The sequence below is a fragment of the Bufo gargarizans genome, chromosome 3 (genome assembly GCF_014858855.1).
Source record: "Bufo gargarizans isolate SCDJY-AF-19 chromosome 3, ASM1485885v1, whole genome shotgun sequence".
NCBI classification, from domain to species: domain Eukaryota; kingdom Metazoa; phylum Chordata; class Amphibia; order Anura; family Bufonidae; genus Bufo; species Bufo gargarizans.
In genome coordinates this window covers 274,224,909-274,296,997 of record NC_058082.1, presented here as the reverse complement: position 1 = coordinate 274,296,997, position 72,089 = coordinate 274,224,909, and positions in this window count along the sequence as shown.

The following is a 72,089-nucleotide window of genomic DNA, read 5'->3' as shown; positions in this document are numbered from 1 at the left end:
GCCACGTCAACCTACACCGCCACATCCACGCATCCACCGCCTCCTCAACCTCCTACTCCAAGATCCAGATTGTTATTTTTAATTTTTCGGTATTTTATGTTATTTTTATTTCCCTATCCACATTTGTTTGCAGAACAGTTGTCATGCTCTTAGGCCCCTTTCACACGGGCGAGTTTTCCGCACGGGTGCAATTCGTGAGTTGAACGCATTGCACCCGCACTGAATCCTGACCCATTAATTTCTATGGGGCTGTTCACATGAGCGGTGATTTTCACGCATCACTTGTGCGTTGCATGAAAATCGCAGCATATTCTATATTGTGCGTTTTCCACGCAAAGCAGGCCCCGTAGAAGTGAATGGGGCTGCGTGAAAATCGCAAGCATCCGCAAGCAAGGGCAGATGCGGTGCGATTTTTTACGCACGGTTGCTAGGAGACGATCGGGATGGAGACCCGATCATTTTATTATTTTCCCTTATAACATGGTTATAAGGGAAAATAATAGCATTCTGAATACAGAATGCATAGTACAATAGCTCTGGAGGGGTTAAAAAAAAGTATTTATTTTAAACTCACTTTAATCTACTTGCTCGCGCAGCCGGCATCTTTTATGTCTCTTTCTTTGCTGATTGCAGTCAAAGGACCTGTGGTGACGTCACTCCGATCATCACATGATCCATCACATGATCCATCACCATGGTAAAAGATCATGTGACGAACCATGTGATGACCGGAGTGACGTCACCACAGGTCCTTTGACTGCAATCAGCAAAGAAAGAGACAGAAGAGATGCCGGCTACGCGAGCAAGTGGATTAAGGTGAGTTAATTTATTTCTTTAATTTTTTTAACCCCTCCAGCGCTATTGTACTATGCATTCTGTATTCAGAATGCTATTATTTTCCCTTATAACCATGTTATAAGGGAAAATAATACAATCTACAGAACACCAATCCCAAGCCCGAACTTCTGTGAAGAAGTTCGGGCTTGGGTACCAAACATGCCGATTTTTCTCACGCGCGTGCAAAACGCATTACAATGTTTTGCACTTGCGCTGAAAAATCGTGCATGTTCCCGCAACGCACCCGCACATTTTAGATGATTAAAGAAACAGGGGGCACACCAAATAATTCAGGGAGTGCAAAGGGTGGTATAGCTGCATATAACAAATGACCTGACCCAAGAGAGAGTCAGAAAGAGCCACCCCATAAATGCACATCCGACAATAAGGGAATATTAAAAATATATATAAAGTTTATTAGACACAACAACAACAGACACGCATAAAAAAATTGTATACAATATAGAACAAAGTGCGGTATGCAATAAAATATATGTAACCGACACACACCCGCACATATTCCCGCAACGCCAGGGTGAAACCAGCCTTAAGCAAATTTTGATGCCTTTTGCAGCCCTCTAGCCCTTTCCAGGACTATTTTAGAGCCATTTTAGTGCCCAAAAGTTTGGGTCCCCATTGACTTCAAACCCAACCCAAAGTATTTTTTCAAGTTCAGCCGAACCTGCCGCTCCCGAACAACCAGGTGTCCGCTCAACTCTAGTATGAACTTAAATTTTTGCATGAACATTTTCATATGAATACTTTTTAGGACTTTATTTTATTCAATATTTTTGCATGAACTACTCTTTTTAAAAGCAATCTTAAATTTCCAGGACCCTGTTTCTTCACTGATCACCATTTTTTCACCCTCCCCATCACCATTTTTTGTGACCACCACACATCTTTTTATTCGCTATTTTTATTTACCTTTAAATTGGATTTTCTAAATAAATAAAGGAATATTTTTCTACCATATACTGTCTCAGTGTACACTATATCCGTATTACATTTATCTACATAAATATTCCTTCGCAGCTCCAGCTGATTGAGTGCCTGTTCCACCCTATACACTTATCTGATCTGTTTCCCACAAGGGACTGTGGGGCAGTCCAGGCACAAGAGCACCAAGGTCCACTAGTTATGAAGGGTGAGCCACCATTTATCATATTTACATCTCTGATGATGATGAAACATAGGTGTCAACTGCTTTCTACAGTGTGCAGACCAGCAAGGAAGGCAGGGGTGAGGAGTGGGTGGAAGATGATGTGGAGGATGATGAGGTCCTAGATCCCATATGTAATCAAGGTCATCCGAGTGACGTGTGCAGTTCAGAGGAAGAGGTGGTGGTCATGCACAAGAGGGAGCAGAGTGAAAGAGAAGAGCGGCTAGGCCCTAGCCAGTACACAGCTCAAAGGAGTTCCCTGGTGTGGCATTTCTTCAGGCAATTTGCTGAGAACAAGACACAGGTGGTTTGCACGCTGTGCATTCAGAGCCTGAAGCAAGACATAAATGTTCTAAACCGGAGCACCACCTGCATAATTAGGCATCTAAATGTAAAGCATGAGGTACAGTGGAGTAGACACCTGAAAAAACACAAAAGATCTGAGGCTCCTCCTGCTCTCTCTTTTGCTGTGGTCTCAGCCTCTTCCTCCACCTGTGGAATGACAGAGCCACCTGGCATCCTGCAAAGAGAGGATGTGATAGGACCACCATAACCACCAGCAGTGTTACCGAGCATCTCCACTCTGTTCCATGGAAGCGTTTAGCTGCCCATCCCCCCATCACTGGAGAGAAAGAGGAAAGAACCCCCCTAGCACTGTTCCTGCACTGTCCTTGCAGTCTCCCTATGCTCTCCCTATAATGTGTAAAAACTCTTCCTACAATCTCCCTGCACTGTCCCTATCCAGAATTCTACAGTTAAAAGTTACTGTCCCTAGTGCTTGACACATCTGTCCCTCTGCTCAGCTCACAGTAAAATGCCAGAGACTGAGCATGATGAGGCTTTTATAGGGCTGTGACATCACAGGGGATGGCTATCTGCTGATTGGTGGCTGCAGGGCATTATGGGTTTTATCGTGTTCCCGGGTTTCTTACTTTCAGTTTTTAACACACGTAGCCGCCATTTTAGGAAAAAACTAATTAGTTAGCACGAAGAGAAAATTCGGATCCGTGGCATATTGAGTTTTTCCTAAAATTTTGATCAAATTCAATTTGTTTCACATTGATTCGTTCAACACTTGCTATGGGTCCCATTCTTTTTTAGTGATGCTCCAGGAAAGAAATACTGAAGTTTTACCTGGAGATTTTTATACTTTTTTTTGAAAGAATAGTGGAGTGCGTCTAAGGCTACTTTCACACCTGCGTTAGGTGCAGATCCGTCTGGTATCTGCACAGACGGATCCGCACCTATAATGCAAACGATTGTATCCGTTCATCCGTTAATTTTTATTTTTGTTTATGATAATGGAAACTGATCCGTTTTGACTTACATTGAAAGTCAACGGGAGGCGGATCCGTTTTCAATTGCACCATATTCTGTCAGTGAAAACGGATCCATCCCCATTGACTTAAATTGTAAGTCAGGACGGATCCGTTTGCTCTGCATCGTCAGGCGGACATCAAAACACTGCAAGCATGTTTTAGTGTCTCCATAGTCTGAGAGCCATAGTTTTTTTCAGTTTTTGGGCAATTATCTTAGGTAGGGTCTCATTTTTTGTGGGATGAGATGACGGTTTGATTGGCACTATTTTGGGGGGCATATGACTTTTTGATCGCTTGCTATTACACTTTTTTGTGATGTAAGATGACAAAAAATGGCTTTTTTTACACAGTTTTTATTTTTATTTTTTTACGGTGTTCATCTCAGGGGTTAGGTCATGTGATATTTTTATAGAGTAACTTATTACGGACGCGGCGATACCTAATATGTATACTTTTTTTATTTATGTAAGTTTTAGACAATGATTTCATTTTTGAAACAAAAAAATAATGTTTTAGTGTTTCCATAGTTTTTTTCAGTTTTTGGGCAATTATCTTAGGTAGGGTCTCATTTTTTGTGGGATGAGATGACGGTTTGATTGGCACTATTTTGGGGGGCATATGACTTTTTGATCGCTTGCTATTACACTTTTTTGTGATGTAAGATGACAAAAAATGGCTTTTTTTACACAGTTTTTATTTTTATTTTTTTACGGTGTTCATCTGAGGGGTTAGGTCATGTGATATTTTTATAGAGTAACTTATTACGGACGCGGCGATACCTAATATGTATACTTTTTTTATTTATGTAAGTTTTAGACAATGATTTCATTTTTGAAACAAAAAAATAATGTTTTAGTGTTTCCATAGTTTTTTTTCAGTTTTTGGGCAATTATCTTAGGTAGGGTATGATTTTTGTGGGATGAGAAGATGGTTTGATTGGTACTATTTTGGGGTGCATATGACTTTTGATCGCTTGCTATTACACTTTTTGTGATGTAAGGTGACAAAAAATGGTTTATTTAGCAGTTTTTATTTTTTATTTTTAACGGTGTTGTAGGTCATGTGATATTTTCATAGAGGTGGTTGATACAGATGCGGCGATACCTAATATGTATACTTTTTTAAATTTATGTAAGTTTTACACAATAACAGCTTTTTTAAAACAAAAAAAAATGATGTTTTAGTGTCTCCATATTCTGAGACATATTTATTTATTTTTTGGGTGATTGTCTCAGGTAGGCGCTCATTTTTTGCGGGATGAGTTGAAGGTTAGATCGGTACTATTTTAGTGGGCGTACGCCTTTTTCACTATTTTAGTGGGCGTACGCTTGCTCTTGTACTTTTTGTGATGTAAGGTGACAAAAAAAGGGTTTATTTATCACAGTTTTTATGTTATATTTTTTTACGGTGTTCATCTGAGGGGTTAGGTCATGTGATATGTTTATAGAGCCGGTTGATATTTTTTTCCCCTATTTTATACCATTTTTTTTTTTACTTTATTTGGGGAAAATGACGTTTTATTTTTTCACTTTATTTTTTGTTCCACTTTAGGACTTCAACTTTTGGGAATCTAATCCTTTACAATGCATTCCAATTCTTCTGTATTGGAATGCATTGGCTGTATGGGGCTGGATCTGCATCGCGTTGCCTTCCATGCCATCGGGTCCCCCCAACAGCACCATAGGGATCCAATGGCACCGCCGCCGCCCGCACCATAAAAGCCGCAAACCGCAGGTCTGAATTGATCACCATCATGGGGGGGTTGCGGGACCCCCCCCACGCATTTAGCCGAGGTGCCTGCTCAATGATTTGAGAATGCACTGGCTTCCGATCACCGCCCGCCGTGCGGCGGTGATCGTAAATACACAGGGCGTACAGGTACGCCCTGTGTCCATCAGTACCAGGACATCAGGGCGTACCTGTATGCCCTGTGTCCTAAAGAGGTTAAAGTGCCTCTGATTAACCCTAAATAAACTTCAGCTGCTCTAGTTGGTCTTTCCTGAAATTTTCTTAGTCGCATCCCACAACAAAAGCCATGGTCCACAGAGAGCTTCCAAAGCATCAGAGGGATCTCATTGTTCAAAGGTATCAGTCAGGAGAAGGGTACATAAGAATTTCCAAGGCATTAGATATACCATGGAACACAGTGAAGACAGTCATCATGAAGTGGAGAAAATATGGCACAACAATGACATTACCAAGAACTACACATCCCTCTAAAATTGATAAAAAGATGAGAATAAAACTGGTCTGGGAGGCTACCAAGAGGCCTACAGCAACATTAAAGGAGCTGCAAGAATATCTGGCCAGTACTGGCTGTGTGATACATATGACAACAATCTCCCTTATTCTTCATATGTCTGGGCTATGGCGTAGAGTGGCAAGACGAAAGCCTTTTCCTACGAAGAAAAACATCCAAGCCAGGCTACATTTTGAAAAAATACATCGGAAGTCTCCCAAAAGCATGTGGGAAAAGGTGTTATGGTCTGATGAAACAAAAGTTGAACTATGTTTGGCGCAAAAACAACACTGCACATTACCAAAAGAACACCATACCCACAGTAAAGCATGGTGGTGGCAGCATAATGCTTTGGGGCTGTTTTTCTTCAGCTTGAACTGGGGCCTTAGTTAAGCTAGAGGGAATTATGAATAGTTCCAAATACCAGTCAATATTGGCACAAAACCTTCAGGCTTCTGATAGAAAGCTGAACATGAAGAGGAACTTCATCTTTCAGCATGACAATGACCCAAAGCATACATCCAAATCAACAAAGGAATGGCTTCACCAGAAGAAGAATAAACTTTTGGAATGGCCCAGCCAGAGCCCAGACCTTAATCCGATTGAAAATCTGTGGGGTGATCTGAAGAGGGCTGTGCACAGGAGATGCCATCACAATCTGACAGATTTGGAGTGTTTTTGCAAAGAAGAGTAGGCAAATCTTGCCAAGTCAAAATGTGCCATGCTGATAGACTCATACCCAAATAGGGTATGTGTTTCAACAAAGTAATACTTTACGGGTGTGCACACTTATGCAACCATATTATTTATTTTTATATTTTTTCTTCCCTTTACCTAAAAGATTTCAGTTTGTTTTTTAATTGAGTGGTACAGTTTATAGGTCACATTAAAGATGTAAAAAGTTCTGAAATGATTTATCTTTGTCTAATTTCTTTTATATCACAGAAACCTGACATTTTAACAGGGGTGTGTAGACTTTTTATATCCACTGTATAACACTGTTTTGGATGAGCTGCTATGGTATAGCTATGTATATTGAAAGGATGTGCATAAGTGGTATTACAGTTACAGGAACTAGTCTTGTAATTTGCTACTTATAAGAATGAGCACATTGCTTACACTGTCCAATCTACTTAAAAATGATTCTGTATGATTATAACTCATGATCAATAAAATACTGTGCCGCAACTAGTTTGTGAGGTTTTTCAAACCCATTGCTTTCCTTTTGCTCCTATTGAACCAAATATTTTTTTGCCTGGAGTCAAATTTATCTACCGTAGTTTAATGAATTCCCTCTACTTGTATCCTTTTTCAGAAAAAAAAAGAAAAAAATAAGGTAATGCCTTATCTGAGAAGTATTTTTAAATCAATATTCATTTTAGGGTTTGATAAACACAGTTTTCATGCTGACAGTAAATTGCTTATTTTTCTATTGCTATCTCTAATTTAAGTCGACCTTAGTTTCTAAAAGTCAACATTTCATACTGGACTGGATTTACAGTTAGTCAATTAAAGTTATATTGTATAAACTATAAATTCCAAAGCTTTGGCAGATACTGCATAGTTATTAATAAGAAATAGTTTTAGCGCAAAAAAAAAATATATTTTTTTAACGTAAAAGATTTAGGTCTGATATTACCCTGAGTCATGTTTGTTAGTGTAGTGCAGGGATACCCAACCTGCAGCCCTCCAGCTGTTTCAAAACTACAATGCTCAGCATGCCTGGGCAGCCTACGCCTACAGCTGTAAGGGCATGCTGGGAGTTGTAGTTTTGCAACAGCTGGAGGGCTGCAGTTTGAGCATCCTTTATCTAGTGGATAAAGGATACATATCAACCTCTAACTGATCAGTTAAAGGTTGCAGCTTTCGCAGTCTCCTGATTAGATACTACACCCGGTGTATATAACCAGGACATTTGCTGTTAAACCAGGTACAATGCCTTGAAGGGCTGGCTTAACTGAATGTAATGGGATGGTAACTTTCACGTAGCTATCTTTTGCTTCATTATGTAGAAAACTACTTTTTATCTGAGTGCACCCAGTGGGTCCAAGCCACTCTACGCACTCATGCTTCTCCTGCGCCCTCTGCCAGCCCCTCTTTTTCCTTTTTGATTTCACAGGGAGAAATTCCTGCATAGTCCTCTCACCTGACCCCATGAAACAAGATGAAAAGGGAGAGGTAGATTTTGTACACTTAACTGCTTATTTGCATTTGTATTAAAAGTACTCTTTTTTTCTAAAATGAAGAAAAGGATAGCTAAATCAAAGGTATCATTACATTGATTGTGCTCTAAGGTTGAACCAGCGTCTCGTTGCCAACCTGCTCTTTAACCCTGATGTAAACACAGCCAACCTCTAATTGCTTTATTCAGTATAAGATGTTAACTCACAGTCATAAACTGAATAATTTTTTATGAAAGGGGATTGATGAAAATGGAAATTATCTTTGTTTTTCCTTCAGTGCAGTAATTCTGGGTGCTAATTTTCTTGTTGACAGCATGATTTCTGGATAATTAACTTTGTATCTGATATATATTTAAGAAGACAAGAATCAGAAAGAAAAAAAGCTCCAATTACCAATAGAACTCCAAGCATGTTAAGCTTTTAAGAAAACTACAGTATTAAATCATCATTGTTCCCTGAGTTTCTTCCTTAGCAAGCTAAGCCATATAGAAATATTTAGGTTTTATAAGAACCTGGCATTTCTGCCTTCATTCTGCTTAACCCCTTCTTGCCCTATGCCAGCATAATCCCCCCCGAAGCCCCAGTTCTTACCCTTCCCCATCTGCAAAGTTCTGGCCACAACTTCGCAGACGGGGAAGGTTCCCATGGCAACAGGACGCCTTCTCAGGCGTCCTGCTGTCCATGGTGCTGAACAGATCTATGCTAAAGGCATAGATCTGTTCAGACAAAGTGTAAGTAAAATACAGTACAGTACAATATATATTGTACTGTACTGTATTATACAGACATCAGACCCACTGGATCTTCAAGAACCAAGTGGGTCTGTGTAAAAAAAAAGTAAAAAAAAGTGAAAAAAAAGTAAAAATCAAAAAACACATTTATCACTGATTAAAAATGAAAAAAAAAATTCCCTACACATGTTTTGTATCGCCGCATCCGTAACGACCAGATATATAAAACGGTCATGTTACTTTCCCCGCACGGTGAACGCCATAAAAATAAAAAAATAAAAACTATGAGAAAATTGAAATTTTGCCCACCTTACTTCCCAAAAAAGGTAATAAAAGTGATCAAAAAAGTTGCATGTACGCCAAAATAGTGCCAATCAAACCGTAATCTCATCCCGCAAAAAATGAGACCCTACCCAAGATAATCGCCCAAAAACAGAAAAAAATATGGCTCTTAGACTATGGAAACACTAAAACATGATTTTTTTGTTTCAAAAATGAAATCATTGTGTAAAACTCACATAAATAAAAAAAAGTATACATATTGGGTATGGCCGTGTCTGTATCGACCGGCTCTATAAAAAATATCACATGAGTTAACCCCTCAGGTGACCACCATAAAAAAATACAAATAAAAACGGTTTAAAAAAAGCCTTTTTTTGTCATCTTACGTCACAAAAAAGTGCAATAGCAAGCGAACAAAAATTTATATGCACCATAAAATAGTGCCAATAAAATAGCCATCTCATCCCGCAAAAAATGAGACCCTACTTAAGATAATCGCCCAAAAACTGAAAAAACTATGGCTCTTAGGCTATGGAGACACTAAAACTTTTTTTGTTTTAAAAATGAAATCATTGTGTAAAACTTACATAAACTTACATAAATAAAAAAAATTGTATACATATTAGGTATCGCCGCGTCCGTGACAACCTGCTCTATAACATTACCACATGATCTAACATTTCAGATGAATGTTGTAAATAACAAAAAAAACGGTGCCAAAAAAGCTATTTCTTGTTACCTTGATGCACAAAAAGTGTAATATAGAGCAACCAAAAATCATATGTACCCTAAACTAGTACCAACAAAACTGCCACCCTATCAGGGGGGCTTCAAATGGGACATGGTGTCAAAAAAACAAGTCCAGCAAAATCTGCCTTCCAAAAACCGTATGGCATTCCTTTCCTTCTGTGCCCTGCCGTGTGCCCGTACAGCAGTTTACGACCACATATGAGGTGTTTCTGTAAGCTACAGAATCAGGGCCATAATTAATGAGTTTTGTTTGGCTGTTAACCCTTGCTTTGTTACTTGAAGAAAAATATGAAAATGGAAAATCTGGCAAAAAAGGGAAATTTTGAAATTGTATCTCTATTTTCCATTAAATCTTGTGCAACACCTAAAGTGTTAACAAAGTTTGTAAAATCAGTTTTGAATACCTTGAGGGGTGTAGTTTCTTAGATGGGGTCACTTTTAGGGAGTTTCTACTCTAGGGGTGCATCAGGGGGCTTCAAATGGGACATGGTGTAAATAAACCAGTCCAGCAAAATCTGGCTTCCAAAAACCAAACGGCGCACCTTTCACTCTACGCCCCCCTAGTTTTCGGCCACATATGGGGTGTTTCTGTAAACGGCAGAGTCAGGGCAATTAAGATACAGTCTTGTTTGGATGTTAACCCTTGCTTTGTTAGTGGAAAAAATGGGTTAAAATGAAAAATTAGACAAAAAAATTAAATTCTCAAATTTCATCCCCATTTGCCAATAACTCTTGTGCAACACCTAAAGGGTTAACAATGTATGTAAAATCAGTTTTAAATACCTTGAGGGGTGTAGTTTCTTAGATGGGGTCATTTTTGGGTGGTTTCTATTATGTAAGCCTTGCAAAGTGACTTCAGACCTGAACTGGTCCCTAAAAATTGGATTTTGTAAATTTCTGAAAAATTTCAAGATTTGCTTCTAAACTTCTAAGCCTTGTAACATCCCCAAAAATAAAATATCATTCCCAAAATAATTCAAAAATGAAGTAGACATATGGGGAATGTAAAGTCATCACAATTTTTGGGGGTATTACTATGTATTACAGAAGTAGAGAAACTGAAACTTTGAAATTTGCAAATTTTTCCAAATTTTTGGTAAATTAGGTATTTTTTTATTCAAGAAAATAAAAGATTTTACTTCATTTTACCAGTGTCATGAAGTACAATATGTGACGAAAAAACAATCTCAGAATGGCTTGGATAAGTCAATACGTTTTAAAGTTATCACCACTTAAAGTGACACTGGTCAGATTTGCAAAAAATGGCCAAGTCCTTAAGGTGAAATAGGGCTGAGTCCTTAAGGGGTTAAGGCCCAGTGCAGTGCATAGTGTCACTTCAGCGCCATTCATATCTGGTGTCACATTCGATTATATTTAAAGAAAAACAACAATTTTGACTGAATAACTAGCAGTCAGTTGCACACATGTGTTTGTGTGTTTAAGACCCAGTGCCAGTGCATAGTGTCACTTCAGCGCCATTGATATCTGGTGTCACAGTAGCTTGCACGCATAGTACAACTTAACCAATCGGAAAAAAAATGACAGGCAGAGGCAGGCCATACCGCAGGGGCTGTCATGGTCGTGGTGCTGTGATTGCCTTTGGCCTTAGAATAATGCCCAGTGTTCAGAGGCCACGTACCCTGAACTCGAAAAGTTCTGAGGACATAGTTGACTGGCTAACACAGGACACCCAATCTTCTACAGCTTCCGCTCAGAACCTTGACGCACCATCCTCCTCCAGCTCAGCTTCGGGCACCTCTCAAGTTACCACTCGCCCGCCTGCCACCACCACCAACACTAGCACTACAGCCACTTCACTTAATCTGTCAGAGGAGTTATTTACACATCAGTTGGAAGAAATGAGTGATGCGCAACCATTATTGCAAGAAGATATAGATAACAGGGATATGTCTCAGTCAGGCAGCTTTACACAGATGGACATACAGTGTGATGATGATGATGATGATGATGTTGTATCTGCTGCTGCTTCCTTTGCTGAGTTGTCAGATACAAGTGAAGCGGTTGATGATAACGATGTGTCCGTGGATGTCACAAGGGTGCCCGCTCGAAAGTTCAGATGGGGAGACAGAGAGGAGGAGGAGACGAGTTGGAAGCAGGGAGAGGTCGTCGCAAGGAGCTAGTGGCACAGTCATACAGCATGTATCGGCACCCGGGGTCAGCCAGACAGCACGCCAATCAACGCATGCTGTTGCCACCACCAGAATACCATCATTGCAAAGCTCAGCAGTGTGGCATTTTTTTTTGTGTGTCTGCCTCTGATAACAACGATGCCATTTGCAACCTGTGACAAAAGAAACTGAGTCGTGGGAAGTCCAACACCCATCTAGGTACAACTGCTTTGCGAAGGCACATGATCTCACATCACAAACGCCTATGGGATCAACACATGAGTAAAAGCAGCATACAAACTTAAAGCCACCATCCTCCTCCTGGTCCAGCATCTTCAGCCACGTCAACCACTGCTGTCCTCCTTGCCTCCTCTCAACCACCCGCCACTCCGTCCTCTCGCCTTGAGCAGTACCTGCTCATCTGCCCACAGTCAGGTGTCTGTCAAGGACATGTTTGAGCGTAAGAAGCCAATGTCACAAAGTCACCCCCTTGCCCGGCGTCTGACAGCTGGCTTGTCTGAACTCTTAGCCCGCCAGCTTTTACCGTACAAGCTGGTGGAGTCTGAGGCCTTTAACAAATTTGTAGCTATTGGGACACCGCAGTGGAAGGTACCCAGCCAAAATTTCTTTGCACAAAAGGCAATCCCCAACCTGTACTCGATTGTGCAAAAGGAAGTCATGGCATGTCTAGCACACAGTGTTGGGGCAAGGGTCCATCTGACCACTGATACCTGGTCTGCAAAGCACGGTCAGGGCAGGTATATCACCTACACTGAGCATTGGGTAAACCTGCTCATGGCTGCCAAGCATGGAATGCGTGGCTCTGCAGAGGAGTTGGTGACACCGCTACGACTTGCAGGCAGGCCTGCTGCCACCTCCTCTACTCCTCCTACTCCATCCTCTTCCATAACCTCCACGGCTGAGTCCTCTTCTGCTGCTCCATCTTGCTCCACATCACCGGCACCCCCCCAGCTCCCCAGGGGCTATTCCACATCCCGGATACGACAGTGTCACGCCGTCTTGAGGTTGACTTGCCTGAAAGCAGAGAGTCACACCGGACCAGCACTCCTGTCCACCCTGAACGCACAGGTGGATCAGTGGCTGACTCTGGATCGGCAAAGTGGTGTCTGACAACGGAAGCAATTTTTGGCGGCATTGAATTTGGGCAAGTTGACACATGTGCCGTGCATGACACATGTGTGTAATCTGATCGTACAACGCTTTGTGTCTAAGTACCCAGGCATACAGGACGTCCTCAAGCAGGCCAGGAAGGTGTGTGGCCATTTCAGGCATTCCTACACGGCCATGGCGCACTTTTCAGACATTCAGTGCTGAAACAACATGCCAGTGAGGCGCTTGATTTGCGACAGCCCGACACATTGGAATTCAACACTCCTAATGTTCTACCACCTGCTCCAACAAGAAAAAGCCGTCAACGAGTATTTGTATGACCAGGGTGCTAGGACAGCCTCTGTGGAGCTGGGAATTTTTTTGCCACATTACTGGACGCTCATGCGCAATGCCTGTAGGCTCATGCGTCCTTTAGAGGAGAAGACAAACCTAGTCAGTCTCACCGAAGGCACCATCAGCGACATCATCCCATTTGTTTTCTTCCTGGAGCTTGCCCTGCGAAGAGTGCTGGAAACAGGCCGTAGATGAGCGTGAAGAGGAAGAGTTGTGGTCACCATTACCACCAGAAACTGCCTTATCAGCATGGCTGGACCTGCGGCAACGCTGGAAGAGGAGTGTGAGGAAGATGAGTCAGAGGAGGAATGTGGCTTTGAGGAGGAGGAGGAAGACCAACCACAACAGGCATCCCAGGGTGCTTGTTGTCACCTATCTGGTACCCGTGGTGTTGTACGTGGCTGGGGGGAAGAACATACCTTCCGTGAGATCACTGAGCACGAGGAACGGGGCATGAGTAGCTCGGCATCCAACCTTGTCCAAATGGGGTCTTTCATGCTGTCATGCCTGTTGAGGGACCCTCGTATAAAAAGGCTGAAGGAGAACGACTTGTACTGGGTGTCCACGCTACTAGACCCCTGGTATAAGCAGAAAGTGCCTGAAATGTTATCAAATTACCGGAAGTCGGAAAGGATGCAGCAGTTCCAAAATAAATTAAAAAGTATGCTTTACACAGCCTATAAAGGTGATGTCACAGCACAACGGGAATCTAACAGAGGAAGAGGTGAAAGTAATCCTCCTCCTCCCACGCCCACGCCGGCAAGAACAGGATGCTTTACAGACGTGTTGCTGATGGAGGACATGCAGAGCTTTTTAAGTCCTACGCATCGCCACAGCCCTTCGGGGTCCACCTTCAGAGAACGACTCGACTGACAGGTAGCAGACTACCTCGCCTTAACTGCAGATATCGACACTCTGAGGAGCGATGAACCCCTTGACTACTGGGTGTGCAGGCTTGACCTGTGGCCTGAGCTATCCCAATTTGCGATAGAACTTCTGGCCTGCCCCGCTTCAAGTGTCCTGTCAGAAAGGACCTTCAGTGCAGCAGGAGGTATTGTCACTGAGAAGAGAAGTCGCCTAGGTCAAAAAAGTCTAGAATACCTCACCTTTATTAAGATGAATGAGGGATGGATCCCGAAGGGACTGACAGTGGGCGATACATTCAACTAAAAAAGGCCTGATGAGCTGCCTTGGGCTAAAAATGGTCCACACGCTGCTGTATTTTATCTCTGAATGCCGGATGACTTGCTTGACTTATCTGCCACCAACTAGGGTTCAAGCCGCAATCTTTTAGGGCACTTTCTGCCTGGGAAACATCAATTTTTCTACCGCTGCTACAGCGGCGGCTGCAACAATACCTAATTTGTCAGGCATGTGTACATGCCAAATTTTTCTGGCCTCTGGTGCTGCACTGTGGCTTCAAAAAACAAACAAAAAAAAGGCACATACATGTGTCAATTCCCCTTCGTGATCGTTACCTTGTTGTGGTAAAGGGGCTTGGGAATGTTGGCACACCCCAGATGATAAGGTCGTTGCTTCATTGTGAACAGTCCAATCTGCTGGATAATTTTGCATAGAAAAAACATTAATTTTCTTTGTGATCATCTAAGGTGATCATTAAAGCCTACTATGCCAACAATCGGCACACACTGCACAATCATTGTTTTCTGGGTCTCTTAACTGTCACTGAACTACCTCATCACGACTATAGGCTTTGAAAAAAAAAACATCGCCTGCAATCTCCCAAACGTGCACACGAGCACAGTCATTACTACCCCAAGACTGACGCATAGAGGAATAAAATTTATGTCATGAGTGTGTCAACTATTGACTAGGGATGAGCGAACTCGAACTGTATAGTTCGGGTTCGTACCGAATTTTGGGGTGTCCGTGACACGGACCCGAACCCGGACATTTTCGTAAAAGTCCGGGTTCGGGTTCGGTGTTCGTCGCTTTCTTGGCGCTTTTGTGACGCTTTCTTGGCGCTTTTTGAAAGGCTGCAAAGCAGCCAATCAACAAGCGTCATACTACTTGCCCCAAGAGGCCATCACAGCCATGCCTACTATTGGCATGGCTGTGATTGGCCAGAGCACCATGTGACCCAGCCTCTATTTAAGCTGGAGTCACATAGCGCCGCCCGTCACTCTGCTCTGATTAGCGTAGGGAGAGGTTGCGGCTGCGACAGTAGGGCGAGATTAGGCAGATTAACTCCTCCAAAGGACTTGATTAACTGATCGATCTGCAGCTGTGGATCATTGAGCTGCTGATCCTCAATTGCTCACTGTTTTTAGGCTGCCCAGACCGTTTGTCAGTCACATTTTTCTGGGGTGATCGGCGGCCATTTTGTGTCTTGTGGTGCGCCAGCACAAGCTGCGACCAAGTGCATTTAACCCTCAATGGTGTGGTTGTTTTTTGGCTAAAGCCTACATCAGGGTGAAGCTGTCACACCAAGTGCATTTAACCAGCAATAGTCTGTTCATTTTTTGGCCATATACAAAATCAGGGGCAAGCTGCGCCTGTCACCAAGTGCATTTAACCCTCAATGGTGTGGTTGTTTTTTGGCTAAAGCCTACATCAGGGTGAAGCTGTCACACCAAGTGCATTTAACCAGCAATAGTCTGTTCATTTTTTGGCCATATACAAAATCAGGGGCAAGCTGCGCCTGTCACCAAGTGCATTTAACCCTCAATGGTGTGGTTGTTTTTTGGCTAAAGCCTACATCAGGGTGAAGCTGTCACACCAAGTGCATTTAACCAGCAATAGTCTGTTCATTTTTTGGCCATATACAAAATCAGGGGCAAGCTGCGCCTGTCACCAAGTGCATTTAACCCTCAATGGTGTGGTTGTTTTTTGGCTAAAGCCTACATCAGGGTGAAGCTGTCACACCAAGTGCATTTAACCAGCAATAGTCTGTTCATTTTTTGGCCATATACAAAATCAGGGGCAAGCTGCGCCTGTCACCAAGTGCATTTAACCCTCAATGGTGTGGTTGTTTTCTGGCTAAAGCCTACATCAGGGTGAAGCTGTCACACCAAGTGCATTTAACCAGCAATAGTCTGTTTATTTTTTGGCCATATACTACATCAGGGGCAAGCTGCGCCCGTCACCAAGTGCATTTAACCCTCAGTAGTGTGGTTGGTCAAGCTGTGACACCAAGTGCATTTAACCAGCAATAGTCTGTTCATTTTTTGGCCATATACTACATCAGGGGCAAGCTGCGCCCGTCACCAAGTGCATTTAACCAGCAATAGTGTGGTTATTTTTTGGCCATATCCCAGTCTAATTCTGTCACTAAATCCATACCGGTCACCCAGCGCCTAAATACTAGGCCTCAAATTTATATCCCGCTAAATCTCTCGTTACCGCTGTCCTGTTGTAGCTGGGAAAGTTATTTAGTGTCCGTCAAAGCACATTTTTTGTTCTGGGTTGAAGTACAATTCCCAATTTAGCAATTTCATAATTTAGTGGTTTCTGCTATATCAGAGCTATTTGAAATCTATCCCTAAAAGGGTATATAATATTCAAGGTGCACATTGGGTCATTCAGAATAACTTCACACACACCCGCTACTGTGTATTTCCAAGTCTAATTCTGTCACTAAACCCATACCTGTCACCCAGCGCCTAAATACTAGGCCTCAAATTTATATCCTGCTAAATCTCTCGTTACCGCTGTCCTGTTGTAGCTGGGAAAGTTATTTAGTGTCCGTCAAAGCACATTTTTTCTTCTGGGTTGAAATACAATTCCCAATTTAGCAATTTCATAATTTAGTGGTTTCTGCTATATCAGAGCTATTTGAAATCTATCCCTAAAAGGGTATATAATATTCAAGGTGCACATTGGGTCATTCAGAATAACTTCACACACACCCGCTACTGTGTATTTCCAAGTCTAATTCTGGCACTAAACCCATACCTGTCACCCAGCGCCTAAATACTAGGCCTCAAATTTATATCCCGCTAAATCTGTCCTTAGTGCTGTAGCTGGGCGAGTTATTTAGTGTCCGTTCAAGCACATTTTTTGTTCTGGGTTGAAATACAATTCCCAATTTAGCAATTTCATAATTTAGTGGTTTCTGCTATATCAGAGCTATTTGAAATCTATCCCTAAAAGGGTATATAATATTCAAGGTGCACATTGGGTCATTCAGAATAACTTCACACACACCCGCTACTGTGTATTTCCAAGTCTAATTCTGGCACTAAACCCATACCTGTCACCCAGCGCCTAAATACTAGGCCTCAAATTTATATCCCGCTAAATCTGTCCCTAGTGCTGTAGCTGGGCGAGTTATTTAGTGTCCGTTCAAGCACATTTCTTGTTCTGGGTTGAAATACAATTCCCAATTTAGCAATTTCATAATTTAGTGGTTTCTGCTATATCAGAGCTATTTGAAATCTATCCCTAAAAGGGTAGATCATATTGAAGGTGCACATAGGGTCATTCAGAATAACTTCACACACACGCTTCTGTGCATTTCCAAGTCTAATTCTGTCACTAAATCCATACCGGTCACCCAGCGCCTAAATACTAGGCCTCAAATTTATATCCCGCTGAATTTGAATACAATACATTGGGCCAAATAATATATTTGTTGTTGTGGTGAACCATAACAATGAGAAAAACATCTAGTAAGGGACGCGGACGTGGACATGGTCGTGGTGGTGTTAGTGGACCCTCTGGTGCTGGGAGAGGACGTGGCCGTTCTGCCACATCCACACGTCCTAGTGTACCAACTACCTCAGGTCCCAGTAGCCGCCAGAATTTACAGCGATATATGGTGGGGCCCAATGCCGTTCTAAGGATGGTAAGGCCTGAGCAGGTACAGGCATTAGTCAATTGGGTGGCCGACAGTGGATCCAGCACGTTCACATTATCTCCCACCCAGTCTTCTGCAGAAAGCGCACAGATGGCGCCTGAAAACCAACCCCATCAGTCTGTCACATCACCCCCATGCATACCAGGGAAACTGTCTCAGCCTCAAGTTATGCAGCAGTCTCTTATGCTGTTTGAAGACTCCGCTGGCAGGGTTTCCCAAGGGCATCCACCTAGCCCTTCCCTAGCGGTGAAAGACATAGAATGCACTGACGCACAACCACTTATGTTTCCTGATGATGAGGACATGGGAATACCACCTCAGCATGTCTCTGATGATGACGAAACACAGGTGCCAACTGCTGCGTCTTTCTGCAGTGTGCAGACTGAACAGGAGGTCAGGGATCAAGACTGGGTGGAAGACGATGCAGGGGACGATGAGGTCCTAGACCCCACATGGAATGAAGGTCGTGCCACTGACTTTCACAGTTCGGAGGAAGAGGCAGTGGTGAGACCGAGCCAACAGCGTAGCAAAAGAGGGAGCAGTGGGCAAAAGCAGAACACCCGCCGCCAAGAGACTCCGCCTGCTACTGACCGCCGCCATCTGGGACCGAGCACCCCAAAGGCAGCTTCAAGGAGTTCCCTGGCATGGCACTTCTTCAAACAATGTGCTGACGACAAGACCCGAGTGGTTTGCACGCTGTGCCATCAGAGCCTGAAGCGAGGCATTAACGTTCTGAACCTGAGCACAACCTGCATGACCAGGCACCTGCATGCAAAGCATGAACTGCAGTGGAGTAAACACCTTAAAACCAAGGAAGTCACTCAGGCTCCCCCTGCTACCTCTTCTGCTGCTGCCGCCTCGGCCTATTCTGCTGCTGCCGCCTCGGCCTCTTCCTCCGCCTCTGGAGGAACGTTGGCACCTGCCGCCCAGCAAACAGGGGATGTACCACCAACACCACCACCACCACCTCCGTCACCAAGCGTCTCAACCATGTCACACGCCAGCGTTCAGCTCTCCATCTCACAAACATTTGATAGAAAGCGTAAATTCCCACCTAGCCACCCTCGATCCCTGGCCCTGAATGCCAGCATTTCTAAACTACTGGCCTATGAAATGCTGTCATTTAGGCTGGTGGACACAGACAGCTTCAAACAGCTCATGTCGCTTGCTGTCCCACAGTATGTTGTTCCCAGCCGGCACTACTTCTCCAAGAGAGCCGTGCCTTCCCTGCACAACCAAGTATCCGATAAAATCAAGTGTGCACTGCGCAACGCCATCTGTAGCAAGGTCCACCTAACCACAGATACGTGGACCAGTAAGCACGGCCAGGGACGCTATATCTCCCTAACTGCACACTGGGTAAATGTAGTGGCAGCTGGGCCCCAGGCGGAGAGCTGTTTGGCGCACGTCCTTCCGCCGCCAAGGATCGCAGGGCAACATTCTTTGCCTCCTGTTGCCACCTCCTCCTTCTCGGCTTCCTCCTCCTCTTCTTCCACCTGCTCATCCAGTCAGCCACACACCTTCACCACCAACTTCAGCACAGCCCGGGGTAAACGTCAGCAGGCCATTCTGAAACTCATATGTTTGGGGGACAGGCCCCACACCGCACAGGAGTTGTGGCGGGGTATTGAACAACAGACCGACGAGTGGTTGCTGCCGGTGAGCCTCAAGCCCGGCCTGGTGGTGTGTGATAATGGGCGAAATCTCGTTGCAGCTCTGGGACTAGCCAATTTGACGCACATCCCTTGCTTGGCGCATGTGCTGAATTTGGTGGTGCAGAAGTTCATTCACAACTACCCCGACATGTCAGAGCTGCTGCATAAAGTGCGGGCCGTCTGTTCGCGCTTCCGGCGTTCACATCCTGCCGCTGCTCGCCTGTCTGCGCTACAGCGTAACTTCGGCCTTCCCGCTCACCGCCTCATATGCGACGTGCCCACCAGGTGGAACTCCACCTTGCACATGCTGGACAGACTGTGCGAGCAGCAGCAGGCCATAGTGGAGTTTCAGCTGCAGCACGCACGGGTCAGTCGCACTACAGAACAGCACCACTTCACCACCAATGACTGGGCCTCCATGCGAGACCTGTGTGCCCTGTTGCGCTGTTTCGAGTACTCCACCAACATGGCCAGTGGCGATGACACCGTTATCAGCATTACAATACCACTTCTATGTCTCCTTGAGAAAACACTTAGGGCGATGATGGAAGAGGAGGTGGCCCAGGAGGAGGAGGAGGAGGAAGAGGGGTCATTTTTAGCACTTTCAGGCCAGTCTCTTCGAAGTGACTCAGAGGGAGGTTTTTGGCAACAGCAGAGGCCAGGTACAAATGTGGCCAGCCAGGGCCCACTACTGGAGGACGAGGAGGACGAGGATGAGGAGGAGGTGGAGGAGGATGAGGATGAAGCATGGTCACAGCGGGGTGGCACCCAACGCAGCTCGGGTCCATCACTGGTGCGTGGCTGGGGGGAAAGGCAGGACGATGACGATACGCCTCCCACAGAGGACAGCTTGTCCTTACCCCTGGGCAGCCTGGCACACATGAGCGACTACATGCTGCAGTGCCTGCGCAACGACAGCAGAGTTGCCCACATTTTAACCTGTGCGGACTACTGGGTTGCCACCCTGCTGGATCCACGCTACAAAGACAATGTGCCCACCTTACTTCCTGCACTGGAGCGTGATAGGAAGATGCGCGAGTACAAGCGCACGTTGGTAGACGCGCTACTGAGAGCATTCCCAAATGTCACAGGGGAACAAGTGGAAGCCCAAGGCCAAGGCAGAGGAGGAGCAAGAGGTCGCCAAGGCAGCTGTGTCACGGCCAGCTCCTCTGAGGGCAGGGTTAGCATGGCAGAGATGTGGAAAACTTTTGTCAACACGCCACAGCTAACTGCACCACCACCTGATACGCAACGTGTTAGCAGGAGGCAACATTTCACTAACATGGTGGAACAGTACGTGTGCACACCCCTCCACGTACTGACTGATGGTTCGGCCCCATTCAACTTCTGGGTCTCTAAATTGTCCACGTGGCCAGAGCTAGCCTTTTATGCCTTGGAGGTGCTGGCCTGCCCGGCAGCCAGCGTTTTGTCTGAACGTGTATTCAGCACGGCAGGGGGCGTCATTACAGACAAACGCAGCCGCCTGTCTACAGCCAATGTGGACAAGCTGACGTTCATAAAAATGAACCAGGCATGGATCCCACAGGACCTGTCCGTCCCTTGTCCAGATTAGACATTAACTACCTCCCCATAACCATATATTATTGGACTCCAGGGCACTTCCTCATTCAATCCTATTTTTATTTTCATTTTACCATTATATTGCAAGGCTACCCAAAGTTGAATGAACCTCTCCTCTGCCTGTGTGCTAGGCCTAAATATATGCCAATGGATTGTTGCAGTGGTGGCTGACGTGAAGCCTCATTCTCTGCTATGACATGCAGACTGATTCTCTGGTGACATGAAGCCAGATTGTCTGTTACGGGACCTCTCTCCTCTGCCTGGGTGCTGGGCCTGAATTTATGACAATGGACTGTTGCAGTGGTGGGTGACGTGAAGCCTGATTCTCTGCTATGACATGCAGACTGATTCTCTGGTGACATGAAGCCAGATCCTCTGTTACGGGACCTCTCTCCTCTGCCTGGGTGCTGGGCCTAAATTTATGAAAATGGACTGTTGCAGTGGTGGGTGACGTGAAGCCTGATTCTCTGCTATGACATGCAGACTGATTCTCTGGTGACATGAAGCCAGATCCTCTGTTACGGGACCTCTCTCCTCTGCCTGGGTGCTGGGCCTAAATTTATGAAAATGGACTGTTGCAGTGGTGGGTGACGTGAAGCCTCATTCTCTGCTATGACATGCAGACTGATTCTCTGCTGACATGAAGCCAGATTGTCTGTTACGGGACCTCTCTCCTCTGCCTGGGTGCTGGGCCTGAATTTATGACAATGGACTGTTGCAGTGGTGGCTGACGTGAAGCCTGATTCTCTGCTATGATATGAAGACTGATTCTCTGCTGACATGAAGCCAGATTGTCTGTTACGGGACCTCTCTCCTCTGCCTGGGTGCCGGGGCCTAAATATCTGAGAATGGACTGTTCCAGTGGTGGGTAACGGGAAGCCAGATTCTCTGCTATGATATGAAGACTGATTCTCTGCTGACATGAAGCCAGATTGTCTGTTACGGGACCTCTCTCCTCTGCCTGGGTGCTGGGCCTAAATTTATGAAAATGGACTATTACAGTGGTGGGTGACGTGAAGCCTGATTCTCTGCTATGACATGAAGACTGATTCTCTGCTGACATGAAGCCAGATTGTCTGTTACGGGACCTCTCTCCTCTGCCTGGGTGCCGGGGCCTAAATATCTGAGAATGGACTGTTCCAGTGGTGGGTGACGGGAAGCCAGATTCTCTGCTATGGAACCTCTCTCCAATTGATTTTGGTTAATTTTTATTTATTTAATTTTTATTTTAATTCATTTCCCTATCCACATTTGTTTGCAGGGGATTTACCTACATGTTGCTGCCTTTTGCAGCCCTCTAGCCCTTTCCTGGGCTGTTTTACAGCCGTTTTAGTGCCGAAAAGTTCGGGTCCCCATTGACTTCAATGGGGTTCGGGTTCGGGACGAAGTTCGGATCGGGTTCGGATCCCGAACCCGAACATTTCCGGGATGTTCGGCCGAACTTCTCGAACCCGAACATCCAGGTGTTCGCTCAACTCTACTATTGACAACTCTTTGCGGTTGTCTAAAATCTATTCCATGCATGTCCCCTGATAGGGGACGTAACAGGGATTAAACTGATAGGAATAGTACTACTTAACACACCTTATAATAATAATAATAATAATAATAATAATACTAGTGAACGTAACAGGGATTAAACTGATAGGAATAATACTACTTAACACACCACACATATTGGGATTACACAGTACAATACACAGCGCACGCGCAGTGCCCCAAATTGGGATTAAGAGGACCGACCAAGCATCTTTTTCCATCTCCCGGTTCCTAAAATCTATTCCATATACACGTCCCCTGATAGGGGACGTAACAGGGATTAGACTGATAGGAATAGTACTACTTAACACACCACTCATATCTGGTGGCACATTAGATTGCACGCGCAGTGCCCCAAATTTGAAGTAGGAGGACTGACCAAGCATCTTTTTCCATCTCCCGGTTCCTAAAATCGATTCCATACATGTCCCCTGATAGGGGACATAACAGGGATTAAACTGATAGGAATAGTACTACTTAACACTCCTTATAATAACGCAGAGAGAGGCAACGCAGAGAGAGGAGTCTGAAGAAGAGGAGTCAGAGGAGGAAGGTGGCTTTGAGGAGGTGGAAGACCAAACACAGCAGGCATCCCAGGGGGCTTGTTGTCACCTTTCAGGGACCCTTGGTGGTGTACGTGGCTGGGTGGAGGAAGAGACCTTCAATGACATCAATGAGGAAAAGGAATGGGACATGGCTAGCTTGGTATCCAACCTTGTGCAAATGGGGAGTTTGCGGTTGTGCAAATGAACTGTTTGCGGTTGTTTGCGGTGCGTTAAAAAGGGAGTTTGGTCTGTGAAGCGGGCGTAACCGTTACACTACCTGATCGATACAACATCATACCTGATGTTTTAAAGCACGTTATTCCCAAAAAATTAGGAATGTTAGTTGATTTATGCCCTTTATGGATTAAAAACCTGACTCTGCGTCAACTACGTAATTTTACATGGGAGTTTCGCCATGGATCCCCCTCCGGCATGCCACAGTCCAGGTGTTAGTCCCCTTGAAACAACCTTTCCATCACTATTGTGGCCAGAAATAGTCCCTGTGGGTTTTAAAATTTGGCTGCCTATTGAAGTCAATGGCGGTTCGCCCGGTTCACCCGTTCGTGAACATTTGAGGAAATTCGCATTCGCCGTTCGCAAACGGAAAATGTTATGTTTGCGACATCTCTACTTCTGGACCGATCACATGCCATTGTCAACCTTATGGCAGATCACATACATCCGCCGTGGGTCTCTGCTATTTGAAACATCTGAAACCAACAGCTATGGGGCCTACTGCATGAGCGAGTCGGTGTCATCTTTAAAGTGCCAACTTCTGCCTTACATGTACGGCAGAGGTCATGAAGGAGTTGACTGGTAAAAAATGAAAAAATTAAATAATCTACATATACCGTATTTTTCGCCCTATAAGACACACATGCCCAACAGACGCACCTAAGGTTTTAGAGGAGAACAATAAGAAAAAAATAGTTTTCATTAGACCTCAGATCAGACCTCAGCTTACAACCCCAATCAGACCCCCAATGTTAATAAGACCCTAAAACCTCAGATCAGACTCACAATCAGATCTCAGCTCAGACCCCAATGTGAATGACCCCAATATCAGCCCTCACTGCCTCTCATATTAGCCCCCAGCAGCCTTCAATGCAACATAACAGCCCTCAGTAGCCCCCATTGTCTCTCAGGTTGGCCCCCAGCAGCCCCCATTGCCTTATAGGAGCCCTCTGTAGCCCCCATTGCCTCTTATTTTGGCCCCCAGCAGCACCCATTGCCTTTTAGCAGCCCTCTGTAGCCCCCACTGCCACTCATTTTGTCCCCCAAAAGCCCCCCTTGCCTTATAGCAGCCCTCTGTTGCCCCGATTGCCTCTCATTTTGGCCCCCAGCAGTCATGTCAGCCCCCATTGTCTCAGATCAGCCCCCAGCCTCATGTTTAATAAAATAAAATAAAACACTTACCTCTCCTGCTCCTGGATGCAGCTGCTCCTCACAGCCCGTGATCTTCTTCCTCATGCTGTCAGGAAAGCGGTGAGTACAGAGCCTTCACCGCTTCCTGGTCCTCTGGTACTAATGAGCGCTTCCATAATGGAAGCGCTCATTAGTATTCGCTCCATAAGACACAGGGGCATTTCCCCCAAAAAAATGCGTCTTGTGGGGTGAAAAATGCGGTAATTGGTATCGGAATTTCAGTAAAAAACCTAATCTATAAAAACATCACATTCATTTTTTTTAAACCAATGACAGAATTGCTTTTTTTTTGTTATTTCACCTCCACAAGAATGGTATAAAAAGTGATCAGCAATATATATGTATCCCACAATGTTACCAATAAAAACTACAGCTTATGATTTTATGATGCAAAAGTAGTAAAATATGAAAAAAGATTTAAATTTTGTATCGTCATATTCGTATCAACCCACAGAATAAAGTTATCATATCTTATGTAATGCATGATGCACCCCAAAAGTCTAAAAACTGCAGCCCATCCCACAAAAAGCAAACCCTCAAACAGAAAATTGAAAATGTTATGGGTGTTAGTATATGGTTATACAAAATACAACAGATTTTTAATAAATATGTGATTTTATGATGTAAAAGCCTGTATTGGTGCTGCGGATCCCTCCCCCTCTGTACTGCTGTCCTTGCTTGGCTTTTTACCTTCCCATGTTGGGTCAGTGACCTCATCATCCACCACCTCCTCTTCCACTTCCTCACTCTGCTCATCCTCCTGACTTGACCTAACCACAACCTCAGTGATTGACAACTGTGTCTCATCATCATCCTCCTCGTGAAAGAATGATTGCTGTTCACCACCGTCATCTTTTTGAGACTGTGAAGGCTCAAGAAGTTGGGAATCAGGGCACAATATCTCAGGTCCCTCCTCAAGCATGCTGGGCATCTGGGCCAAATGTAATAGTGGTGCTGGAAAAAGCTTTTCTGAATATTCGAGTGTGGGATCACTCGTTTGGCAAGCCTCTCCATGGTAGGAGGAAGGATGATTAGAGTGAGGATTCGGTTGACTCTTGGCTTCAGAGACTGGATTTGGTGGAAGAGAGAGTGGTGCTTAACCAACTGGAAGCATTATCTTCAGCAATCCAACCGACCAACTGTTTGCACTGGTCCGACTTGGACAGTGTTGTCCTGCGCCGCCCAGCTAAGTTAGACATGAAGCTGGGTATGGCGTATGTTTTTTTTTTTTCTCGTGCACTGGCAGCAGGCACAATTTCATTGTGCCCAGTGCCACGGCCTCTGCGTGCACCATCAGCATCACGCCCACTTCCCCGTCCCTTAGTGCTCGCCTTCTTCATATTAATGGTTTTGTCACTTGATGTGGCGCAGATTGTTTTACAGTCCTCTAAAGACACCGTTTTCATAAAAAGGACAGTACAGGTCCTTCTAAAAAAATTAGCATATTGTGATAAAGTTCATTATTTTCTGTAATGTACTGATAAACATTAGACTTTCATATATTTTAGATTCATTACACACAACTGAAGTAGTTCAAGCCTTTTATTGTTTTAATATTGATGAGTTTGGCATACAGCTCATGAAAACCCAAAATTCCTATCTAAAAAAATTAGCATATCATGAAAAGGTTCTCTAAACGAGCTATTAACCTATTCATCTGAATCAACTAATTAACTCTAAACACCTGCAAAAGATTTCTGAGGCTTTTAAAAACTCCCAGCCTGGTTCATTACTCAAAACCGCAATCATGGGTAAGACTGCCGACCTGACTGCTGTCCAGAAGGCCATCATTGACACCCTCAAGCAAGAGGGTAAGACACAGAAAGAAATTTCTGAACGAATAGGCTGTTCCCATAGTGCTGTATCAAGGAACCTCAGTGGGAAGTCTGTGGGAAGGAAAAAGTGTGGCAGAAAACGCTGCACAACGAGAAGAGGTGACCGGACCCTGAGAAAGATTATGGAGAAGGACCGATTCCAGACCTTGGGGGACCTGCGGAAGCAGTGGACTGAGTCTGGAGTAGAAACATCCAGAGCCACCGTGTACAGGCGTGTGCAGGAAATGGGCTACAGGTGCCGCATTCCCCAGGTCAAGCCACTTTTGAACCAGAAACAGTGGCAGAAGCACCTGACCTGGGCTACAGAGAAGCAGCACTGGACTGTTGCTCAGTGGTCCAAAGTACTTTTTTCGGATGAAAGCAAATTTTGCATGTCATTCGGAAATCAAGGTGCCAGAGTCTGGAGGAAGACTGGGGAGAGGGAAATGCCAAAATGCCTGAAGTCCAGTGTCAAGTACCCACAGTCAGTGATGGTCTGGGGTGCCATGTCAGCTGCTGGTGTTGGTCTACTGTGTTTTATCAAGGGCAGGGTCAATGCAGCTAGCTATCAGGAGATTTTGGAGCACTTCATGCTTCCATCTGCTGAAAAGCTTTATGGAGATGAAGATTTCATTTTTCAGCACGACTTGGCACCTGCTCACAGTGCCAAAACCACGGGTAAATGGTTTACTGACCATGGTATTACTGTGCTCAATTGGCCTGCCAACTCTCCTGACCTGAACCCCATAGAGAATCTGTGGGATATTGGAAAGAGAAAGTTGAGAGACGCAAGACCCAACACTCTGGATGAGCTTAAGGCCGCTATCGAAGCATCCTGGGCCTCCATAACACCTCAGCAGTGCCACAGGCTGATTGCCTCCATGCCACGCCGCATTGAAGCAGTCATTTCTGCAAAAGGATTCCCGACCAAGTATTGAGTGCATAACTGAACATAATTATTTGAAGGTTGACTTTTTTTGTATTAAAAACACTTTTCTTTTATTGGTCGGATTAAATATGCAATTTTTTTTAGATAGGAATTTTGGGTTTTCATGAGCTGTATGCCAAAATCATCAATATTAAAACAATAAAAGGCTTGAACTACTTCAGTTGTGTGTAATGAATCTAAAATATATGAAAGTCTAATGTTTATCAGTACATTACAGAAAATAATGAACTTTATCACAATATGCTATTTTTTTTAGAAGGACCTGTATATGTCACAGAAACCCACAGAATATGGACACTATATTAGGCCCAGATTATTGGAATCTGCCATACAGACACTGTTTTCTGATGTAGTACAGTATTGGTTACAGAACACCACAGATTATGGACACGATATTATGCCCAAATTACTGTAATTTGCAATACAGACACAGTTTTCTCATGTAGTACAGTTTTGGTTACAGAACAGCACAGATTATGGACACTATATTAGGCCCAGATTTTTGGAATCTGTAATAAAGACACTGTTTTCTGATGTAGTACTGTATTGGTTACAGAACACCACAGATTATGGACACTATATTAGGCCCAGATTATTGGAATTTGCAATACAGACACTGTTTTCTGATGTAGTACAATATTGGTTACAGAACACCACAGATTATGGACACTATATTAGGCCCAGATTATTGGAATTTGCAATACAGACACAGTTTTCACATGCAGGACAGTATATGTCACAGAACACCACAGATTATGGACACATACTGACACCATCTCCACTCTGTCGGAGGCTCCATTTGTATAATCGTTTAATAGAACAGATTCTGTAGACATCTATGTGGAATCAGCTGACGACGGTGTAAAAGGAGTGCGCTTCTTCTTGACCCTAACGTCGACCTGTAAGGCTGAGTTCCTACTTGAGTTATTGTCATGGTCTTTATTGTGCACTGTGACATATTAGTCATAAATGCTGGTTTCCAGGGGCAACGTGTTGTTGTCGCAGCATGTATGGGCTTTGCTCCCCTTTTCCTGGTTCCTCCCCTGTCTGGTGCTGGAGGGGTTAACTTCCTGGCTGGGTGTGGCCACTTGAGTTTTATCACCTGTGGTTTCCAGGCTGGAGCCAGTTGGACTCCAGCCTTTGTTGGTGCAGGAGCTTTGCTCCTGTCCTGGGTGTTTTATCTACCCAGTCCTTGAGGGCCACCTAGTGGGACATCAGTGTCTCTCCGATGTCATCTATGTTATCCCGTTGTCTACCTTCCCTTCACTACCCTTGCATATGTTTAGTGATGTTTATGTATGGAGGGGGAACCACAAGTCAGTGTGCAGCTCTGCCTGGGGCCTCCATACATCCTGTCCGCATGGGGCTCCAGTTGTCGTTGTTGCCACGGCAGGTAAGTGCGTGTTGTTTCTGGGCTCTTACCTAACAATTCAGTAGCTGTTCACTGTCTATCCCTTTCCTTGCAGCTAGGCTGGTGAGACTCCTGTTTATCCGTGTCTTGGAATAACAGGTCGTCTCAACCCTGCTCCTATTCCAGGGATTATCAGGGCGACTCAGGGTCCGAGGTTCCTTTGTATGAGCTGTCCTACCACCTGGGTCATACGGTTAGGAGTCAGGGCGAGGATTAGGGAATCTCTAGGAGGTGACCTGCTCCCTTATCTCAGCTTCCTGGCCTAGTTGCTTTTCCTGCTTCCTATGGTGTTTCGTGGGGAGTTTCCCCCACTCCTCACCATGAGAGTATGTCCCACTAGGTGGCCCTCAAGGACTGGGCAGTTAAAACACCCAGGACAAGAGCAAAGCTTCAGAACCAAGAAAGGCTGGAGTATAACTGATTCCAGCCTAGAAGCCACAGGTGATAAAACCCAAGTAGCCACACCTAGACAGGAAGTTAACCCCACCCGCACCAGACAGGGGAGAAACCAGGAGAAGGGGAGCAAAGCTCATACATGCTGCGACAACAACGCGTTGCCTCCGGCAACCAGCATGTACAGCTAATGTGTCACTGTGCACAACAAAGACCATGACAGTTATTTGGTCAGTTTTGGCCCCGTGACTGCCCAAATAAGTGAAGAGTGCAGTGATTCTAAGAGCGACGTCTGTCATCTGCATGTCATATGGACTCAGTATTATTTCACTACCAAAGCAGACTCCCTATGCGTGTTACTGCAAGGCACAGTGTTCTACGCCACTATAAAGGCTTTCTGCAGCCAGTAGGTAGCCATTTTTAACATAATTCACCAAATAAATTTGGATCGAACAGAATTTTTACCCAAAAATTCAGCAAACCGGCGAATCTGGTTTTGGAAAAATTTGCTCATCTTTATATATAATACATATATGCTTCCAAATAAACCAGTGGCGTCCATGTTTGATCACCAGTGGAAAAAAGGAACACATACCATATGTCCCAGGAAACTTTGTCCCGATGCGTTTCTCTGAACCGTTGTCTGGGGTCAGTTCTTCAGGGGACCACATATAACAAAAGGGAAAAATATCTACGTCCCTTTGTTCTAAATCTTACTTCGTATATATGTGATATGATGAGCCTGCTTAAGAAACTTGAAGAAATAGTGGTTGAGGCGGATGTGTGGCTGGCCTCGATTGATGTTGAGGCCCTTTACACATCCATCCCACACCAAAAAGGACTGAAGGCTACCAAGTATTTCCTTGATACCAAAAGTAATCACTATCAGGGCCACAATAGCTTTGTTCTTCGTTTGCTGGAATTAATCTTGATTAATAACTATTTTTGTATTCAATTCTAAGTATTACCACCAGCTCAGGGGCACCTCTATGGGCAGTCCCTGTGCCCCAACCTATGCTAATTTGCTTCTGGGCTGGTGGGAGGATGCAAAAGTTTTTTTCTGACCAATATGCTAACTGGGTCTCCCATGTTTTACTGTGGGATATATTGATGACATTCTGATATTGTGGTCAGGTGATAAACAAGATTTTCAGTTATTTGTCGGGGCACTTAATCAGAACAATATTGGGTTATTTTTTACCCATGAGATACAGAAAGAGTCTATTGCTTTTCTAGATATTCGGCTATGAAAAAAGATATTATGAATTAGACAGCCTTACATCGTAAAGAGGCCTCTACTACAGTTTTTTTGCAATGGGGAAGTTTTCATCCCACCCCACTCAGAATACGTAGGAACTGTACGACAGATGAAGATTTAAAAAAAGAGGGTAACATTTTATATCAGAGATTTCGAGAAAAAGGATACCCGAGAAAAATATTAAATCAGGCATGGGAATTTGCACGGGAATGCGACAAAACCAAGCTATTAACCCTTAGAAGCAGAAAACAAGATGATAAAACTACACGTACTATTGGAAGTTTTGATTCCTTGGAGCAGGAAGAGAGAAATGAACTTCGTAAACATTGGTCACTCCTGAAAACTGGTCCAGACATCTGAGGATTCATTCCAGATTTTCCAGCAATAACGTATAGACTTGGGCGCAATTTAAGAGATACCTTGGTTAACAGCCACTTTGAGACTTACAAAAAAGAGACATGCCTGACCAATAGACAGACTGGTACCTTTCGCTGCCGCCATTGTAAAGCTTGTCAATTTATTGCTAAAGGGTCTCAGTTCTCAGATTCTGGTGGACATAGGGTATACTATAACCGCTCTTTTGCTAACTGCAACACAGAGGGTGTGATATATCTATGTAAATATGCGTGCAATTTTATGTATGTTGGCTAAACATGCTGTGCATTTAAGAGATGGATTTTGGAACATGTGGGGATGTGAGAAACAAACGTGATAAACCTATCTCCAGACATGTGACCTTGAAATATAATTGTGATGTCCGAGTTCTGACCTTTTGCGTTTTAGAGATGATCAGGACAGGCATTAGAGGTGGAGATCTTGACAACATTTTGAAACAAATAGAAGCCATATGGACATATAGGTTGAATACTATTACCCCTTGTGGCCTCAATGAGTATATTGATTTTGCATGTCTTATTTAAATAATAACATTTTTGGACTAGTCCTTCTATGTTTATATTGTGCATCTATGGGTGAGGTAGGGTGCTATTTATAATCAAATGCTGCACCCAATATTTATCTTATAATATGTGGGATAGTAACCTTTTCCCTACATTGCCTCCCCATCCTCCGTTCTATGAGCTGGCATGAAGTGAAGGTGAAAGAAGCTTTTCACACACTTGGAAAGGATATACGGGAGATTGCATCAACTGTTTCATTCCCTGCAGTTTTGCCTGTGCATAATCTTCAGCATGACAGGAAGATGCGCATTAAGGAATTCAATGTATGGCTTGGTGAATGGTGTCTGAATCAAGGGTTTGGCTTTGTGTCTCATGTTAGCTCTTGTTGGAATGGAAAATAACTGTACAAGAAAGATGGTTTGCATCTTTCTCTCAAGGGAACGAATGTCCTCGGTGAACAGTTCCAAGTATTTGCTAAGAAGCATTTAAACTAGGAAAGGGGGGCAAAAGAGTGATAATCCAGCAGTCCAACTGCCCCCCGGAACAATGCCAGAAGAGGCCAGTAGCACAAAGGTTAAGAAATGACAAACTCAGAGTCTTGTCTACAAATGCTCGCAGTCTAGGGAATAAGATCAATGAACTTGAGGCTATAATGGCATCTGACAATATAGATGTAGTGGCTGTTACTGAGACGTGGTTCAAGGGGAGTAATGACTGGGATACATCAATACCAGGGTTCTCTCTATACAGGAAAGACAGAGAAGGCAATAAGGGGGAGGGGTGGCCCTGTATGTGAAAGATAGCATAAAATCTAATTTGATACAAGTTAGTGAGAACAATTTAGAGTCAGTTTGGGTTACCTTGCAGCTTGATAATCATAAGATAACTCGTGTAGGTGTGATATATAGACCACCTAGCCAAGTCAAAGAATTAGATTATCTACTAGTTGAGGAAATAGCTAAAATGACATTGAAGGGGGAAGTTATCATTATGGGAGACTCCAATCTTCCAGATGTAAACTGGAAAACCAAAATAGCTAGTTCTGCCAGGAGTACAGATATTCTAAATTCCCTACTGGGATTATCTCTACAGCAAGTAGTGGAGGAGCCAACCCGGAAGGAGGCCATTTTAGATTTAGTATTCACAAATGGGAATTTGGTATCTGATATTACTGTAGGTGAAAGCTTGGGATCTAGTGATTACCAGTCAGTGTGGTTTACTATAAGTACAGTGACTGAGTCACACCACACAAAAACAAAAGTTTTATATTTTAGAAAAACTGACTTTTCTAAAATTAGATTAGTGGTATACGAGTCCCTATCAAACTGGAACAGTTTCATTGGAGTCCAGGAGAAATGGGACTACTTAAAAGTGGCACTATTAAAGGCAACAGAAAATTGCATTAGGCTTGTCAGTAAAAGCAAAAAAAGGAAGAGACCACTGTGGTACTCAGCAGAAGTGGCCAAAATTATTAAAAACAAAAAGATAGCATTTAGGAATTATAAAAAACAACAAAACGAGGATGACAGACAAATTTATAAGATTAGGCAGAGAGAGGCAAAACAAGTTATAAGAGCTTCTAAAGCATGGGCAGAAGAGAAATTAGCTCAGTCAGCATTCTTCAGAAACATAAATGAAAAAAGGAAACTAAAACAAGGAACTACCAAATTAAAAGAAAAAGAAGGTATATGGAAGAAGATAAAGAACTAGCTTACTGCCTCAATGAATACCTCTGTTCAGTTTTTACAAAGGAAAATGAAGGAGAAGGACCTCAGTTAGGAAAGAAGACTACTGAATCTTTTGATGCATGTGAGTTTACAGAAGAAGAGGTTCTAAGTCAACTGTCTAAAATTAATACAAATAAGTCACAGGGGCCTGATGGGATACACCCAAAGCTATTAAAAGAGCTCAGCGGTGAACTAGCAAAACCTTTAACAGATTTATTTAACCAATCACTGGCAACAGGAGTCGTCCCAGAAGATTGGAAATTAGCAAATGTTGTGCCCATTCACAAGAAAGGTAGTAGGGGGGAATCAGGCAACTATAGGCCAGTAAGCCTGACATCAATAGTTGGGAAATTAATGGAAACCATACTTAAGGAGAGGATTGTGGAACATCTAAAATCCCATGGATTGAAAGATGAAAAACAGCATGGGTTTACTTCAGGGAGATCATGTCAAACTAATCTTATTGATTTTTTTGATTGGGTGACTAAAATAATAGACGGAGGAGGTGCAGTAGACATTGCTTATCTAGACTTTAGTAAGGCTTTTGATACTGTCCCACATAGAAGGCTTATCAATAAATTGCAGTCTTTGGGCTTGGACTCCCATATTGTTGAATGGATTAGGCAGTGGCTGAGGGACAGGCAACAGAGGGTCGTAGTCAATGGAGTATATTCAGACCAAGGTCTTGTTACCAGTGGGGTACCTCAGGGATCTGTTCTGGGACCCATATTGTTTAATATCTTTATCAGCAAAATTGCAGAAGGCCTCAATGGTAAGGTGTGTCTTTTTGCTGATGACACAAAGATTTGTAACAGGGTTGATGTTCCTGGAGGGATACACCAAATGGTAAAGGACTTAGGAAAACTAGACGAATGGTCAAAATTTAATGTTGATAAGTGCATTATAATGCACCTGGGACGTAAAAACACAAGAGCAGAATATAAAATTAGTGATACAGTCCTAATCTCAGTATCTGAGGAAAGGGATTTAGGGATCATTATTTCAGAAGACTGAAAGGTAGGCAGACAATGTCATAGAGCAGCAGGAAATGCTAGCAGAATGCTTGGGTGTATAGGGAGAGGAATTACCAGTAGAAAGAGGGAGGTGCTCATGCCACTCTACAGAGCACTAGTGAGACCTCATTTGGAGTATTGTGCTCAGTACTGGAGACCATATCTCCAGAAGGATATTGATACTTTGGAGAGAGTTCAGAGAAGAGCTACTAAAATGGTACATGGATTGCAGGATAAAACTTACCAGGAAAGATTAAAGGATCTTAACATGTATAGCTTGGAAGAAAGACGAGACAGAGGGGATATGATAGAAACTTTTAAATACATAAAGGGAATCAACAAGGTAAAAGAGGAGAGAATATTTAAAAGAAGAAAAACTGCTACAAGAGGACATAGTTTTAAATTAGAGGGGCAAAGGTTTAAAAGTAATATCAGGAAGTATTACTTTACTAAAAGAGAGTAGTGGATGCATGGAATAGCCTTCCTGCAGAAGTGGTAGCTGCAAATACAGTGGAGAAGTTTAAGCATGCATGGGATAGGCATAAGGCCATCCTTCATATAAGATAGTTTCTATGTTATGTGACACGTGTTTATGGTAAAAAATTACTTTTCAATAGTCAAACAATCATCTTGTATTAGTAGGGTGCAGTGGTTTGCTATCTGTACCATACATTGTATGTCCATTGGTTTCTCTGTCCTTCCTCCTGTATTACCAGTAAATCTGAGATTTGCTTCCTGAATTTGCATTTCACCATGCGTTCCGCCGTCGATTTCCGGTCACGTGACTTCCGGTTTTCGGCACGTGGGTATTTAGAGCAACGCTGACTGCATGTAGGTATGGACAGAGACTGGACTTTCTATCAAGATGGCCACCACGGCACCACCAATGTTCCTGTGCTGACCCAGAAAGACGGAATTATCTTACCCTTTCCAGCCCTGGCAGTTTAGTTGGGATTAAGGGAAGTATAACTGCTTTCTTCCCAACCTGTTACATTGATTGCTACTTTGATTTTCCTCTCCTGCTGTTATTCCCATTGTATACATAAAGCCATATTATTACTATTAGTATGTAACTGGTCTGTGGTATGTTTTAAAAGGGTCTTATCAGTACCAGCATTGTGGACATTGGGTGTGTGATGCAGATTACTACATTTGGTCCCAAATATTTGGGAATTGTTATCCTGTTTGGCCATGAGATTTACCATTATCATATGGGCACTATTACAATAGTTTAATTTGATTTGCATAAATATGAATGCCTCCATTTTTGTATTGTTTGCTTTGTGGAGTTTTTTTGTTATATGTGGTCCCCTGATAAACTGACCCCAGAGAATGGTTCAGAGAAATGCGTTGGTACAAAGTTTGCATTCCTGGGACATATGGTATGTGCTTATTTTTTCCACTGGTGATCAAACCTGGACGCCACTGGTTTATTTGGAAGCATATATGTATTATGTGCGATTATTTATTTATGTTATAACTTTATTATTTTCTGATACATGCATTGACCAATGACATTACTGTTCAACTATAGTCATAATAGGTCTCTTCTCGGGTGGCGGTATCTATCCCTTAAAGTCATAAATCACAGCAATGGGTTTCTTTTCAATGGTTTTATTTTCAATGGTGGATATGTGGCAAAGAATTTTTGTGCAAACGTTTTCGGCCGTGTCTGGCCTTCGTCAGGCACTATGAAAGGTACAATAGCATTTTTAGTGACAATTCATTTTAGGTCAATTACATCATTGATTATCGGTACATATTCATGATATACATGTATGAAAAACAAAAAGCAAAACAAAAAATAGCCGTCTTTCTTTTATCCAGTTAATTTCATATGAATTACAATGGTGTAAATATCTGGTTCTTGGTTAAGGAATGAAGAATATTCCACTGTTTATGAATTTCATTTACACCTGGTCAGTTATCAGGATAATGTAATTTGCTGATATTACATTTTAGTATTTTTATATATACTTTCTTATTATATTTTTATATTAGTGCATTTAAATACATCATGTGACATTCGATCCTATACTAATCTTCTCACAAAACGCTAGAATCCTCAGTCTTATAATACTTCACAGATATACATGGCCAATAATACTTTAACAGTGACCCTTATACCGGTAATTTTCCATCATAATACTTTCATCATGTAACAGGATAGTCATATAGCTAGTGGCTACTTACCTTTGCAGCTGGAGGTAAACAGAGCAGAGCAGAGACCGGCATGACATTTATGCGTATACACCAGCATCTTCCCCTGTTTACCTCCAGCGGCACAGGAAAGTAGCCACTAGCTATATGACTATCCTGTTTCATGATGAAAGTATTATGATGGAAAATCATATATAAATATATATAAAAATACTAAAATGTAATATCAGCTAATTACATTATCCTGAAAACTGACCAGGTATAAATTAAATTCATAAACAGTGGACTATTCTTCATTCCTTAACCAAGAACCAGATATTTACACCATTGTAATTGATATAAAATTAACTGGATAAAAGAAAGACGGCTATTTTTTGTTTTGCTTTTTGTTTTTCATATATGTATATCATGAATATGTACCGATAATCAATGATGTAATTGACCTAAAATGAATTGTCATTAAAAATGCCCTATTGTACCTTTCATAGTACCTGACGAAGGCCAGACACGTCCGAAAACGTTTGCACAAAAATTCTTTGCCGCATATCCATTAAAAAGAAACCCATTGCTGTGATTTATGACTTTAATGATTACGGGGCTGAGAACCCTATCTACAGCAGCAAAAAGCAGAACAGACACAAAGTTTGGTACAAAAGGTATCTATCCCTTGTCAGTGACATATAAGGCCTACCAGGAGGTTCCTGACACGGGATCACCCCTATCGGGGCGACCATTCCAATTTGCTAGGCAGGGCTTCAAGTTTGATAGGGCAAGTGTGAGGGTGAGATATTTTTTCCTTCGTTGTCCCGCCCAGCTTTATTCTCATGGACACAATATGGGTGATTTTTAATGATCATCGGTAAAGGTTACGTTTTACACTTACAAAGGTACTCTGTGATTAGATTATAATTAAATTATTCTTGTGACTACTTGACGTCTGATGTCTACATCTATCAGAATTGCGATAAATTTAGTAGACCAGATGCCTGGTATTATGCAGTTGGTTCAGGATCGAGTGGAGAGAGTACATAATCAGAAAGAAAATATTGCGATGGTCTCCCCTCAACCTATGGAACTTCAGGTTAAGCTTCCCGACTGTTTTGCTGGGGATAGAAAACAATTTAGGATGTTCAGGAAGAGTTTCAAGTTGTATTTCCGGCCACGTCCCTATTCCTCTGGTTCTGAACAGCAAAGGGTCGGTATTGTTATTTCCTTGCCCCATGGGGATCTGCAAGAATGAGCCTTTTAATTCCCAGTTAGATACTCCTAAGCTGGCCTCTGTTGATAAATTTTGTTCGGCATTGGGTATCTTATATGATGAATCTGATAGATAGTCTCCCTTAAACAAGGCCATAAGCCATTTGGAGGATAACTGTGCCGATTTTCGGTTACTGTTTGGCATCTAATTAAAATGACCCGGCTCTAAGATGTCAGTGTCATTAAGGTGTCTCTGACAATCTTAAAGACATGCTGGTGAATTACCTCTCTCCTGAATTTGACAATACTATGACTTTGGAGGTGTATGCTGACATACGTCTTAAAGAACATCGGAAAGAAAAACTATCTTCACCTGCGCCCTGGAAGGTCACATTCATTTCTCAAGGTAGAGAATTCTGGTGATATACCTATGTAACTTGTTGCTATGCTTTGCTCATATATTTTTTAGGAAAACTTGTTATTTCTTTTCCTTTTTTTTGTTATGAATTTTTTTCCCCTCCCAAAGCTCTGGAATGCAATGACATCAATAATAAATGATCTCTGAGTGACACTGACATACATAGCTATGGGTAAACGCACGTTTGGTGGTGTTAACATGCAGCGTGTTTAAAAACACACCGCGCTGGTACATGTGTTATGCTTTTTTATATTTCAAAGCTTCCAAAAATTGTCAGGAGCAGATGATGTTTAAACATACACAGTGAAATTGGATGACAAACCTAAGTGTTGATTGTCAGTAGAAAAAGTGGCTCGTTGTAAACAAGTCAAAAAAAATAATATCCCCATTAATTGGGAGCAGCAGCAGTGGATGTGGATAGGGAACAGTACGGATATAGTGGCATGCGGCCACAATAGTGGTGACACCAGGAGCAGTACAGCATGAAACATTCAAGGCTGTGTATAGGTAGTAGTAGCAATAGTAGTAGTAGTAGTAGTAGTGAGGCAAAAATTTAAACAGCACCCCCCTCAATCCAAATTCTTAACCTAACCCGTTCCCTTCAGCCAGAGGTATAACTTGACCAGCATGTACTTTTAATAATACCAGTGTCCTCTTATATGGCACAAGGGTCTTTGGGCCCCCTCAGGCTCCTGGGCCCGGTAGCTACCTCTGCACCCCCTATAGCTACGCCCATGCACAGAGCACAGCAATGACACTGCTGTCCCTTTCATAACTGCAATAAACTTTAGAAAATAGCTGCTGGGGAGGTTCTTATATAGTAAGGGGTAGGCAACTTTTCTATTGGTTGCTAGGGATGTTGCTAAGCTGTGACAAAGCCTTCACATTTGCCCACAAGCTAGAAGGAGGGAGGGATGATCACCTGACGTGTACTGTGTTAAAAAAAACTAAAAACAAACTAATATTCGTCATTACGAATATATAGAACTATATTCCAAATATTTGCAAATTCTCAAAGTGGCGATATTCGAGATAAAAATTTGCTTTTCGAATATTCGCGCTCAACACTAATGTCCAGCACACAATCGTCATCGGAGTCCTCGCCCTCCATTTCACTTCTATCAGACTGTGATATATCATGATGGGTTCTTTGGCTCCCTCTCCTGCTCTTCCCAGACAGCCACTGTCGCTGCCCCCAACACAATTAGTGCGGCCATGGGGGTCACTAATAGTGTCACCACCAACACTGCTATGCCTGGGTTTTGCAGCCTCCTCTCCCACTTTCTCCTCAGGGCAGTACAAACACTGACTGCTCTCACACAAGTCGTCAACAGGGAGACTCTCTTCACTATTTACCGTACGATGTGGTGGAGTCTTCTTGCCACTTCTTAAGAAAAAGAAAGATGCCCCTCTAGGAATGGGCAGTGAAGACTGAGAGGCCTTCACTGACATTCTTTTTTGTGGCTGCAAGGAGGAGGAGAAGGAGGAACGCTATGACCCCTGGCTCCACAGCACACTGTTGATGTCACGGACACTCCCGTGACCGGTGCCAGGAGATCCGAGAGACTGGGAACACGTGAGTTAATCTGAATGGTTCCTTGTGGATCATTTGTGTCTGTGTTGTTTTGGTAATGACCACACCTCTAGAAGGTGTTTTTGGTTTGGTCATTTAACTTCCCCTATATATTACTGCTTACCCCTTTTGGGAGTGCAGTCTATGGCTTCAGTTTCTGGACTGTTTGTTGTATCTCGGTTGAGCTCCTGGTGCTGCCTTTGCTCCACGTGAAGTTAAGTGCTGTCTTCCCTATTTGTATTTTGTTTGCTGTATTTCCCTGTCATTTTGTTTGCTGTATTTCCCTGTCTCAAGTCCTGTCACTATACCAGGGCCCTACAGGGTGTGTTAGGGCTCTAGGTTACTGTGTATGAACTTTCCTACCATCAAGGTCAGTTCATACTGATAGTTAGTCAGGACTTGGATTAGGATTGTTCTAGGAGGTGACCTTCTCCTTTACCCTAGTTTCCAGGGCTAGGGTAATTATTTTGTTGCTTAAAGGGTATGCCGTCTTGGGCTTTTTCTCTGCTGACCAGGAGATTATTTTGTTGCTTAAAGGGTATGCCGTCTTGGGCTTTTTCTCTGCTGACCAGATCACAGTCCCTCTGATCGGTGGATGAATTTTTCAGAGCTTTAGGTCTCATCTATGATAATCCAGATTGGACCCCCCTGGCCGAGACCAAGTTATGTGGCCTGCATCAGGGAGAACGTTCTGCGGAGATCTATTGCTCTGAGTTTAGGGGGGGGGCTACCTAGCGTGAGTGAAAAGATCTGGCTCTCCATAGTCAGTTCTGTTAGGGATTATCGGAGAGGCTGAAGGAAGCTTTGGCCTTTCTTAAGAATCCTGAGTCTTTGGAAGCCGCTATGTCTCTTGCTGTACGTATTGATAGACGCCTGAGAGAGAGAGATCGAAGGGCCCACTCTCCCAGGACGTTCTATTGCATAACGTGTCGTCTTCCTCTGACACTTTGGGTGAAGCTACTCCTGGGTTTGGGTTGGAGACGAACCCATGCAGTTAGGGGGAGCTACTCCTGGATCCACTTTGAATAGGAAGGGAGTGTGTTTTTTTCTGCAGAAAAAGGGGACATTTTATCAATGTATGTCCAGACATGCAATGACAGGGGCAGACTGAAAACTCATGGGGCCCCCGGGCAATAGGAGATTATGTGGCCCTGTGTCCCCGTCCACCCTAAAGCCACACCCACACACAGCCCCACTCACATATTGCACTGTCCACATCACCTACACTTGGTACAGAATAGATTTATATCATCTTTAGTGTTAACTGCAGTCAGGAGATTAAAAATACTAATAGGGTTTATTCAAATGTGTTAACTGCAGTCAGGAGATTAAAAATACTAATAGGGTTTATTCAAATTTACTTGAATTGCAGCTGAATTGATGTAGCCCTATAGTTTAACATAGAAGACCATTAGCTTGGCTGTAGTCTAGGTGAAGTGTTCTCATAGTGAATAAACCCCCTGATATGGACTAGAATACCATAGAATACTACTTCATTTTTTAGCTGTACTACATTTTTATGTTTACCACCTAACAGCTTCAACTTTGATTTCACCTTTATCTTATCTGGTACTCACTAATCATTAAGCTCAGTGGCTTCTGCTTCTCCATCTAGCCTCCCTCACAGTCTCTTGGATATATGAGCTCTTTCTGTGATAACATGCATGTCCATTCCATGGTAGCCAATTTTGAAAATATTTCTAATTCGGCTCTTTTGGACTAGCGTTTTAAACTCCACCAATTGCCAATTCACAAGAAGGACAGAAAGCTGCTAGATTTGCAGACAAGATCAAGTGGGGAGGTAAAAGAGAGTAAAGCTGGCCATACACCTATAGATTATCTGCAGACTTTCTATGGTCAGACGGACAAAGTGCAACAGGTTCCTCCATCTACGCTAAACTGTGCGGATGGAGAAATCTCCCACTGGGCCAAGCTTCAGTAAACTGCTGGACGGCCCCACTGGCTCTCAAAATACCTGAACAATCTGATTGGATGCAGGCATTGCTCAGGTATTTTGACAGCCAGCGGGGCCGGCTAGCAGTATACTGAAGCTTGGCCCAGTGGGAGATTTTTCCATCTGCACAGTTTAGTGTAGATGGAGGAATCTGTTGCACTTTTTCCATCTGACCATAGAAAATCTGCAGATAATCTACAGGTGCATGGCCAGCTTATGTAACCTGTGAGTGAATGTGCCTGTCTTTGCAACGCACTGTACCCAGGAGTCTGTAACGCACTGGATGCAGGAGTATATAATGCACTGGACGCAGGAGTCTGTAGCGCAATGGACTCAGGACTTTGTAATGCACTGGATGCAGGAGTCTGTAACGCACTGGACTCAGGACTTTGTAATGCACTGGACGCAGGACTTTGAAACGCACTGGGTGCAGAACTTTGTAACACAAAACTGGACGCAGGACTTTGTAACGCACTGGATGCAGGACTTACTTTAAAAAAAGAACACTCACAAAAGAGAGAATACAAGCCTTCCCCTAGCCCTGCTACCTGCTAGCCCATTCTGTCTCCTCAGTAGGTGCTGCCTGCTCATCCTGTGCACTTATGAAACAGTTTGCCTCCTGCAGAGTCTGCACTGTACGAGAGGCAGGGAGATAGCAGTGGCTGCAAAGGGAAAAGTTCCAAAACACAATGATAGCCCCAGAGACTTTCTGCTGCCTGGCGAACTGTATGCTGCCACAGCGCCAGCTCAGCCGGCAGGACATCAGAGAGGCCTGGGGTCCACATTATAGCACCACTACATTTACATTTATTTATTATCAAAAAGCATCATACATAACTAAAAAAAAACTATTTTTTTACTGTCCCTTTAAGCAAAAGCCATAATATATTAAAAGACAAAAACAGACATTAAACTTAACTACATTTATAACAAAACAATTTACTTTCAAAAGAAGCTATTCAGTCGTCTGCTGTGCCATCCTCTGCTTGCTTCCGTGGGTTCTTTCCCCTCCTTTCTGCCTCTCCTCAGTGCGCAGGCGCACTGTTATGGGGTATCTGTGGATGACACTGTTATAAGCACTGCGGATGACACTGTTATGGGCATCTGTGAATGACACTGTTATGGGGGATCTGTGGATGACACACTGTTATGGGGGATCTGTAGATGATGCACTGTTATGGGGGATCTGTGGATGATGCACTATTATGGGGGGCATCTGTGGATGACACTGTTATGGGGGATCTGTGTAGAGTTGAGCTGACACCTGGATGTTCATGTTTAATGGGTTTGGCTGAACTTCGCAAAACCGAACTTGACCCTGAACCCGAATCCCATTGAAGTCAATGGGGACTCGAACTTTTGAGCACTAAAATGGCTGTAAAAATGGCTAGAGGGCTTCAAATTGCATCAAAATGTGGTTAAGAGCATGGCAAATACTCTGCAAACAAACGTGGATAGGGAAATGACTTTAAATAACATAATAAAAAATAATAATCTTGATCTTGGAGGACGAGGTCCATATGGAGTAGGAAGTTGTGGAGGCAGTGGATGTGGCAGTGTAGGTGGAAGTGGCAGTGGAGGAGGAGGAGGTAGCCTACACTGCTTTTTTTTAAAAAAAAATGATTTTTTTTAATTAGGGTACAGCCCAAAACATTGGGAAATTTAACCTGTGATAACCCCCTCCAGTTGTGCTAAACACACGTTCAGACAATACGCTGGCTGCAGGGCAGTCCAGCACCTCCAATGCGTAAAGGGCAAGCTCAGGTCATGTGCCCAATTTGGAGACCCAGAAGTAGAAGGGGGCAGACCCATCATTCGGTACGCGTAGGCATGTGCACACATACTGCTCCACTATGTTGCACGTCCCCGTGATGTCCACGATCCAATTGGATATCTTCTCTATCAACTTTCGATGTTATGCGTCTACCATGGTGATTACGGGTGGCGGGGAATCAGGGTTCCAGGTCGGAGAGGGAGCCTGAGAAAGGGATACCACATCCAAGGGAGGTCAATGGATTAAATTAAATGTAATCGAGCAGAATTGTGGGACAAAGTATTAAAGCATAAGCTTCCAAGTTAAAGGAGGGGGCATGCGGCAATTTCCCACTCCCGAGGAGGGGGGTAGTGACGATAAATACCAATACAGGACTCTTAAGATGCCCTGTTATTCGAATGAATTATGAAAAATTATACGGAATGTCACTGGGGTATTTTGGATTTGGAAATGTTAGCCAGGAGAGGCCCTGCTGCCGCTTTGTTAACTCTAGATAACTTCTGCCTGATCGCACGACCCTGTGACGTTCACCATCCATTTGGATATCTTCTCTATCAACTATCAATGTTCTTTTCTGAGCCTACCATGTTGATCATGGTTATCGGTGAATCAGGGTTCCCCGCTGGAGAGGGAGTGTGAGAAAGGGAGACCTCATCCAAGGGAGGTCAATGGCTGCAATGGGATGAGGCGGAAATGTGGGACAAGTTATTAAGGCAGAAGAATCAAATGAAAGGGCCAATTAAAAACAAATTTTAGAAATTTAAGTGTCACCTATGCAGAGCAGGGGTTTTTCATCGCCAGAAATGGGTTAATGTCACCCACCAATGGAACAGATTATTTGTAAAAATTTTGGTCCCTGTCACCTATGCAGAGCAGGGGTTTATTCACGTCAACAATTTTAAACTGTCACCCAAGAATGTAACAGAAATATTTGTGAGATTTATTAACCTGTCTAGGTAGAGCAGGGGTCTATCACAGCCAAAAGTTGTTGAATGTCACCCAAAAATGTAACAGAAAATTAGTGAAATTTATGAAGTTGTCATCTAGGTAGAGCAGTGGTATATCACACCCAAAAATTGGTGAATTTCACCCGAAAATGTAACAGACAAATTAGTGAATTTTCTTGACCGGTCTACTAGGTATAGCAGTGGTATATCACACCCCAAAAATTTTGAATTTCACCCGAAAATGTAACAGACAAATTAGTGAATTTTTTTGACCTGTTTACTAGGTATAGCAGTGGTATATTACATCCAAAAATTGGTGAATTTCACCCGAAAATTTAACAGACAAATTAGTGAATTTTTTAAGTGGTCTACTAGGTAGAGCAGTGGTATATCACACCCAAAAATTGGGGAATTTTACCCGAAAATGTAACAGACAAATAGGTTAAACTTTTTTACCTGTCTACTAGGTGTAGCAGTGGTATATCACACCAAAAAATTGGTGAATTTCACCCGAAAATATAACAGACAAATTAGTGAATTTTTTTTACCTGTCTACTAGGTAGAGCATGGGTATATCACACCCAAAAATTGGTGAATTTCACCCAAAAATGTAACAAAAAGTACAAAAAAATATAAAAAATACTTGATTTATGAGGTGGAGGTCCATATGGAGTATGAGTTTGAGGAGGTGGTGGACAAAGCGGTGTAGGTGGAAGCAGCAGTGGAGGAGGACGAGGTAGCCAACACTGGTTTTTGTTAAAATTTTTAATATTTTAATTTTTTTTAGGGTACACTCCAAAAGAGTGGGAAATATCAAAAATACAAGAATGAGCAATTGTGCTGTAGTATAACAATGGCTGGTTAAGGCCGTTATACATGTCTATTTTGCACAAAGTACGGACAAGTCCTGTGGGATCCATGCCTGGTTCATTTTAATGAATGCGAGCTTGTCCTCATTGGCTGTGATAACGCCCCCTGCCGTGCCAAACATGTGTGCAGATAATACACTGGCTGCAGGGCAGGCCAGCACCTCCAAGGTGTAAAGGGCAAGCTCAGGCCATGTGCTCAATTTGGAGACCCAGAAGTTGAAGGGGAAGACCCATCATTCAGTACATGTAGGCGTGTGCACACATACTGCTCCACCATGTTGGTGAAATGCTGCCTCCTGCTAAGACGTTCCATATCAGCTGGTTGTGCTGGTTGTTGTGGGGTGCTGACAAAGCTTTCCCACATTTCGGCCATGCTAACCCTGCCTTCTGAGTTGTTGGCGGTGCCCCAGCTCCGTTGGCGACCTCTTCCTCCTCCTCTGCCTTCGCCTTTTGCTTCCACTGTGTCCCCGCTGTCAGGTGGGAATGTCACCAGCAGCGCGTCTACCAGCGTGCGCTTGTACTCACGCATCTTACGATTGCGCTACAGTGAGGGAATTAAGGACGGTACGTTGTCCTTGTAACAGGGATCCAGCAGCTTTACAGCAGTACAGAGTATTTCAGTGCAGTGGTCTAGTGTGGTGCAGTAATCTGTCCACTCATCTGATTAAATGCCTATTAGGAGGGGGATGGAGAGAATTCCTACTAGTACTCACTCTCATAAACACAAAGTGAGGTATCGAAAATAGTAGAGGTGTCCTAACTAAATAATCATCACAACAAACAGAAAAAAGGACCTTTAAAATTACAAATGTATTTATATTCATTTAAAATTGGACCCACAGATATAGATCACCAGAAGGGCCCATAGATTAGGACACCCTAGTGGTCAAGTAGGTACATAGTCACAGATGCCTACCAATCAATATCAGTAGATATATACAACATAACGGGACCCAGGGTAGTGAGGGGCGGTATAGTTAAAAGAGCAGGGGTGTTTTTTTTTTAGAGCTTTCCCTATTGAAACACTAGTCTACCCTCTGCCCGGAGATGACCCCTAGTGGTGGTGTCTCACAGTCCTCGTACCTATGCCAATACACCCTGGAGAACCCTAAACAGTTAGACCTTGTATTGGCATCACCCCAACGAGATTACCCCGGTGGGTTCATCAGGGGGTTGTATAAATTAAATAAGGCCCAGAAAAAAACATATATAGAAACAACAGATATATGCTGATAGTCAAGAGATAATTATAAAAAGGCTGGTTATGCACATACCAAGGGACCACAAAAAATTGATACATCACATGTAGTTTCCGATGTACGTGGAAGATGCTACATGTGAGTTGTCCCTGTACAAACTATTGCCTAGTAAGTGCTTGATAGTACGGTACTATCAAGCACTTACTAGGTAATAGGTTGCACAGTGACAACTCACATGTAGCATCTTACCTCCACAACGGGACTATGACTGTACTTTCAATTTTTAGGTCCACACAAGGCAGAACTATAGCCCGCAAAGGATATATGGAGAGGGAGGAATAAATAGCTTCACCAATTACCTAAAGAACAACACCTGGGAGGAGATGGTATTCAGTTCAAACCCACAACAAAGCAAACTGTCAGATCGAGTCAGGTGCAGCAACTCACTTACAGGGCAGGGCATGACAGTACCCCCCTCTACGGGTGATGTCCGGACACCCAGGTCCAACTTTATCCGAGTGTGCCCTGTGAAAGGCATTCTTTCCTCGGGACCATATCCCCTCCAATGCACCGGGTACTGAAGGGAACCCCGAAGAACACATGAATTGAGAATTCTAGAGATCTGAAACTCCAGATTACCATCAACAAAAACAGGAGGAGGAGGCGGCAAAGGAGACGGTTCCACAGGTTCCACATATTTCTTTAACAAGGACCTGTGAAACACATTATGGATCTTCCGGGGCTGCGGAAAGTCCAGACTAAACGCCACCAGATTGGCCCGAGATTTTGCAAAGGTAAATAAATCTTGGACCCAATTTCCAAGAGGGCACCTTCAGCTTAATGTTTTTAGTGGACAACCACACCAAATAACCCACCCACGCACAGTCATAAGTCTCTTGTCAGCCATCCCTTTATATCTTTCACCCCTTTTTTTCAAATTAACTTGAATCTTCCGCCAGATAGATGAAAAAGAGGAAGATATTCTCTCCTATTCCGGTTTCCCAGAAGATTTGGTCCCAGAAAAAGTACCAAACTGAGGGTGAAAACCATATGCGCCAAAAAATGGTGACATCAGTTGACTCCTGCCTACGGTTATTCAAGGCAAACAGCTAAAGACAAGAACGAGGACCACTCATCTTGATTCTCAGTGACAAAACACCTCAAATATGTCTCCGGGTTTTAGTTAGTGCGCTCAGTTTGAAAACTCAACTGAGAATGAAAAGCCAAAGAGAAAGACAACTGAATACCCAGACGAGAACAAAACGCCCTTCAAAACCTGGAAACAAATTGCGTCCCCCTATCCGACACCACATCAGAGGGAATGCCATGTAATTTCACAATGTTATCAAAAAATCCTGAGCGAGAGTTTTTGCATTGGGCAAACCTGCTAACGGTACAAAGTGAGCCATCTTGCTAAAGCGGTCCACTACCACCAAAATCACAGTCTTCCCAGAGGAACTCGGCAAATCAGTAATGAAGTCCATGGACAAATGTGTCCGAGATGGGATGGACGAGATGGGATGGACAAAAGAAGAAGAGATCCTGATGGCCGAGTGTGAGCCACTGTCACGCGTGTACAGGTTTCGCAAGCTGCTACATAACCCCCAATTCTTTTACACAACCCTGGCCACCAGAATCTCTGGAAAATGAGATCTACAGTGGATCAAGGACAGTATCATGTTGCTCCTTGAACACCTTGTATCGCAGTTCAGAAGGAACAAACAACTTGCCTGGAGGACAAGAATCAGGTGCCTCCTCTCGAGCCCCCAACACTTCCATCTCCAGCTCGGGGTAAAGAGCGGAAACCACCACCCCATCAGCCAAAATCGGAGCGGGATCCTCCGAATCTCTCCCCCCCTCGGAAAGCTATGTGACAAAATTTCTCAGGCCGATGTTAAAAGCTGAGAACTTTGCCAATATCATCCAGTTAGGAACATATCAGAACCAATCATACACATGTCTCAGCACGCATGGGGTCCTACCACTAAACTGCCCGTTGTGTGTGAACAGGGTCTGAGCAATGCAATTAATTCACAGCCAGGCTCGCACATGCCTCCATAGTGGTATCCCAAATTTATTGTGAGGTATCAGAATGAGAGCAGAAGCAAAACATTTCTTTATAGCAGAAAAAGCCTGTAATGCCTCATCTGACCAGACAGAGAGGTCAGCGCCCTTCCTAGTCATATCTGTCAAAGGTTTGAAAATGGTGGAATAATTCAGGATGAATTTTCTGTAGTAATTAGTAAATCCTAAAAACCACATCAGGGCTTTCTGATTCTCCAGCCAGTCCCATTTCAATACCGCACTGACCTTTTCGGGATCCATACGAAAACCGGAGGCAGAAAGCAAGTACCCCAAAAACAGCAGCTCCTGAATCGCAAACATGCATTTTTCCAACTTAGCATACAATTTATTCTCCTGAAGGATCAATAACACTTGTCTCAAATGATCCTGGTGAGTCTTCATATCGGGTGAGTAAATTAGTATGTCATTGAGTTAAATAACAATCAACCTCCCCACTAAATGATGAAAAATGTCATTGATAAAGCGCTGAAAGACTGCTTGAGCATTAGTTCAACCAAAGGGCATGACTAGGGTCTCAAAGTAACCCTCTGGGGTATTGAAGGCTGTTTTCCATTCATCTCCTTCCCTGATTCTGATCAGATTATAAGCTCCTATTAAATCCAACTTAGAAAAAACCTTGACACCAAAAATCTGATCAAATAGATCCGGAATCAAGGGAAGGGGATAAGGATCATGGACAGTAATGAGATTCACGGAAATCTAGGCACGGTCTAAGGGATCCGTCTTTCTTCTTTACGAAAAAGAAGCCAGTGGCCATTAGAAACTTAGATAGTCTAATATGTCCCTTTGCAAAACTCTCGGCAATATACTCCCGCATAGCTACTCTTTCAGGTTGAGAAAGATTATATAACCGAGATTTTGGCAATTTTGCTCCAGGGATAAGATTGACTGGAAAATCATACTCTCGGCGAGGGGACAACTCCTGAGCTCCACCCTCCGAGAATACGTCTGAAAAATTGAAAAGAAACTGAGGCAACACCTTAGTAGACACCCCTGAAATAGAGGCAATATTCACTCCAATTGCCGATTTGTCTTGTTTGCCATTCAATGGTAGGGTTATGTTTTATCAACCATGGTAAACCCAGAACCATCGGAGCAGGCAAAACTTTCATATTAAAGCAAGAAATTAACTCAACATGAAAATCACCCACCCTCAAATGAATATCCTGAACAATATGAGTAAGGCTACTTTCACACTTGCGTTAGGAGCGGATCCGTCTGGTGTCTGCACAGACGGATCCGCTCCTATAATGCAAACGCTTGCATCCGTTCAGAACGGATCCGTTTGCATAACTGTTTATTTCAGATCTGATTTTTCACTTCGGAAAACTCAGATCCGACAGTATATTCTAAACACAGAAGCGTTCCCATGGTGATGGGGACGCTTCATGTTAGAATATACTGAGAACTGTGTACACGACTGCCCCCTGCTGCCTGGCAGATGCTGCCAGGCAGCAGGGGGCAGACCCCCCCCCCTCCTGTATTTAACTTCTTGGTGGCCAGTGCGGCCCCCCCTCCCTCCCCAGTATTAAATATGACCAGTGCGGCCTCCCCCTCCCTCCCTCCCCAGTATTAAATATTACCAGTGCGGCCTCCCCCTCCCTCCCTCCCCAGTATTAAATATTACCAGTGCGGCCCCCTCCCTCTATATTTATTGGTGGCCGGGCCAGTGCGGATTCCAAGTATTGTGAGCAGTGCGGCCTCCCCTCTCCCCCCCTAATTAAAATCACCCCCCCCCCCCATCATTGGTGGCAGCGGAGAGTACCGATCGGAGTCCCAGTTTAAATCGCTGGGGCTCCGATCGGTTACCATGGCAACCAAGACGCTATTGCAGTCTTGGCTGCCATGGTTACTTAGCAATAAATACAAGCATTATACTTACCTGAAGAGCTGCGATGTCTGACCGGCCGGGAGCTCCTCCTACTGGTAAGTGAAAGGTCTGTGCGGCGCATTGCCTATAGCGATTTAAACTGGGACTCCGATCGGTACTCTCCGCTGCCACCAATGATGGGGGGGGGTGATTTTAATTAGGGGGGGAGAGGGGAGGCCGCACTGCTCACAATACTTGGAATCCGCACTGGCCCGGCCACCAATAAATATAGAGGGAGGGGGCCGCACTGGTAATATTTAATACTGGGGAGGGAGGGAGGGGGAGGCCGCACTGGTCATATTTAATACTGGGGAGGGAGGGAGGGGGAGGCCGCCGCACTGGTAATATTTAATACTGGGGAGGGAGGGGGAGGCCGCACTGGTCATATTTAATACTGGGGAGGGAGGGAGGGGGAGGCCGCCGCACTGGTAATATTTAATACTGGGGAGGGAGGGGGGCCCGCACTGGCCACCAATAAGTTAATTACAGGAGGAGGGGGGGGGTCTGCCCCCTGCAGCAGGGGGCAGTCATGTACACAGTTCTCAGTATATTCTAACATGAAGCGTCCCCATCACCATGGGAACGCCTCTGTGTTAGAATATACTGTCGGATCTGAGGTTTACGATGTAACTCAAATCCGATGGTATATTCTAACATAGAGGCGTTCCCATGGTGATGGGGACGCTTCAAGTTAAAATATACCATCGGATCGGAGAAAACTCCGATCTGATGGGGACTCCTGACTTTGCATTGAAAGTCAATGGGGGACGGATCCGTTTGAAATTGCACCATATTGTGTCAACGTCAAACGGATCCGTCCCCATTGACTTGCGGAGGCCAAACGGTGCCAAACTGATGCATTCTGAGCGGATCCGCATCCACTCAGAATGCATTGGGGCTGTACGGATCCGTTCGGGGCCGCTTGTGAGAGCCTTCAAACGGAACTCACAAGCGGAGCCCCGAACGCTAGTGTGAAAGTAGCCTAAGACATCTTTGCGAGAGGGGTGCGGAATCTATAGCAAACACTGGTATCTCTTTGCTTAATGGGCTAGTTTTAAAACCATGACTCTGAAGAAATTGAAAATCAATAAGATTAACCCCTGCACCACTGTCAACAGATACCTTTGACTCAAAATTTCCAGAGTCTAGCGCCACCATAGTAGCAGGAGGAATCGGGTATTGCAGGTAGGATGTGAATATGCCTGCTCTGACTCCCCGTTCACACTACCAAGAGTAAGGGAGTTTTTTTGTCTTTGAAAGAATCCCCTATTTGTTTTTCATGGGCATGTTGAGGTTAATAAAAGGGCACACATTAACCACCTCCGGACTGCCTAACGCAGATTCACGTTCCGGAGGTGGCAGCTCTGCGCAGAGTCACGCATGTATGCGTCATCTCGCGAGAGCCGTGATTTCCTGTGAACGCGCGCACACAGGCACGCGCGTTCACAGGATCGGAAGGTAAGCGAGTGGATCTCCAGCCTGCCAGCGGCGATCGTTCGCTGGCAGGCTGGAGATGTGATTTTTTTAACCCCTAACAGGTATATTAGACGCTGTTTTGATAACAGCGTCTAATATACCTGCTACCTGGTTCTCTGGTGGTCCCTTTTGTTTGGATCGAACACCAGAGGACAAAGGTAGCTGTGTAAAGTACCACAAAACACCACTACACTACACTACACCCCCCCCGTCACTTATTAAACCCTTATGAACCCCTGATCACCCATGATCACCACATATAGACTCCCTGATCACCCCCCTGTCATTGATCACCCCCTGTCATTGATCACCCCTGTGTAAGGCTCCATTCAGATGTCAGTATGATTTTTACGGATCCACGGATACATGGATCGGATCCGCAAAACACATACGGATGTCTGAATGGAGCCTTACAGGGGGGTGATCAATGACAGGGGGGTGATCACCCATATAGATTCCCTGATCACCCCCTGTCATTGATCACCTCCCTGTCATTGATCACCCCCCTGTAAGGCTCCATTCAGACGTCCGTATGTGTTTTGCGGATCCGATTCATGTATCCGTGGATCCGTAAAAATCATACGGACGTCTGAATGGAGCCTTACAGGGGGGTGATCAATGACAAGGGGGTGATCAATGACAGGGGGGTGATCAGGGAGTCTATATGGGTGATCACCCCCCTGTCATTGATCACCCCCCCTGTAAGGCTCCATTCAGACATTTTTTTGGCCCAAGTTAGCGGCAATTGTTTTTTTTTTGCTTGTTTTGTTTTCTTACAAAGTCTCATATTCCACTAACTTGTGTCAAAAAATAAAATCTCACATGAACTCACCATACCCCTCACAGAATCCAAATGCGTAAAATTTTTTAGACATTTATATTCCAGACTTCTTCTCACGCTTTAGGGCCCCTAAAATGCCAGGGCAGTATAAATACCCCACATGTGACCCCATTTCGGAAAGAAGACACCCCAAGGTATTCCGTGAGGGGCATATTGAGTCCATGAAAGATTGAAATTTTTGTCCCAAGTTAGCGAAAAGGGAGACTTTGTGAGAAAATACAAAAAAAATCTATTTCCGCTAACTTGTGCCAAAAAAAAAAATTCTATGAACTCGCCATGCCCCTCATTGAATACCTTGGGGTGTCTTCTTTCCAAAATGGGGTCACATGTGGGGTATTTATACTGCCCTGGCATTTTAGGGGCCCGAAAGCGTGAGAAGAAGTCTGGGATCCAAATGTCTAAAAATGCCCTCCTAAAAGGAATTTTGTCCGCTTTGCGCATCTAGGCTGCAAAAAAGTGTCACACATGTGGTATCGCCGTACTCAGGAGAAGTTGGGGAATGTGTTTTGGGGTGTCATTTTACATATACCCATGCTGGGGGAGATAAATATCTTGGTCAAATGCCAACTTTGTTTAAAAAAATGGGAAAAGTTGTCTTTTGCCAAGATATTTCTCTCACCCAGAATGGGTATATGTAAAATGACACCCCAAAACACATTCCCCAACTTCTCCTGAGTACGGCGATACCACATGTGTGACACTTTTTTGCAGCCTAGGTGGGCAAAGGGGCACACATTCCAAAGAGCACCTTTAGGATTTCACAGGTCATTTTTTACACATTTTGATTTCAAACTACTTTGCACACATTAGGGCCCCTAGAATGCCAGGGCAGTATAACTACGCCACAAGTGACCCCATTTTGGAAAGAAGACACCCCAAGGTATTCCGTGAGGGGCATGGCGCGTTCCTAGAATTTTTTTTTTTGTCACAAGTTAGCGGAAAATGATGATTTATTTTTTCTAACAAAGTCTCATATTCCACTAACTTGTGACAAAAAATAAAAAATTCTAGGAACTCGCCATGCCGCTCACGGAATACCTTGGGGTGTCTTCTTTCCAAAATGGGGTCACTTGTGGGGTAGTTATACTGCCCTGGCAATTTAGGGGGCCTAATGTGTGCGAAGTAGTTTGAAATCAAAATCTGTAAAAAATGGCCGGTGAAATCCTAAAGGTGCTCTTTGGAATGTGTGCCCCTTTGCCCACCTAGGCTGCAGAAAAGTGTCACACATCTGGTATCACCGTACTCAGGAGAAGTTGGGCAATGTGTTTTGGGGTGTCATTTTACATATACCCATGCTGGGTGAGATAAATATCTTGGTCAAATGCCAACTTTGTATAAAAAAATGGGAAAAGTTGTCATTTGCCAAGATATTTTTTCTCACCCAGCATGGGTATATGTAAAATGACACCCCAAAACACATTCCCCAACTTCTCCTGAGTACGGCGATACCAGATGTGTGACACTTTTTTGCAGCCTATTTGGGCAAAGGGGCACACATTCCAAAGAGCACCTTTCGGATTTCACCGGTCATTTTTTACAGATTTTGATTTCAAACTACTTCTCATGCATTTGGGCCCCTAAAATGCCAGGGCAGTATAACTACCCCACAAGTGACCCCATTTTGGAAAGAAGACACCCCAAGGTATTTCGTGATGGGCATAATGAGTTCATGGAAGTTTTTATTTTTTGTCACAAGTTAGTGGAATATGAGACTTTGTAAGAAAAAAAAAAGAAAAAAAAATCATAATTTTCCGCTAACTTGTGACAAAAAATAAAAAGTTCTATGAACTCACTATGCCCATCAGTGAATACCTTAGGGTGTCTACTTTCCGAAATGGGGTCATTTGTGGGGTGTTTGTACTGTCTGGCCATTGTAGAACCTCAGGAAACATGACAGGTGCTCAAAAAGTCAGAGCTGCTTCAAAAAGCGGAAATTCACATTTTTGTACCATAGTTTGTAAACGCTATAACTTTTACCCAAATCATTCTTTTTTACCCAAACATTTTTTTTTTATCAAAGACATGTAGAACAATAAATTTAGCGAAAAATGTATATATGGATGTCGTTTTTTTTTTGCAAAATTGTACAACTGAAAGTGAAAAATTTCATTTTTTTTGCAAAAAAATAGTTAAATTTCGATTAATAACAAAAAAAGTAAAAATGTCAGCAGCAATGAAATACCACCAAATGAAAGCTCTATTAGTGAGAGGAAAAGGAGGTATAATAAATTTGGGTGGTAAGTTGCATGACCGAGCAATAAACGGTGAAAGTAGTGTAGTGCAGAAGTGTAAAAAGTGGCCTGGTCATTAAGGGGGTTTCAGCTAGCGGGGTTGAAGTGGTTAATGAAATGACCTTCTTGACCACATAAGTAACACAGTCTATTCAGCTTCCTAAAATTCCTATTACCAAAGCAAGAAATAACCTGACCCAATTGCATAGGCTCCTCTCCGGCCCTTAATTCAAGTGTCATAGTACCCCAACGGACAGGAGGGACTGATTCTCCACCAGACAGCACCCACTGCCCGAGGGGAACCTTGCACCTCTCCCTAAGACGTCTATCAATCCGTAATGCCAAAGACATGGCAGTCTCCAAAGAATCAGGTTTTTCATGAAATGCAATACAATCTTTTAATCTTCCATTCAGCCATAGAGACCCTATCTGGGTCATCATAAATCAGGCACAGGGCTCCGGAGGGACTGTGAACCGGTTGGCAGAGAAAAAGCCCAAGACTGAGCGTCACCTTTTAGCAGAGAAATAATAATCCCTACTCTTTGGTTTTCGTTTCCAGATTAAATCGGACACAGACGAAAATACAATTTACAGGACTCCCTAACCGAACAAAGCTATCACCTCCCTCGGAAAACCAGGTAGAGCGACCTTAGGTTCCAGGCAGACCTTGTTTCCCCCGGCGGCGCCAGACGCCAAAGTACTCTGACACCGTGCAACTGAATTGCGGAGTCAGCTACCTCCACAGACAATCCCTGCATGCGATCAACCAAACCATCAATAGGTTCCATTTTGCAAACAGCAAGGGAAAAAATGACGGTATGGCGGGTTATAATTTCACAGTAGGTAAGATAAGGGAAGGAAACAGAACACGACAAGGTAAACAAAACAACTGACTAGGCCCTAAATGCTAGGAAACAAAGGGGTCACCTTCTAGCAATCCCTAAAATACTTTCCCTAAGCTGCTATGCCCATGTGCATATCTAGATGGGAGATATGCACATGCCCACATACCTAAGACTATAACACACTGAACCAAACCCTCAGCAGAAGGGAAATAGACACCCAGCTCATTCAACAACTGAAGGAGCTAGCATCACCCTAGAGGCCTATTAAAAACAGACACAGAACACCCACAATAGGGTTGCCACCCATCCGGGATTGACCCGGACAGTCCGGGTTTATAATCCTGTGCCCGGGTACAAGCCTTTCTTAGACCCGGGCACAGGATTATTCATTCAAACTGCAGTCACTCACTGCGGCAGCCGGGTGATCAGCTGAGCGCAGCGCTCCCGAGCCTCCCAGAGTCCCTCTCTCCTCTAGTCTACACTACAGTGATGCCCCCAGGCAGCGCAGCGGCTCACTCACTGTTCAATCAGTCTCTGGTCTCCTCGCTCCTCCCCTCCCTCCTTCTCTCTGCGAAGGAAGTCAGGTTCACAGTAAGTGACATCAGAGAGAGAGGCAGGGAGCTCCGTGGGAGAATTGAAATCATTCTTCTCCTCTCCAGCTCCAGCAGCCTGCCCATGTAGTGCCCTGCCTGCAGACAGTGCAGCAGTGGTTTTTCAACCTGACCAAGACAGTCCTGACTCTGAGTCCTGACACCTGTCCTAGATAGTCACTCACTTACTTCTAAAAAAGGTATAAATATAAAACATTTGAATTGTGTAATTGTATGTAACAGTGTGGGCTTCTGTCACCCCACTAAACTCTTTTTTTTGCCTTCTTATAATCCCTATACTGCGATATATCAATACATAATGTTATTAGTCATTTCGGTTAAGTAGATAATGAATAAAACATACTTTTATAATATGTAAATTACCTGTCTAGCAGCAAGTAGGGCGGCTACTTGCTGGTAGAAGCCGCATCCTCCTTTCATAAAGAACGTGATCGTCCCCTGGCTGGCCCTGTCTGCTATCAAGATCTCGTGCCTGCGCCGTAACGGTATTCAGTCGGCGCAGGCGCACTGAGAGGAGGATGCTTGCTCGGCCGCTCCATCCTCAGTGCGGCCGAGCGAGCATCTTCCTCTCAGTGCGCCTGCGCCGACTGAATACCGTTACGGCGCAGGCACGAGATCTTGATAGCAGACAGGGCCAGCCAGGGGACGAGCGCATTCGCTGGCCCTGTCAATCAACATGAGGAAGGGGCGTCTTTATGAAAGGAGGATGCGGCTGCTACCAGCAAGTAGCCGCCCTACTTGCTGCTAGACAGGTAATTTACATATTATAAAAGTACGTTTTATTCATTATCTACTGAACCAAAATGACTAATAACATTATGTATTGATATATCGCTGTATAGGGATTATAAGTAGCCAAAAAAAAAAGACTTTAGTGGGGTGACAGAAGCCCTTTAAACAGGTTTCTGAATCTGTCAATCATCAGAAAAAATGTTGTTATGTAGTTGACTGACATTAGCGATGGGCTAATGTCAGCAGTACATAACAGTGTGTTTTATAACTCCCTGCCTGCCGCTGTTCTCTTAAAATAAAGACTTATAATATGCTAATGAGCCTCTAGGTGCTATGAGGGCGTTGCTGCAGCACTTAGAGGCTCCGTCTATTCACCCTTTGGCAGTGGCACGCCCATGTCCAGTTGATTGACGTCCGAGTTCTCCTCTTTGTCCCGTAAATCCCGCGCCTGCGCCGAATACTAAATGGGACGGCGCAGGCGTGGGATCAGGGGCGTAACGATCGCGGTGCGACAGCGACCAGGGATGGAGGCGGGGTATGGGTCTGGCTGGAGGCGGGGCATGGGTGTGGCCTGGAAGGGGGCCCTCCCTCCCTTCTGTTCGGGTTTGGCTTGGAAGGGGGCCCTCCCTCCCTTCTGTTCGGGTTTAAGGTGGCAACCCTAACCCACAACAAAACAAACTGTCAGATCGAGTCACATGCAGCAACTCTGAAAGATCTCCTCAGAACACCCACAGGGCAGGGCGTGACAAACTGTACTTTTTCTCAGCTTTTCATCCTGAGTCGACTATACAGACGGAGCCGCATTAATTAGACTCTGGAGATTTTCTTGAGATCAGGGGCATAACGATCGCGGTCACAGAGGGTGCGACCAAGAACGGGCCCAGCGGGGGAGGGGGCCCATTGCACTCACATGTAATAGGAGCGCTTTGACGGTGCCCTGCATGAAGTGCAGTGAGAATGATAGGCCACATCAGAACGCTCTTTAAACATGAGGGGGCACAGAAGGCAGGGGCAGCGCAGAGGCACTGAAGCGGGGGCGCACTAACCCGGCAGTTCTTGTCACTGCCGAGCTGTTTGTTTTTAGAGTGAAGCAGGGTGACCTCTCCGCTCTCTGCTTCACTGTTCTAATGAGCTCAGGCGCTCCCCCTGCTGCCGCACAACGCGCTGCTGGCTGCGGGAGTAGTGCTGAAAGCCCAGGAATCGGCCTTCAGAACAGCCAGCAACTAGTGTTGATCGAGCACCAAAGTTCTCGGGTGCTCGAGTAGAACACCTTAGGATGCTCAGGTGCTCTACTGTGCACCGAGCACAATAGAAGTCAACAGGAGAACCCGAGCATTAAACCAGGCACCTCCTGCTCTGAAGAGGGGAGGGTGTCTGGTTCACATGAAAAGGTCATAAATTGATGGAAACACCACTGAAATAGTTCGGGAACAGCATGGGGAGGATGTCTGGATGCATCTTGGACTCCCAGGTCGCTGCTGAGAACGATATTTTACAGACTGACAATAATACACACAACCCAAAGATAAAATTGATTTTAGAGGAAAAATTGTTAGGAAACATTCTTTCCTATATATTTACTTGTATATAAAGTGCAAGTGCTGCCAAAAATTACAAGGAAGAGGCACTCCGATACAACCTGTATATCACATAAAGGAGTGCCTCATTCATATTGTGGTAAAATTATTCAGTTAGTGGGACTCCTACACTCATAAAGCCTATGCACTAAATGAAAGGGCTGTCAGAAATTACAAGGAACCGACACTCCAATACACCCTTTATTACACATAAAGGAGGGCATCATACACACCCTTGAAAAATTATGATTGATGGCCTACTGGTGACCCTCAAAAACTTTAGGTGCAACGGCCTGCTGGTGACCCTCTAAAACATTAGGGGCGAGCACCTGCTGCTGAGCTGACCATCTAAAACATTAGGGGTGAGGGTCTGCTGTTGAGTTGACCATCTAAAACATTAGGGGCGAGGGCCTGCTGCTGAACTGACCATCTAAAACTTTAGGGACGAGGGCCTGCTGCTGATCTGACCATGGAAAAAATTATGGATGAGGGCCTGCTGCTGAGCTGACCATCTAAAACATTATGGGTGAGGGTCTACTGCCGAACTGACCATCTAAAACATTAGGGGTGAGGGTCTGCTGCTGAGCTGACCATCTAAAACATTAGGGGTGAGGGTCTGCTGCTGAGCTTACTCTCTGAAACAAGGGCGAGTGCCTGCTGTTGATCTGACCATGGAAAAAATTATGAGCGAGCGCCTGCTGCTGAGCTGACCATCTAAAACTTTAGGAGCGAGGGCAGCCTAATAGGCACGCTGATATGATGAAGGAGGAGAAGAACGAGAAAAGGAAAATTGAACCATATACCCTTTTTTTGTGGTGGAAGGGGTGCATGGGAATACAGTGTATTCAATACACCATAAAAGCCACATTTAAAGTGCCTTTATGTTCAGCTGTTTTCCTCTAGTGGAGTAGAGAAGTCAGGGGCAATCCAGGTCTTGATCATTTTGATAAGAGTCAACCAGTCAGAATTTTCAGTTGACAGGCCTATGCGCTTATCAGTTATTATGCCCCCAGCAGCACTAAATACCTACTCTGACAAAACATTGGCGGCAGGGCAGGCAAGCACCTCCAAGGCATAGAGCGTCAGTTCATGCCACGTGTCCGACTTAAACACCCAATAGTTGTAAGGCACAGAGGGACCATTGGGGATGCAGACAGGGTCTGCTATGTACTCCTTCACCATCTTCCAAACATTTTCCCTCCTTGTGACATTATGCCGAGCATCAGGGTGAGGTTGCTTGCGGGGTGTCATGAAACTGTCCCAGGACTTGGAGAGTGTTGCCCTGCCTCTGTTGGAACTGCTGTGTGTTCCCCTCCCCTCATCGGTTGCCCAAGGTACTACGTACTCTACCGCCAGCGTTGTCAGCTGGAAATTTTTGGAGCAATTTTTCCACAAGGACCTTCTGGTATTGCACCATTTTGCTAGTACTCTCCACCACAGGAATGAGAGATGAGAAGTTCTCTTTGTAGCGGAGGTCGAGAAGGGTGAACAACCAGTAATCGGTGTTGGCCAAAATGCATACAACGCAAGGGTCATGGGAAAGGCAGCATAACCTAAAGTCAGCCATGAGTCTCAACAGACAAGACTTCGCTGTCCTCATCAAGAGGATGACTCTCAAGCTCCTGATCCTCTTCCTCCTCTTCAGCCCATCCACGCTGAACAGATGGAATAAACCTGCTCCTCCTCCTCCTCATCATCAACCAATTTGCGCTGAGAAGACAAAATGAGGGTGGCACCCTGTGCACTGTCTTCCCCCATTTTCATCTCTTCCACATGCAAAGCGTCCGCCTTCATTGTGAGTAGCGAGCGTTTGAATAGACACAGAAGTGGGATGGTTACGCTGATAATAGCACCATCTGTGTTGATTCCTCAAAGTTGCATAAAACTTCACAGAGGTCAGACATCCATGCCCACTCGTCACTTGTGAAGAGCAGAAGCTGACTGGAAAGGTGACGACCGTGTTGCAGCTGGTATTCCACTACTGCCCTCTGCTGCTCACAAAGCCTGACCAACATGTGGAATGTGGAGTTCCAGCTCCTGCTCACTTCACACAACAGTTGGTGAGCTGGCAATTGAAAGTGCTGCTGCAGCGCTGCCAGACCGGTGGAAGCTTTAGATGACTTTTGGAAATGGGCACACACGCGGTGTACCTTAACCAGTAGCTCAGGCAATTTGGGGTAGGTTTTGAGAAACCGCTGAACCACTAAGTTTAACATGTGGGCTAGGCATGGTATGTGGTTGAGCTTGCTGAGCTACAAAGCTGCCACCAAGTTACAGCCATTATCAGACACAACCATGCCTGGTTGTAGGTTGAGTGGTTACAAAAACACAAAATGGCTGTACACTGTTATATATATAAACAATAGAGCTAAGAAATGGGGGTCATTCTAGATAAAAGTGGTACAATACCGACTATAAATGAGTAATGGAAGCTCTTAGCGCACATACGTGTCGGGCCTATCTACCAGGCGTCAAGGTGGCTTCCGCAGATAGGTCCCTAACACTAAACATACTGCCTCACTTTGGACTTACTTAAGCCTACAATTCTCAGGGCAGTGTAAGAACCAGCTACAAACATGCTCTGCTCAGAAGTCCCAGGTAGATGGGCTTGTTCAGTCTAAAAGAGGTGCTACCCTCAATATATTTTTATAAATATATATATATTTAGACTAGAACCTTCAGAATCACAGGTGCATATCTATGAAGCAAACATAATTACAAAAAACAAAATGGTTGCACACCGTTATATATACAAACAATAGAGCTAAGAAATGGAGGTCATTCTAGATAAAAGTGCGACTATAAATGAGTAATGGTAGCTCTTAGCGCACATACGTGTCGGGCCCATCTACCAGTCGTCAAGGTGGCTTTCGCAGATGAGACCCTAACACTAAATATACTGCCTCACTTTGGACTTACTTAAGCCTACATTGCAATATATTAAGGGTAGCACCTCTTTTAGACTGAACATGCCCATCTACCTAGGACTTCTGAGCAGAGTACGTTTGTAGCTGGTTCCTATACAGAAAATTGTAGGTTTAAGTAAGACCAAAGTGAGGTAGCATATTTAGTGTTAGGGACCCATCTGCGAAAGCCCCCCATTTCTTAGCTCTATTGTTTGTATATATATAACAGTGTGCAGCCATTTTGTTGTTTATTAATTATGTTTGCTTGATGGATATGCACCTGTGATTCTGAAGGCTGTAGGTTGAGTGGTGAGAGCCACAGCTCAATCTGGTCCCTTATACCCTGCCACAGCTCTGTGGCGGTGTGCCGTTTGTCACCAAGCAAATACGTTTCAGCACGGCCTGTTGCCGCTTCCCCACTGCAGTGCTACACTGTTTCCAGCTACTGACTGATGGCTGACTGGTGCTGCAAGATGAGAATTCAAAGGAGGAAGCGGAGGAGAAGATGGAGGACGAGAAGGGAGGGTGCAGCCACTAATGTAGGTGGTGATGGAAATCCTGATAGAAGTAGGGCCCGCAATCCTTTTTTGTTGGTAGTACCTGTGCCATCCCAGGGTACGACTCGCTCCCGGCCTCCCCAACGGTCACCCAGTGTGCCGTCAGGGAAATGTAGCATCCCTGGCCAAAAGCATTTGTCCATGTGTCAGTTAAGTGGACCTGAAAAAATCTAGAATATTTGCGAATATGAATATATAGCACTATATTCTAAATATTTGTGAAGTCTCGAAGTGGCAATATTCGCAATTAAAATTCACAATTTGAATATTCGCTCCCTACACTAGCTTCCCTACTTGTATTTTGTTTGTTGTATTTGTTGTATTTTTATTTTGTATCTAGGCCTGAGGGGTGTGTTACGGCTTTAGGTTCCGGTGTATGAACTTTTCTACCATCAAGGTCAGTTCATACTGATAGTTAGTCAGGACTTGCATTAGGGTGTTTCCAGGAGGTGGAGGTGACCTACTCCTATACCCTTGTTTCCAAGACAATTTTCTATCCCCTTTCCTCCTGTGCTTGGTGTGGAGTTTCCCACTCACACCGCATCTGTGACATTCAGACCCTGAATTCACCTGCACAGCATCTTGCTGCAACTCAGAAGAGGAGTAAGAAATACAATCTACAATCTCATCCTCCAAAGCCAGCAGAGACAACTGCGACCTACTACTACTTCTGGCTGAATAGTTGGTGCTGCTACTAACCACATTCTGGCTCTGGGTCTTTCATTTGGAAGCCTCTCAGATCCTGGACATTTTGGTGCCTCTCAGATTATGTTGTGCACTACGCTGTGTCTTGATATAGTAATCACGTATATATGCTGCTTGTTTGAATATAATTAATAACACCCCCCAAAAAAAATGATTGGAAACATGTTTGCAAATACAGAAATAAAAGGGAAGTGGATTTAGACATAAATTTGTTATCCTTCACAAATACGTTTGTGTGCTGGCCTGTGTATTGGTGTTGATAACCTATATGCTGATTTAATTAAATTGAACAAGTCCCAGAAGAAGAAAATTTCAATTGTGTGTAGAAATAAATGAATGTTAACAGATAATAAAGGGATAGGCTTTGCACTCAATTTGACATTAACACTCACAGGTAGATTGCAGCCCTACTCTGTGTCTTGTAGCAATCACATATATATGATGGTTTAATTAAATATAACAATCCCCCCCCCCAAAAAAAATAAAAAAATCCAACTGTGTGAAAATTAAATTCATGGAACGGATAATGGCTTGGTGCTCAATTTCACGTTAACACTGACAGGTAGATTGTTGCTATACTATTTGTTTTGTTGCAGTAATCACGTATATATTCTATATAATTAAATTGAATCCTCCCCCCCAAAAAAAATTGCAACTGTGTGCAAATGGAGTTCACGGAAACTGACTATTGAGGCTTGATACTCAATTTTGACATTAATAATCACAGGTAGTTTGCTGCTATATCTTGTGCAGTGATGGCCAGTTTGCATTGTTCGCCCGCGAACACATGCAGGCTGCCATCTTTTCGCACAAGTCTGGCGAGGCACAGAAGCCCTTACCTGTGCCTGTGCGCGAACCAGTCTGAAACAAATGCGGTCAGCGGGAGCAGGCAGTTACGAGAACAGCCGCTGGGGGCCTTCATCGGGCTGTTCTTGGAACTGCCTGCTCCCGGTGACCGCATTTGTTTCAGACTGGCTCACGGTGCAGGCGCAGGAACAGGTTAGGACTTACCTGTGCCTCGCCATACTTGTGAGAAAAGATGGCAGCCCGCATGTGTTCGTGGGCGAACAATGCAAACTGGCCATCACTGATCTTGTGTATTGCTGCCGTAATCACATATATCTGCTGGTTAATACAATTGAAATCCCCCCAAAATATGAACATTTTTACGGCGTGGAAACTGAATAAACATAAACAAATTATTGAGGCTTGAGGCTCAATTTCACATTAACACAGAATAAGGGTCCTTACACACATGAATTTTGTGCTGCTATTTTTACTGGTGGAAAAAGAAAATTCCACCATACGTTTGTGTTTTCTTTTAAAGGGAACCTGTCACCAGGATTTTTTATATAGAGCTGAGGACATGGGTTGCTAGATGGCCGCTAGCACATCCGCATTACCCAGTCCCCATACCTCTGTGTGCTTTTATTGTGTGAATATGCAAATTAACCTGAGATGAGTCCTGTCCTTGACTCATCTCAGGGACAGGACTCATCTCAGGTTAAATTGCGTATGTATCAAATCTTTTTTTACACAATAAAAGCACACAGAGCTATGGGGACTGGGTATTGCAGAAGTGCTAGTGGACATTTAGCAACCCATATCCTCAGCTCTATACACAAAATCCCAGTTACAGGTTCCCTTTAAGGCACATGTATATTTCGCTGCAGTATTTGTGGTGTTTTTGTGGCCTTTTTTTATATGGCTATATGAATTGCAATTTTTTCTGGCTTTAATTTTTCTATACTGTAAAAGATGAAACAAAGAACATCGAACAGCTAACATTTGGTGCAAAAAAAAAATGAAAAACCACCAAAACATATGTGTGAAAGCATACTAAATAAAATTTATTGCATGTATGTTACATATATGAATTTTGATGTTAATTTAATGTGTTAGAATTACAAGTATGCTAAAGATGTAAGTTAGGAAAGGGGAAATCTCGAAATCTACCCTCCACTCAACATAACTTTCCTGTTCTAAATGACTTTGAGGAAGCCCAGCATGACAGGCCAGCTATCCTCTCTCAGACCTGCTTTATGATTTTGCTGCCAGAAGTATCTAATTTTCTCATTTCAGAGGCAATTTACAATGTGTTTTAATTTTATGTTTATCTGCTGAAAGGCTATGAAATTGATTCCTATTTGCCTTTTTAAATGCATGTCTGATGCCTAGTTTTAGAAGGAATTTTTCAAGAAATTATCTAAATGTAATACCCTAATATAAAGAGATCATGTCAGCAACTTTAAAAATTACACGTCTGTTATTCATAAGAAGGTAGCAGGAGGAAAATTTTGTTATAACTGTTATGAAAAATAATGCTAATTGTCTTTGTTATGTGATTCCTGGTAATGGAATTACAGTTAATGCTACTGTCAGAACACTATCTCTTTACAGAGTCACTTTTTGGCTGCTTTAATGCCACTGTTACTCAAATAACGAAGATAAATACCTGTATAATTGAAACTTTATCTGGAGAGTATAAGAAACTACAAAAAACCCAAGTGGAACTACATTTAACCCTTAACTTAAAGTTTCATACTCTAAAAAAACAAAACTTTACAGCTGTACAGTCGTGGCCAAAAGTTTTGAGAATTACATAAATATTGGAAATTGGAAAAGTTGCTGCTTAAGTTTTTATAATAGCAATTTGCATATACTCCAGAATGTTATGAAGAGTGATCAGATGAATTGCATAGTCCTTCTTTGCCATGAAATTTAACTTAATCCCAAAAAAACCTTTCCACTGCATTTCATTGCTGTCATTAAAGGACCTGCTGAGATCATTTCAGTAATCGTCTTGTTAACTCGGGTGAGAATGTTGACGAGCACAAGGCTGGAGATCATTATGTCAGGCTGATTGGGTTAAAATGTCAGACTTGACCTGTTAAAAGGAGGGTGATGCTTGAAATCATTGTTCTTCCATTGTTAACCATGGTGACCTGCAAAGAAACGTGTGCAGCCATCATTGCGTTGCATAAAAATGGCTTCACAGGCAAGGATATTTTGGCTACTAAGATTGCACCTCAATCAACAATTTATAGGATCATCAAGAACTTCAAGGAAAGAGGTTCAATTCTTGTTAAGAAGGCTTCAGGGCGTCCAAGAAAGTCCAGCAAGCGCCAGGATCGTCTCCTAAAGAGGATTCAGCTGTGGGATCGGAGTGCCACCAGTGCAGAGCTTGCTCAGGAATTGCAGCAGGCAGGTGTGAGCGCATCTGCACGCACAGTGAGGCGAAGACTTTTGGAAGATGGTCTGGTGTCAAAAAGGGCAGTAAAGAAGCCACTTCTCTCCAAAAAAAACATCAGGGACAGATTGATCTTCTGCAGAAAATATGGTGAATGGACTGCTGAGGACTGGGGCAAAGTCATATTCTCAGATGAAGCCTCTTTCTGATTGTTTGGGGCATCAGGAAAAAGGCTCTTCCGGAGAAGAAAAGGTGAGCGCTACCATCAGTCCTGTGTCATGCCAACAGTAAAGCATCCTGAGACCATTCATGTGTGGGGTTTCTTATCATCCAAGGGAGTGGGCTCACTCACAATTTTTCCCAAAAACACAGCCATGAATAAAGAATGGCACCAAAACACCCTCCAACAGCAACTTCTTCCAACAATCCAACAACAGTTTGGTGAAGAACAATGCATTTTCCAGCACGATGGAGCACTGTGCCATAAGGCAAAAGTGATAACTAAGTGGCTCGGGGATCAAAACGTTGACATTTTGGGTCCATGGCCTGGAAACGCCCCAGATCTTAATCCCATTGAGAACTTGTGGTCAATCCTCAAAAGGCGGGTGGACAAACAAAAACCCACTAATTCTGACAAACTCCAAGAATTGATTATGAAAGAATGGGTTGCTATCATTCAGGAATTGGCCCAGAAGTTGATTGAGAGCATGCCCAGTCGAATTGCAGAGGTCCTGAAAAAGAAGGGCCAACACTGCAAATACTGACTCTTTGCATAAATGCCATGTAATTGTCGATAAAAGCCTTTGAAACGTATGAAGTGCGTGTAATTATATTTCACTACATCACAGAAACAACTGAAACAAAGATCTAAAAGCAGTTTAGCAGCAAACTTTGTGAAAACTAATATTTGTGTCATTCTCAAAACTTTTGACCACGACTGTATATAAAATGGATAACACACTAATATAGCAGATGCGTCCACACTACAGAACCCTGCAGCAAATGTGACTTTAACTAAAGGTATCATCAAGCAGACAAGAGTAGACTCTATAGATAAGTGAACCTTTTGAGCTTACAATCTATAAGGGAGAATGAGAACACATTAGGTCAGGCATGTCCAAACTGTGGCCCTCCAGCTGTTGCAAAACTACAACTCCCAGTATGCCTGGCTAGCTTACAGCTATTAAGGCATGCTGGGAGTTGTAGTTTTGCAACAGCTGGAGGGCCGCAGTTTGGACATGCCTGCATTAGGTGATGGCATAGGCTGCTCATGTGTCTGTGTGGTAGAAGCAAGCTCATTGAAGATGGTGGGCTTTTCTAAAAAGGGTAGTTTTCAAGTTACTATCGAAGGTTTGGATGTTGGGGGAGAGTATGATGTGTTGAGGTAGTGAGTTCCAGAGTAGGGGAGAGGCACATGAGAAATCTTGTAGTCGATTGTGTGAAAAGCAGATGAGAGGAGAAAAGAGGAAGTCCTGTGAGGATCTGAGATTACGTGTGGGGATGTATCCAGAAAGCGGGTCAGAAATATAAGGGGGGCAGGTTGAGTTTTAAGGGGACAGGTTGTAGACAACCTTATATGTAGTTCTAAGTATTTTAAATTGATTTCTCTGGGCAATGGGGAGCCAATGAAGGGATTGGCAAAGGGGAGAGACAGAGGAGAAATGAGGGGAGAGGTGGTTTAACCGGGTAGCGAGAATGCTGGATGGGAGGATGTTGCAGTAGTCCAGGCGGGAGATGACGAGAGCATGCACTAGTATTTTATTTGACTCAGGGGTGAGGAAGGCGCAAATCCGAGAGATGTTCTTAAGTTGAAAACGGCAGGTGGATTGCTAACAGACATACTCGGATTCTGCATAGCAGGGAAGTGACATCTGAGCCAGAGAGGTAGATTTGAGAGTCGTCAGCATAGAGGTGGTATTGGGATTATATGAGCTGTACAAGGACGAAAGTATAAATGGAGAAAAGTAGGGGGTAAACAGAGCCTTGAGGGACACCAACAGAGAGGGGGCTTGATGAGAAGGTAGTGTATTAATGGGAAACGCTGAAGGTTCTGCTGGTGTGGTCTGAGAAGATCCAGGAGAGGGTTAGGTCTTTGATGCCGAGGGAAGAGAGGATTTGTAGGATAGAGTAGTCAACAGTGTCAAAGGCAGAGGAAAGGTCGAGAAGGAAGAACACAAACTAGTGATGTTTAGCTTTGGCAGCTAGCAGACCGTTGGCGACTTTGTTTAGGGCAGTTTCAGTGCAGTGATTGGGTCTAAAGTCGGATTTGCATCTGATCGAAAAGTGAGTGGGATGAAACGTAAACAGTAGGTTGTAAAACACATGTTCCACAGTTGTATTGTGGCAACACTTACATACACCAAACCCAGACACTGTTGCATGTCTATAACAGGGGGAGCAATTCCTCTACATGCAGTCCGCAGATAACGGCAATCCCCAGCAAAAAATGCATACAATGGAGGATGCCGGGGCGGACTGCATGCACCACAAAAACATCTTACACAAAATAATACATTGTGCAGATGTGCTCTGTTCGGACCCTGTTCACACACCACGGGTTTAATGGTAGGATGTCTTTGTGGTACATGCGGTCCGCCCGGCATCCTCCATTGTATGCATTTTTTGCTGGGGATTGTAGTTATGCAGAGGAATTAGGCCACTTTTTTTCTGTGAGTTTTTTGTCTTTATGTGTATGGAATGTGCCACTTTATTTTTGCTGGTAAAATTCTTTTGCACCTGGTAGCTTCTGTGTCACATGGTCTGTTGTGGGTGCGGCTCACAGCTTTATTTTCCATCAAAATGCATTGGTGATGCCACTATGGAGGCATGTTAGAGTCTGGCTATGAGTTAATATATGGCCGAATGTTCGTCATATATTTGTGAAGTCGCAAATTCGCTATCTTCGTTCACATTTTTTTTTTCATTAATAAAATCGCAATGTAAAATTCACTTATTATGCATCAGCTTTACACCCCATTACGAACCAGCTTTACACCCCATACCATACCATCACTTCACTAGACAGGTACATCTCTGCTCAGCTGGCTAATATCCGATTGCTCAGACACCACACTCATACAATCGCAATACAATCTGATCTTATAATGGTAACATAAAATCTAATATTTCCCCTTCAAAGACAAAATACTTTTGATGCCGTTATCAGCGTTACAATACCACTTCTATGTCTCCTTAAGAAAACACTTAGGGCGATGATGGAAGAGGATGTGGCCCCTGACGAGGAGGAGGAAGGGGTCATCTCCAACACCTTCAGGCCAGTCTTTTAGAAGTGGCTCAGAAAGAGGATTTTTGCAACAGCAGAGGCTAGGTACAAATTTGGCCAGCCAGGGCCCACTACTGGAGGAGGAGGAGGATGAGGAGAAGGATGGGGATGAAGCATGTTCACAGCGGGGTGGCATCCAACGCAGCTTGGGCCCATCACTGGTGCGTTGCTGGGGGGATACGGAGGGCGCAGACGATACGCCTACCACAGAGGACAGTTTGTCCTTACTTCTGGGCAGCCTGGCACACATGAGTGACTACATGCGCAATGACAGCAGAGTTGTCCACATTTTAACGTGTGCTGACTACTGGGTGGCCACCCTGCTGGATCCCCGTTACAAAAACAATGTGCCGCACTTAATTCCCTCACTGGAGAGTGATCGAACGCTGGTAGATGCGCTTCTGAGAGCATTCCCGACTGACGCCGAGGGACAAGTGGAAGCACGAGATGAAGGCAGGGGAGGAGGAAGAGGTCGCCACCGCAGCTGTGTCAGCGCCAGCACCTCAGAAGGCAGGGTTAGCATGGCCGACATGTGGAAAAGCTTTGTCACCTCGCCGAAACAACTGGCCCCAACTGCTGATATGGAGCGTGTTAGCAGGAGGCAGCATTTAAACAACATGGTGGTACAGTACCTGTGCACACACCTACACGTACGGACTGATGGTTCTGCCTCATTCAACTTCTGGGTCTCCAAATTGTCCACATGGCCAGAGCTTGCCCTGTATGCCTTGGAGGTGCTGGCCTGCCCTGCAGCCAGTGTACTCTCTGAACGTGTATTTAGCACGGCAGGAGGCGTCATTACAAACAGACACAGCCGCCTGTCCACAGCCAACGTGGACAAGCTCACGTTTATTAAAATGAACCAGGCTTGGATTCCTCAGGACTTGTCTGTACCTTGTGCAGAATAGACAGTTCTAACAGTCTCAACCATCCATCCTTGTACTCAAGCGCACTTATTCCTTTTTTTTATTTTTATATGTCCCAATATTTTGGGGGATACCCCTATGTAAAAATGCAAAATAACACACATCTGTGTTGGCTACCGCCACGTGAGCCTACATGGCCACAACCACCCATTCACCGCCTCCTCAACTTCTTCCTCCTACATCATTCCAAATTTTTATATTTTTTAAGGTCTTTTATGTTTTTTAATTCATTTCCCTATCCACATTTGTTTGCAAAGCATTTGCCATGCTCTTAAGCACATTTTGCTGCCTTTTGCAGCCCTCTAGCTCTTTCCATGACATTTTTACAGCCATTTTAGTGCTCAAAAGTTCGGGTCCCCATTGACTTCAGTGGGGGTCAAGTTCAGGCCCTGAACCCGAATTTATTTTTTCAAGTTCGGCCGAACCTGCCGAATCCGAACATCCAGGTGTCCGCTCAACTCTATTGTCCAGTCCTCTGACCAGCTATGTGGGGTAAGTTCACTACATAGACCTTAGGGCTCATGCACATGCCTACTGCCTGTTTTGCAGTCCGCAAATTGCATATCCAAGAAACATGGATACCGGCCATGTGGGTTTCGCATTTTGTGGAACGGAACATTCATCCCACAATAGAACAGTCCTATCCTTGTCCGTAATGCGGACAAGAATAGGACATGTTCTATATTTTTTGTGGATGACAAGAATGGACATGTCTATGCAGACGCCACAAAGTGTGCTGTCTGCATCTTTTTGCTGCCCTATTGTAGTGAATGGGTCTGCAACTGGCAAAAAAATCGGATGCGGACAAAAGAAAAATGTTTTTGTGCATGAGCCCTAATTGATAATATCTAGAAACATACTGTATAATCTCTAATATGCAGGATGGGATTTAGAGAAATTTCAAGAGATAAACTAAAATACAGTAGTTGAAGTTTCATGGTTGAAAACCCCATTAAATATACTATGAGCAACATACTCTTAGCAAACAAAGAGCTCACATCCCCTTGGCAGGAAGCCTGGATATATTCAGAAGGTGATTCTAATGTATTGTAAATTATAACCATCAATCAATCTTAACTCAAATAGTGCAGAGAATGGGAGCAAATGCTAGGAATTATGCTTAGTAATTCAAGACACCGCAAGATGTGGCAAACTGCAGGGCATTAATATTAAAATGTTTTTCTGATTCTGTTTTAATCTAAAAAGGGTGTCTGAAGTGTCACTGTACCAATTCTGTAAAAGCTGTGATATGAACAAAGAACTTAGACAAGTGCATTTACTGTATAGTGTTACTGCAGGAAAAAGAAGGAAGCTATCGCTCCTGGGGGATTGTGAAAAATAACAATCAAGTCGCTCCTACATGTAGTCACAACCGCTTTCTGTATGATATCCAAAGACGTGTAAGGTATTAAATATTAAACAGCTGAATATACTGTTAGAATAAAGTTTAGAGAGTAAGAGCCTAAAGGGGTTATCCCATGATTAATGTAAAAATGAAAATCGGACATCATATAGCACACGACAACCTCTTTCTAACATAGCTAGAACCAGCCCTGCACCTCACATGGATCCAGAGATCTCCCCATTTAGTGCTCCAATTGCTCTGCTAGATTTATTTCAAGCTGGCAGTTCTGGGGGCATGCACTTTCCCAGAGTCTACTGCAGCTGGTGGCAGTTGAAGGACTGAACTGATCATGTCCTTTACTTTTGAGAGAATTGGGTTTTTCCTGGTTTGGACAAACCCAATTCATTTAGATCAATAAAGTTCCCATGGCCATACTATGCAATACATATGTTATATTGTATGGGCTCCACTGAGACTACATTAAGATGGCCACCATTATCTCGATACCTTTCAGACAAATCCTCTGTATACCATAGCCCTGTGTCTAAGTGTTCTGTTCAAGGCACAGAGGCTTGTTCATGCCTTCTTTGGCAGGAAGCACATGCTCTGCCAGACCTCCCAGATATGCTCCCAATTTGGTCTCCATCTTGGTAAACAATTTTGGGATCTTCAATCTAATATTGAAAAATAGTGA